The following is a 72,089-nucleotide window of genomic DNA, read 5'->3' as shown; positions in this document are numbered from 1 at the left end:
TTCTATAGTCTTTCGGAATTTTATTCTAAATACAGGAGAATTTCAGACCAGACCTCCAGAGATTCATCTGTAGACATATGTACCTTCAGCGGTTAGTCTATAAACATAGGAACCCAGAAGTCTTCTTATAGAAAATCTTCTATAGACAAAAACATCCAAAAGATCTTGAGTTTTAGATAGTTTTTTAAAGGTGTGTTATAGACAAAAGAAGAATTCCCGAGGTTTCCATAAGGCCTTCATAAGCCTCCACAAGGTCTGCGAAATATAGAAGGCCGATAGAACACCTTCTATAAACTTTCGGAATTTTATTCTATATAAAGTACAATTCTAGAAGTTCTATGCACAGCAGATCTTTTAATATATCAGGATGGCGTCTTGATTCTCAGAATTTGATCTCCGATGTTTGCCACGATGCTTTCTAAAGCCTTCACAATGTCATCATTAGCCTCCACAAGGTATTCTAGATATATAGAAAACGTCCAAAACATCTATCTTATGGTCTTATGGAAACAACAGCGGAACCCATAGGTCTTCTCTTGTTGAGAATCTGGCAGAAGTTCTCATCATAATATCTCTACGAACACTTTACGAAGTTCTCCATAAAAATTTCTCCTCCTGAAGACACTGTCCGCAGAAACAAGTGACTGCAACGTGGGGTGGTGGGGGGAAAACGACATCAAACTCTGCAGCTACCAACAACCATTGTTTTGGAATCTGTTTTAGTCCATTGTTATACCTGTGTTGTGAGATTTATATTTTTCCAGATTTTATTATGTTCTTGTTGGTGTTGTCGTTGTCGTTACATATTGCTTTGTTGTTATTGTTACTGTGTGTTCGTATGTATATACGAGTATATATACCTGTATATTACAAAGTGGATGGAAATCTCATTGGTGGCTTCATATTTTGTCTTTCTTTTTTCATTTTCGCTTCCATATTGTTTTGTTTCCTTGTTGTTGTTGTTGTCGTATTTACTATTGTGTTATAAAATTCATTACAAGATTCTGTTTCTGTGTTCATTTTTATTAACTTTGCACGACAACGTCAGCAACTGTCATTCCCTGGTTTTGTTTTGCCAAGAAACTCCATTTTTAATTGTTACACTCCCCTAAATCTTAAGGGGGTGTGAACATTTTGTGTGTTCTCTTCACTTAATAGGCTTCATAATGGTTGGTGATGTTAATTATGATTATGAAGATGAAGCTGAATATGGAATTAGGTCTTTGTGTTTGACAAAATGAGAAATTACTTAAATGTATTATTTAGAGTGAAGATTATGAAATAAATGGTAAAATATGAATTATGGGAATTGTAATAAAAATTAATTATTACTTTTTGCGGGGGATAAATAAAAATCGGAAAAATTCCCTGACCCCCTATAAATTCTAAGACGATTCAGCGATTCCCTCGTGATTAGAGTATATAACGATAGATAGAGCTTTGGTCTAATATTGATAGTACTCCTACGTAGATATCTTTGATTGGAAAAATTACCACATACATTTTTTATGTTTGGCCTATAATTACAATCTGTGGTTTGATTAGAATACGGCGGACATATAGCTCCTTATGAGTAATTTGAGGCGCATTCTCCAATATAACATTACGAAGTTGCTGTAATGTGACATTTCGGGACCTTGGTAGGTAGTTTTCCAAAACTGAGTGTTTGCAGTTTAGTATTTCATTTTCTTCTGTCAGCCACCATGACATATTCCGAGCGGTTTGAGGTATTTTTAATGGTAATTGCATGACGAAGTGTATAACATGTACTGCTCGAACTTAACGACTTTTTAATTATTTATTAATAGCAAACAAAGCCTGCGGGTGGCGTATGGGATGATAGATACCAAGCAACTGCTATTGGCTTTACATAGCAAAGCCCAGGCTTATCTTGGTCCCTCTTTCATCTCAATTGTGGATACTGACCTCCCCGCGGTGTCACCTGGGGTAGCAATTTTCATCACCCGTTGAAATAGTGCGCTGATATGCTGCCCACAATCGGAAAAAACAGTCCTAGGAAAAAAACAACGAAAAAGAAAACCAAACCCCCTAATGTTGACCACCCCGCAAACGTATAAAGGACCACGATATACGAATCTGCACTTGGAATGTGCGTACGTTGTACATAACTTGCACAATTTTCGCTTTGGCGGATATACAAAAGAAGTGTAAAGCCGATATTGTTGTCTTACAGGAAATGCGGTGGAAAGGGACAGGCGTAAGTAAATCATACGATTACGCACTGTATTATTATAGCCGGCATGAAACGAGACATGCATTTAGCTGCGGATTTATGGTTAAAAGGAGAATTAAATACCTCGTTTCCAGATTAACTCCAGTAGATGAGCTAATTGCTATAGTCCGTATAAAAGCGAAGTTCTTCTACATCAGTCTCATTTGCGCCCATGCTTCGACGGAAGACAATGATGAACAGACCAAAGACATATTTTACGAGCGCCTAGAAACAGTATACGACCGCTGCCCTGGAGAATAAAATACCTCGTCTCCAAATTCACTCCAGAAGATGAGCGAATTGCTATAATCCGTAGAAAATTGAAGTTCTTCTATATCAGTCTCATTTGCGCCCATGCCCCGACCGAAGATAAAGATGAACAGACCAAAGACATTTTCACGAGCGCCTAGAAACAGCATACGACCGCTGCCGTGACCATGACATTCAAATTCTGCTAGGAGATTTTAATGCTAAACTCGGCCCCACCGTCGGAAAATTCAGCCTCCATGAAGAAACATCAGACAATGGCATGAGGTTAATTGACTTCGCGGCAGCAATAAACATGGTATGTAGTTAGCAGCATCAGATTCAAGCATCTCGATATACACAAGGCCACTTGGATTTCTCCCGATCGAACAACGAGAAATGAAATCTATCATATGAAATCTATCCAGTGTTTTAGACATTCGCTCGATGCGAGGAGCGAATATCGATTCGGACCATTACCTTGTGGCAGCCAAGGTTCGCACCCGTCTTAATGTAGCAGCAAAGGTGCGATATAATGTAACAGAAACTTGACGTCGAAAAGCTGCAAACACAGCAGATAGCAGAAGCCTACACCGCTCAACTTACCCAACTGCTTGACGAAAGCACTCCTTGTCCCGATAATAATACTCGTATAGAAGCACAATGGCAAAGAATTTCCCACTCCTAGAAACTGCAGCAAAAGCAAGACTTGGGTATCAAAAACCACCAAGAAATCCATTAGGAGAGTCGCAATGCTACTACAGACAGTAGCAACACGTAATGCGAGAAAGAATTATCGGGAGAAAAGGAGGAAGGAGAAACGTATTTTCAGAAAAAAGAAGAAAAAAAAAACGTGGGCGTGAGCGTGACCAAATCGGGAGTCAGAATGAAGTCCGGACATTTTACCAAAGAGTAAAATAGCAAATCGAAGGCTTCGGTGCAACACATCCTCTTGTAGAGATGCGGATCTGGAAAGAGCATTTGAGATTTTATATACCTTGGTACCGCCAAAAATTAAACTATTGAAATTCGGAGAAGGGTAGTGTTGGCCAGCAGATGCTACTATGGTCTAAGTAAGCTGTTTAGAAACTGAACAACCCGCCCGACCAAAATCACACTCTACAAGACGCTGATACTACTCCTGTTGTTATATGCATCTGAAGCATGGGTACTTGCGCATGCAGATGAGGCAGCTCTTGGAGTGTTTGGGAGAAAAATTCTCCGAAAGATTATAAACCAGGAGTTGTACAATCTATTATAGGACGTATCGAGCTGCAGCGAATAGGTTGGCTAGGTCATTTTTTGAGAATTGATGAGGATGTCCCAGACCAAAGGGCATATAATAGTGAGCGAAGTGATGGTTCACGCAGAAGGGGAAGGCTACGCGCAAGAACGAAGTACATGAAAACCTTTTTAAGCTCGGCTTATGGAACGAAAGTTCTGTCACAAACCAGCTAAGTAAGTAAGTAGCTATAGGCCCATTTTTCAACCTATACGGACGTAATATGGAATTTCGGCTTTTCAGATTATCACATACATGTTCGAAGAATTTTTTTCTAATTTAAATTTAATGTTTTGCGCTTTTACGGTTCCATAGTTAATCTATACACATAGAAAGTCAGAAGACTTCTTACAGAAAATCTACTATAGACAGAAAACCAAAAGGTCTTCCAAGGACAAAAAACCTCCAGAAGGTCTTCTAATGACAGAGAAACTCCAGAAGTTGTATGGACAAAAGAGCATTTTCTTTAACGTCTTGAGTATAAGTTACATATGCGGAAGACCTTCAAAAGTTCAAAAAAGTCATATCGGAAAATTTCGGGAAATTTTATATCGACAGAAAACCTCAGAAGTTCTTCTAGATAAAGAATACCTCCATGAAGGACCTTCAAAAAAATGCATGGCCACAGAAGACCTCCTGAAGGTCTATTATAAACATAAGACGGTCTTTCGATGTCTTCCACGATGCTTTCTAAAGCCTCCACAAGGTCTTAAAGATATATAGAAGATGCCAAAACGTCGCATCTTATAGTCTTATGGAAACAACAGCTTCTTTGCTGATAATCGGGCAGAAGTTCTTTTATGAAATCTTTACGAACAATTTACAAAGTAAGGACGCACAAGGACTTTAGATGGAAGAAGGAAGTTTTTTGCAAAAATATCCCTCATTATATTTCACTGAAGACATGTAATCTCAAAAGTGGACTGCAAGAGTCGAACAAAAAGATACAACGCTTCTTCTTCATGGACTTACCAGACGGACTTTTCCAACCCCAAACCTTGACCGTTATTTTCAGCACATAGGATTATTTTTTTAAATAAATTAGATGGAATATAAAGTTTTGAGTTTAGCTTAGATGTCAAATCTTGAACTATGAACAATTATGAATATCAGTCGTTCTTTGGGTATAGTCGCCATATAAAGGTCCAGCACATTATCTGAATATCTTATCTGATAGCCCCAAGTGTTTTTTCCAACCGATGTGACTGAATTTTGGCATTACGAAGTGACTGTAATTTGTCGTTACAGGACCTTGAGAGGTAAAGAATAAAGTTCGCGCCATTTTCGGTGTATGTAAGGTCTTAGCCCAATTTTTAAATCTGAATGTCTGTAATTTAATATTTTCTTTTCTCCTGGCAGCAATTACCATGGAATGCCCAAAAATTTTACATATATTTGAATGTTAAAATTTATAGAAGCGTTATGTACTTAATCCTTGCAGCGTCAACCATATATTATATCGATGACTTTTCAATTGAACTTTTATTAAACTTTATTTCAATTTTTAATGAAGGCTACTTAATTTCGATTCATTTATTGGAAAAAAAATATTTTTAAAATCACATTTTTGCAGCCATATAAACAATAGTTATGAATAGATTCAGTAATTTTCCCTAAGAATGCAACTAACTGCAAATAATGTCCTCCAGCATAGCAGCGAGTGCAAAGGTGATTGAAGAAGGAAGTGAGCAACAACAAAATAAATCAGAACCACCAACGAAAGATTAATTTTTTCTCTGTTGCTGCATTTGATTTGGTTTTGAGCATCGCGATAATTCTTTCTACTTAACCCCATATATAGCTGAATGCCCGAAGGCGTTTTTTATTCTGAACGATGACATTCTTCTGGCTCATCGTCTCAAAACTCGACAATAAGTATCATGAGAAGATAATCATGGAAATTCTAATGCGGCATTACTGCCACTGCTGCTGTTGCATCACTTCATCATAGCCATGAGATGGTGGGAGGATGGTGGTACATTGCATTATTATGGATGATGTTAGCATTTTAGCCATTCACATCCTTGAGTGTAACATTTTGCAAAGTTCTCCAGTGACAAGAAGAGGAAGAAGCACCGAACCCTAGGAGAGGAAGAACGAGCCGAAGAAGCAATGGTTTAGGCATTTGGTATGCGGTGGGGGTTATCCATCCACCAACAATGTCAGCCTAGGTTTTCGAAAATGGATGATGTTTTGAAATTAGCGCTCCAAAGTGAGTTGGCCCATTGTTGGCAGTTGTGTCGTTGGTGTCGTCGTCGTCATTATTATTGCTGTTGTTGTTAATGTTATGATGATGATGTTATATGATTTGTAATCACTCTTATGCACACACACACACACACCCAGTCACATACAAACTCGTTTTTTTTTGTTCTTGTGTAAATGTATTTTAATTTACATTTACATTGTCCTACCAATGCAATGATAAAAAAAATGTGACACAAACACCTTCACATGTGTTATTGTTCTTGTAGATGATTACATTCATGTTGCACATTTTAATGTATATGTCACACTCGCCACATTGCACTGTGGTCCTGAGATATGGAATTGTAAGGCACAGGCTGGATAACAATTTCTATCATTTATATAAAAACTTAGATTCTATCTATAAATAAGTTATTGTGATCGACAGGGACACAATTGAAATCCCCCCGAGAGATCCTATCCGACTTTAACTGCTGACCTTGTTCCATTGAAGTTATCCTGCATAGCCGTATGAATTTTGCAGGAATGTCGAACATGGCTTTAAATACCCCTGAGCGGATTGGACTGTCGAATGCAACTTTATATTCGACGAAGGTCTTTTCCTGGATTTGGCGCAGATTGAAAATTTGGTCAATGGTGGATTTGCCAGGCTTCAGTCGTTCACACAGCACACTGGATAGGACTTTATATGCGCTGGGAAGAAGCCTAATTCCTCTGTAGTTGACACATATCGTGTTATCTCCTTCTTGCTCCTAGGATCGATCGAACGTCTAATACACTATATGAATGCCTTCCGTCTATCACAACAAATTTGATTTCTCGTAGCTTGATCAGGAGAAATCAGGTGACCTTGTGTATATCGACATGCTTGAATCTGGTGATGCTAACTACCATGTTTTTTTGGTGCCGCGAAGTCAATCAAACTCATGTCGTTGTCGGATAAGACTTCATGAAGGCCAAAAATATTTTCCCTTCCGATGTTTGCATTAAAATCTTCTAGGCGCTCGTAAAATATGTTTTTGGTGTGTTCATCTTTGTCTTCGGTCGGAGCATGGACGCAAATAAGATTGATGTAGAAGAACTTCGCTTTTATACGGATTATAGCAGTTGGCTCAACTACTGGAGTGAATCTGGAGACAATGTTAACCAAAAATCCTTAGCCAAATTCATGCTTCGTTTCAGGACAGCTATAATACAGTGCGTAATCGTCTGATTTACTATGCGAAAACTGCGCCTGTTCTGTACAACGTGCGCACATTCCAAGTGCAGATTCGCTAATCGTGCTCCTTTATACGTTTGCGGGGGTCTTTCTTATGGATCAGCTCACTATTACAACGGATGATGAAAATAGCTACCCCTGGTGACACCGTGGGGAGGTCAGTCTCCACAATTGAGATGAAAGAGGGAGCAATATAAGCCTGGGCTTTGTCATGTTAAAGCCAATCAGAGCCGTTGCTTGGTATCTGTCATCCCCTACGCCAGCCATAATTATGACCCGAACAGTCTCTGATTTGAGATTTAGGGGTTCTCATGGGATGCCAAGTCTTACTACTAAACATTCAAACTTCGGTATTTCGGGGAGCTCGGACTCGTGCTTAAACCAAATTGGCTGCAATTTTATATATGGGATTTCCATTGAGTAAAAAATCTGCCTACCAAAAAAGAACTATATTGGCCCAAGTTTCTGGGTAGTCCCATAGCCTCTTCCAGTTTGACAAAAGTCCGGACTGGTATCCAAATACGAAACAAAAAACCGAACGAAACAAAAAACCACTCACCACACTACGCTTTCATCGCAGTAAGCAGAAACACCGCCACTGACAACCACAACGACGAACACGGAACACAAAGAATTAACATGCTGTCCTCACTGACGAAGGACCCAACGGACGGCGACAGGCTTCACAACATCCACACAACACAAGTGGACTCATGAAAGTCCAAGATGAACAGCAACCAGCTCATCTCCAACCGCCGCATCTACACCCACCGCCACCCAGTGCACCAACCCACCAATACCCGGTGCAACCAACCGTGCCCACCTGCAAGGCAGTGGTACATGGACCACCTCCACTAAGTATCGTCCTTCTCCTAAATGCTTCACGATCAAAACTACTTAAATAATACGGATCCGATCGTCTTTAAAAACCGTATTGAAATCCCATCCGCCCTTCCATTCGATATACCCATATTTGCTAAATCTCTAATGTTCTCATAGCAACAGCATTCCGCCCAGTCTTCAGTCATCCCGCACTCAAAAAAAAAAAAAAACATTGAGAGAACCATGCCCCGTCAGTAAAAAACTAAAAAAGCAGAAGCGAAAGTCCGATTGGTCCAATACGAACGTAGCGTCACGAATAAATTCGTACGTCACCCTCCCTTTGTTACTGTCGGTCCACATATCAACAACACACTTCCGAAGGGGGTGTAAAATATTCCTACCAATGTTCATGTTTGGTATAGCTCCCATGGAAATGTACCATCGAATTTTCGGTATTTTGAAGGCTTTAGTCCAATTTTCTAACCGATTCGGGAAGGCAGACGTATATACAAAATTTGTGCCGTGTGTATAATTGTGCATTGGGTCTAAAGGCAATATTTCGATGAGGCCCATTTTTGTCATTGCAAAATGTTTAGCCATAAGGCTAATCTTTGAATATAGCCCTTTGTATTATCCAGCCATTTTATAGATATTTTGATGGCCCTGGGCTCATTTCCAACTTAAGTGTCTATATTTTAGTATTCAAAAGTGACTATAATTTGACATTCTGGACCTTTGTGAATAAATGTTTCATTCTACATAGCCGCCATAGAACGGTCGCATGCCAAACTGAGTTTCTGCAGTATGGTCTCTTTCGAGGGCAATGTACGTGACCTATATAACATCCATATAAAAATTCCGATCGATTGGAGGTGTTTTGATTATACATTTCAGTTTCGGTTCGGTCTTATTTAACTATTTCCTCCTTACTTTTTTCCTTTAACATTTAACAAAGCTGTATATGTATAAATTTTGGGTTTCTGTCTCGACCCACTCCTCCCCGACGGAGTAATCCTTCAAATATTTATAGTTACGGGCAGAAGAACGAAGACGTGATTGGTTCTACATTTCGTATCCACATTGCCTATAAAAAGCACTGTGTTTCAACCGAAGTAAACTGAAGCTATATGCCAACAACAATATGCTCCTTCGTTGCTGACAGGTACTATGTTAGTATGTAGGTATGAGCATGATAAACATTATAATTTGTTCTTGTTGTCATCATCGTCGTTGTCTTCCTTGACGCTTGCTTGGTAATCTATTTTTTGTTATGACTCTCCCCCTTTCCTACCACGTTGGTTTATTTCCTACCACTGCGTCCTCGGCGCTACATGTTATTGTATCTTTGGGTGTAATGTATTTTTCATTATATTGTTATAAATACAAACACACATACACACCGCCACGAACAACTGCAACAGCAGCCAGCAAGAGTATTTGTTGTTGTTGTTGTATTGCAGTTTTTTAATTACTTTTTTCAATTCATTATCTTTTTCTCTCTGTCGTTCGCTACTATTTTGTTTGTTTGTAGCATATCTTTAGGCTCGAGCCGTGTATATATGTATGAATGTCATCCTTGGTTGGCTGACTGGCTGGCTGGCAGTTAGGTTGGTTGGTCTATTTCATTTTCTGTTGTTTTAGGGTGCCGTTGATGGTGGGTCTCTACCCTGAAACAAAAAAACAAGTGAATGCATTATGATTTGTTTTTTTGCTGAATAATTTTTGATGTGACAGATGAACGTCATTTTGTAGAAGAGAAGGAAATGGAGGCTGCGGGAGCGTCAGTTGATGTGAGCGCGCGCCAATGAATTTCCATATAATAGAAAAATTCATTATGAAAATGTAATTACTATTCTGACAAAATCTAGAGCATACTTTGAGGCGTTAGACAGCTAAAATGAAGGTAGAGAGAATACTCAAGGGGATTTGTAGGTAGATTTTTTGTTAATTAATTAAATATTCCGTGTGACAAAAGGGCAACAAAATGTAGAGAAATAAAATTAATTTAACGTCAATGGAACTAAGGGAAATTATGAAAACAGTTTAACAAGCGAGGAATACTTAGAATGAATAGAATCCTTGAAAAAACTTCTTAGTTAGGGCATTGACCTTTTTCGAATTTTAAAATCTGACTTTGAAATATCGTACCAGATGTATGTTATATTGAATATGTAATGGAGGGTCAGCTATTATTTTAATGCGTAGTGATGGGTCTGGGTATCGTAGGGGATGATAGATACCAAGCAACGGCTGTGATTGGCTTTAACATGGCGAAGCCCAGGCTTATCTTGGTCCCTCTTTCATCTCTATTGTGGACTCTGACCTCCCCGCGGTATCACCTGGGGTAGCTATTTTCATCAGCCGTTGAAATAGTGAGCTGATATGTCTGCACTTCGAATGTGCGCACGTTGTAGAGAACAGGCGCAGTTCTCGCTTTGACGGATGTACTCAAGAAGTACAAAGCCGATATTATTGCCTTACAGGAAATGCGATGGAAAGGGACTGGCGTAAGTAAATCAGATGATTACGCCCTGTATTATAGTTGCCATGAAAAGAGACATGAATTTGGCTGCGGATTTATGGTGAACAGGAGAATAAAGGACCAGATTCACTCCAGTAGATGAGCGAATTGCTATAATCCGTATAAAAGCAAAGTTCTTCTTCATCAGTCTTATTTGCGCCCATGCTCCGACGGAAGACAAAGATGAACAGACCAAATACATGACATTAAATTCTGATAGGAGATTTTAATGCAAAAATCGGAACGGAGTATATCTTTGGTCCTACCGTCGAAAAATTCAGCTTTCATGAAGAAACATACGACAACGGCATGAAGTTGATTGACTTCGCGGCAGCAAAAAACATGATAGTTAGCAGCTCCAGATTCAAGCATCTCGATATACACAAGGCAACCTGGATTTCCCCTGATCAAGCAATGATAAATCAAATTGATCATGATGTGATAGGCGGAAGGCATTCATCCAGTGTATTAGACGTTCGGTCGATCCGAGGAGCGAATATCGATTCGGATTAATATCTTGAAGCAGCCAAGGTTCGCACTCGTCTTAATGTTGCAGCAAAGGTGCGATCTAACACAACACGGAAACTCGACGTCGAAAAGCTGCAAACACAACTGGTAGACAAGGCCTTCTCCGCTCAACCCACCTGCTTGAGGAAAGCACTTCTTGTCCCGATAATAGTATAAAAGCACAATGGCAATGAATTGCCCATTTCTCTGGAAACTGCAGCAAAAGAAACACTTGGGTACCAAAAACCACCATCAAGAAACCCATGGATCAGGAGTGGCGTAATGCTACTGATGTGAAAAACGCAGCGTATAGATCAACCTTGCAGACAATAGCAACACGTAGTGTGATGGAGAATTATCGAGAAAAAAGAATAGAGGATAAACGTGTTTTCTGAAAAAGGAAGAGTTAACAAGAAAAACGTAAGCGTGAGCAAATCGAGATGTACAGTAGTCAGTCCGGAAATTTTACCAACGAGTAAAACACCAAACCGAAAGTTTTTGGTGCAGGCAAATCGTCCTGAAGAGATGAAGAAGGAAACCGGAGCCCTTCAACACCGAAAGAGGATTCAGACAAGGTAACTGTTTATCGTGTAATCTTTTTAACATCCTGCTGGAAAAGGCCATACGAGAGGCAAATGTAAACAGAAATGGCACTCTGTACACCAAACAATACATGTCACTCGCCTACCCCGATGATATCGATGTAATGGATCGAACATTTCGGGTGGTAACAGCCACCTTTGAAAAAATTGAGAAGAAGTCTGCCAAAATGCGTCTGGAAGTAAATGGCGAGTCCAGTTGACTTGGACGAATTGTGGAACTTGTGGCAAACAGACGCTACTATGCTCTAAGTAAGCAGGTATGGTCTAAGTAAGCAGAAGCAAGGTCACCTACCGCCAGACCACACTTTACAAGACGCTGAAGCACGGGTACTTGCGCAAGCAGATGAGGCATGAACGAATGAACCACGAGTTTCACAATCTATACGCGGATATCGTCATAGTCAGTCGTATTGAGCTGCAGCGCCTACGGTGGCTAGGCCATGTTGTTCGAATGAATGAGTATGCCCCAGCCCAAAAGGCATATAAAAACGAGCCTACTGATGGTTCACGTAGTTCACGTTCTGTAACAAGCCAGCTAAGTAAGTATCTATAAAGGAATCTTGCTTAGAAATATTCCGTATCCTTGGCTGTGTACATATTAAAACTAGGACGCCGAAGGCGGTCATTTTGACCGCTATCCAATTTCAAGTACAAAAGCAACTGTGCATTTAATGACACTTTTTTTTAAATATGGTGACTTTTTGCACCTCATAGAATTACGTTTATTATAAAAAATTCACCAAATTTAAAAAAAAGTGTCATTAAATGCACAGTTGCTTTTGTACTTGAAATTGGATAGCGGTCAAAATGACCGCCTTCGGCGTTCTAGTGTTAAGGTATCTTGCTGCAAATTCCTTCCAATAAAAAGGTTTCTCTCCTGGCTGAAGTGCGATAAAATCTTCTCGTATTAAGGTCTATTGTAGTAGAAATTTCCCGTATCTTGGCTGACGTACTTATGGAGGTCCCAAGGACTTCTTCCTTATCCTTTGTAGAGTACTTTTTAAGAGTTCTTGATTTAGAATTCGTACATATAAGGCCATTTATCGTAGAATCAATACAAACATCTCTATCTTTACTTAGGGCTCATCCTTGTCTGAGTATTATCACTCACAATTGCAGCTGTCTGCATTCCTCTGGTATCCTTACTTAAAACGCATCCTTGCCTGAGTTATTATTGTATCGCGCACTCATTGAGATGATGTATTGCATTAGAATCCTCCTATATCCAATCTTGAATTCATGTTAGGGTCTATTGTCACAGAATCCTTGCATATGTATGCAGCACGGCATTTTTTAAAAGATGCAATCGCTCAGATTCGATCAACAAACTTGTCGCATGGTGGCAAGATTTCTCAAGGATCGAGTATTTCGTGTGATGTCTGAACAGTGAACGATGGTGCCCCAGGAATCACTACTGGGACCGGTTCTATACAACCTGTTCGTATGCGGCATACCGGAGCCGCATGAAAGAGGACTGCTGTTAACATACGCTGATGATGTGTTACTTGCTCTACGAGGCCGCTTTGTAAGCACATATTGTCATCATGCGTAGGAATGAGACTAGATAGCAATGGAATTTATAGACGTCCGGCCAATAGGAACATCTACAATGCAATCGACTTCAACCGGATCGATGTCTGCATGGTGAAATATGCCCTCAACTTCCTGGAAAGGAGCCAGCATGTGGAAAATGGAATAGTGGAACGATATCTGGGGTACAACGGAGTACAAGTACATTCTTAGAAGGATACACTCCTTCCAGCAGCTTTGCTGAAGCTGCGGGACGGAAGAATCCTAAACGATGCATTTAGATCGGTATTTTGAAGATTTTCGACACATCCATAAATTTGGCAAATTTTCCAAATTTCCAGTTCATGTTAAAATATAATGAAAAACGAATGTAGTCTTTGATCCCATCCTACTACCTTCCATTTTGACAATTAGTCTCATTCCTCTGCTCCTTGATCTTCTTCTGGCATTTAAAATTATAATTCTGTTAAAGGATATCAAACGAAATGTAATTCACCACCCTTTGACTCTCTTCTACCACGGTTGATGCATTTGATTTGCACTGCATTGACATAAAGGATGACAAGAGAGGGGGAAAGTGGAAGGAGGGAGTGAAAGGGAAATTTTTCGTTGAAAGAGAAAGAAAAAAATGTAATTATACTAATGATGTTGTTGGCACGTTAACCGGTGATATTAATGATAAAAAAAGACACGGCCCGCGGAAATAACATTACCAACAACCGAAGCCAAGAACAACAAAAACAACAGTTGCAGCAGCATCAAGCAACGCCAGCAATTGAGGTTAAAACCGAAAGAGCGAAATATGATTCCATTAACATTATAAAGAGTTAATTAAAATTATTACCCTAACCACAGCAGTAGGTCGGACTGGCAGCTATAAAAGGGTTTTGAATTTGGAAAATATTTCTTCTATTAAAGGCAGTGATTTGCATTCCTTTTTTTGCTCTCCCGCCAGGATATTTAATTTAGTTTAACGGCAAATACTAAAAAAAGTAGAAGTCATAATATTTTCAAATACTATGAAGGAGACTGAGTGATATTTTTTAGGATAGGACACCATCAAAGAAGTTATTAAAACAAAAGGAAAACATCCCGATGCTGTTTTGCTAAAAAAACTGATGTCCTTATGAGTGTCACTTCATGTCTGTCTGCCTTGAGTTGTTGTTCTTGTTTTTGTTGATTTCATTTAGGCGGATTTGTCTCTCCCTCTTTTGGTGTTTCCATTTCATCTTTGTGCTTTATTTTATTTTTTCTTCTGCCTCACTCGCGGCTTTATGTTACTCCTGCAAGGCTCTTTACAAAGTTTTGTTGTTGTTGCTGCTGCTTCTGTTTATGTAGTTTATTATAGTGTGTTGTTGTTATTGTTGTTGTGATATCCTGTTTATTAATATTAATACCCGTGGAAATTTGTTCGCCTTTGTATTGCAATGTCGCTGTGTTGCCGCTGCAGCATCCCGCCAGCCAGTCTCTCCTCTGTTGTTGTCCTTTATGGCATTGTTTTTGTTGTTGTTGCTGTTTGTGTAGTAAATAATTAAAAATTCTAATTAAGCTGTGATTTAACACCAACCAGAACTGAATTTTATTGTCTTTTGTGGCGCTTTGATATTTTTTGTACGTTGTTGCTGTTGTTGTTTTTGCACATCATTGTTGTCGTTGTCGTCAACGACATTGGTTTGATTTGTTTTGTTGTTACTGCTGAGGGTACAGTGCGTCTAAAATCATAGATATTCTGTATATTGTAATTTTTTATATTTTTGAAAACTATAGGAGGTCTGTTCAAGAAAAAGGAAAAATAAGTAAAACGATCGGTCGGGTCGGAATTTTTATAGCATACACCATGAAGTGGACAATCAAAATTCCTAATTTCGATCAGGACTCAAATATGGGTACTATTCCATGATAAATTGCTACCAGAAGAAAAACAAAATACTAAACAACAGACACTTAGGTTGGAAAATTCGGCTAGGACCTTGAACATACTGAAAATTACCTTTATATGACGTCTATTCACAAACATGAACTAAATGTTCTGTGATGAAGTTGTTGATCCATCGAGTTACTGGAACGCCATATTCGTAATGGTAAAAAATATTCACTCCTTGTTCCGATAATAAAATAGAAGCATAATATGAAACAATTATGCTTCACTCCCTACCAAAAACTCAAGAAACCCGTGGTACTATCAGGAGTGTCGTAATGCTACTTATAGGAAAAAACTCAGCGTATAGGGCAACCCTGCAGACGCAAATCGAGATGTACAGGAGTCAGAACGAAGTCCGGAAATTTTACCAACGACTAAACCACCAAACCGGCGACAGATACTGACAGAGTGTTGAGAATCTGGAAGAAGGAGCATTTTGAAAAGCTTCTGGTATCAAATAGTGGGCGTGAAGAACATACCCCAGAACCAATTAGAGATAATGGTATATATTGTATACCACCTAACCAAGATGAGGTCAGAATAGCAATTAGTTGGTTGAAGAATAATAAAGCAGCAGGTTCGGATGGATTATCAGCCGAACTTTTCAACACCGGTGGTCAGACGCCGATCAGGAGCATGCACCAACTGATTAGTACAATTTGACTAGCGGAATGCATCCACAATGATTGGAATCTTAGCACCCTGTGTCCCGTGCACAAGGGAAATTAGTCTCCTATCGAGGCATTAGTATCCTTACTATCGCATATAAAGTGCTATCCAGCGTACTGCTAAAGTCAAGGGTCAATGTCATTATTGGACCATACCAATGCGGTTTAAGACCTGCAAATGCACCATAGACCAGATTTTCACACTGCGACAAATCCTGGAAAAAATCCACGAAAAATACATCGACTCATTCCACCTTATGGTCGACTACAAAGCCGCATTACACAGCCCAATCCGTGATTAGCACAATTTGACTATGGGAATGCATGCACAATGATTGGAACCTCAACATCCTGTATCCTGTGCAGAAAAAGGAGAAAAAACGATATGTGCAACTATCTAGGAATTAGTCTACTTCCTACCGCATACAGAGTGCTATCCAGCGTACTGTATGGAGGACTAAAGTCAAGGGTCAATGCCATTATTGGACCATACCAATGCGGCTTCAGACCTGGTAAATCCACCATAGGCGAGATTTTCACACTGCGACGAATCCTGGAAAAGACCCACAAACAATACATATACACATTCCACCTTTTCGTCGACTAAAAAGCCTCATTCGACAGCCCAATCCGCTCAAATGTTTTTAAAGACATTTCTGCATTCGGCATTTCTGCAAAATTAATACGGTTAAGCAATATAACTTTAACTCTCACTATGTCAGCAGTTAAAATCGGGAAAGACCTCCTGGGGCCTTTTAATGTCGAGCGATGATTCAAATAAGGCAGCAGTTAGTCGTGTGAACTGTTTAACACCCTGCTGGAAAAGGTCATACGAGATGGAAATGTGAACGGAAATAACACTCTGTACCCCAAAGCTCGCCTACGCCATCGACATAATAGGATGAACATTTCGAGCGCTAACAGCCACCTTTGAACGAATTTAGAAGTAGTCTGCCAAGTGGGACTGGCAGTAAATGGTGAGAAGACCAAGCTGACGTGCAAGACGTCCAATAGACTCGAAGCAACTTTGGAACTTGAAAACTACAACTTCGAGGTAGTCAACGATTTTATATATCTCCGTACCGCCATAAACAAAACTAATAACATCAGCTGTGAAATCTGGAGGAGAATAGTGTTGGCCAACAAATGCTACTATGGTCTGAATAAACAATTGAAGAGCAAGGCCACCTTTCGCTAGACCACACTCACACTCTATAAGACGCTGATATTATCCGTATGGATCTGAAGCATGGGTACTTGCGCAAGCTGATGAGGCAGCTCTTGCAGTGTTTGAGAGAAAAATTCTCCGTAACATTATGGGTCGATCTGCATCGACGGAGAATATCGCCGTCACATGACCCATGTTTCATCTATTCTCGGACATCGACATAGTCAGAGGTATCGAGCTGCAGCGACTACTTTGGCTAGGTCATGTTGTGAGAATGGATAAAGATGCCCCAGCTCAAAAGGCATACAAAAGCGAGCCAATTGAGGGTTCACGCGAACAAGACAGCATTTCGGAAAATGGATGAAATGCGCAATAGATTTCCGATGCGCTTGGAAATATTTTTTTAAGCTCAGCTTATGGAACAACCTTTCTTTCACAAGCCAGCTACTAAGTAAGTAATCTGTTTAAACAGCACATGAAACTTTTGTAATGCTTAACCACAGGATCCAGCAAGATCCTCCCCAACCCTACCAGCTAGACCTTAATTGCTTATAGAACTAACTTGTCGAAATATTTATCTCGAAGATTTCTAAAATCTCAGATTATTTTTTTAAATCCCATTTCTTTTACCTCACTGTATTCACATCGTTATCCCCCCTCTCTGCAATACATTCTATAATCATTTGTTTAACACAACAAATGAAGTCGTCTATCTGTTTATGGTTAATGGGACCCACCCATTTATAGATGATGTCGTTTGTGTGATTTTTTTGCTATTGTTTTTTTCTGTTTATATGTACGTATGTATTTTTTGCAGATATTTCCACAGTACTTCACAATTAATTCATCAACATTATCAACAACATTTCTCTGCTGTTTATTATTTTTGTTGTTGTTGCTGCTGTTGTTGTTTTTGCAAAATAATTTCACGATACGAAGAAGGGTTTGTTGTGTATGGGGACATTTAGGAAACCATTACTCGTACACATACACTTCGCACTTCATCCATTCACCCATCCACAATCGTTGCAGAGAGTGTGGTCGTAGTGATGGATGGATGGATTGTACGTTTGTCACGTGCTTTGTATGCCAATCAGAAGACGAGTAATATAGCAGCTACTTTGATCTGCACAACATCAAGCACAAACAATATTTCGATATAAACATAAATATGTAAATATATAATTTGTATATTATCCCTACCAATTTTATGTAGATATCTCCGAACGCCCAGTAAATGGCTTGTGGACATTTTCGTGCTGTTGAATTTTTATAATGTTTTGTTCGCATCTTGTTTTAGTATATTTGTGTGTGGTTCTGTTTTTTTTTTGTTTCGACCACCCGAGAGAGTTTTGCCCAAAGTTAAAACCTGTCATTGCCTTTGAAACGTCGTTGTGGCAAAAGGAAAATAAACGTCATTGTCTGAAGGCATAACTTTGTAAAATGAATAACATTATTGTCGTGATATTACGTTCTTTACATCATGGAAATGCCTTCAAGGCAAGGTCATATGTGGGATTGGGTGTAATATGTAATAATGTAATGTCATTACACATAGGGGATCGAGTGCTGAAAAAATTTTCCTTTGGAAAATTGGATAAACATACATATGTAACAAATCCGCAAGGTTTGAATTTTAATATTATCTAAGGAAATCTGACGTAGGTGATGATAGATACCATGAAAAGGCTCTGATTGACTTTAACATGGCAAAGGCCAGGCTTATCTTATTGGCCCCTCTTTCATCTCAATTGTTGGCACTGACCTGCGGTGTCACCTGGGGTTGAAATAGTGAGCGGTTATGTGCCGCGAGTTTTCCCATACGACCATTAAGGAAAGTAGTAAAGTCGAACTGCGCCGACTATATGATACCCTTCACACTTTGGGTATATTCTACATAGTCTCTTAACAGACTTCGCCTTTTCCAAAGAACATTGACATGAAATTGAACGAAAGGTATTTAGGGACATTTACATTAAATCGGACGAAAATATATATGGGAGCTATATCTATATCTGAACCGATTTTCACGAAACTTCACGTGGGTCATTCTAGGTCTAATTTAGTAGACTATGCCAAATTTCGTGCAAATCGAAAGATATATAGGGACATTAGTGCACCATTTAACTTAAATCGGACGAAATTTTATATGGGACCTATATCTAAATCTAAACTGATTTCCACGAAACTTAGCACACATCATTATTGACTCAGTTCAATACCTTATGCTAAATTTTGTGCATATCGAAAGATGTTTAGGGACTTTCGTGCACCATTTACATTAAATCGGACGAAAATATATATGGGAGCTATATCTAAATCTGGACCGATTTTCACGAAACTTCACGTGTGTCATTCTAGGCCTAATTTAGTAAGCTATCCCAAATTTTGTGCAAATCGAAAGATATATAGGAACATTGGTGCACCATGTACCTTAAGTCGGACGAAATTATATATGGAAGCTATACCTAAATCATGACCAATTTTTCTCCAATTTCAATAAGGATTCCCAGATTTCATCTAAATCGAATTATAAATGCGACCTGTACTTTGTTTACAGTTTAACATCAACAGACAGAACAACGGACACGCATAAATCAACGCAGAAAGTTAATCTATGCATATTCCCAAAAAGAGCCATAGGTCTATTACCATTCCTTTTACCTGTTACAAACATATGCACAAAGACATAATACCCTGTACCACAATGTGGTGAAGGGTATAAAAATCGGCCGAGACATCGGAAAACACCACCTACTATGAAAATGCATCGAAAAAGAAACTAAACCCCCTTACTGTCGACGACCCCCACAAACGTATAAAGCACCACGATCTGCAAATCTGCACTTGGAATGTGTGCACGTTTAACAGAACAGACGCAATTTCCGCTTTGGCTGATGTACTCAAGAAGTACAAATCCGACATTATTGTCTTATAGAAAATGCGATGGAAAGGGACAGGTGTAAGCCCATGACATATTTTACGAGTGCCACTTACCCACTTGCTAGACGAAAGCACTTTTTGTCCCGATAATAATATGGAAGCACAATGGCAAAGAATTGCCCCCTCCCCACAAACTGCAGCAAAAATAACACTTGGGTACCAAAGACCACCATCAAGAAACCCATGGTACGATCAGGAGTGTCGTAATGCTACTGATCTGAAAAACGCAACGTATAGGGCAACTCTGCACACAGTGGCAAAACGTAATGTGAGAGAGAATTATCGGGAGAAAGGAGAAACGTATTTTCAGAAAAAAAGAAGAAAGAACAAGAAAAACATGAGCGGGAGCAAATCTAGATGTATAGGAGTCAGAATGAAGTCCGGAAATTTTACTAACGACTAAAACACAAAGCCGACGACTTCCGTTGCTGCACATCCTCTTTTAGAGCTGAAAAAGGAAATCTGGTGACAGATACAGATAGCGTGTTGAGGATCTGGAAGAAGCATTTTGAAAAGCTTCTGATATCAAATAGTGACGGTGAAGAAGATACCCCAGAACCAATAAGAAATGACGGCATAGAGTGTATACCACCTAGCCAAGATGAGACCAAAATAGCAATCAATCGGCTGAAGAATAATAAAAAATAAAGCAGGTGCCGATGGATTACCAACCGCACTATTCAAGACAAGTGGTCAGATGCAGGTCAGGAGCATGCACCAGGCATCCATGCCCAATGATTGCAACCTCAGCATCCTGTGCTCCGTGCACAAAAAAGGATACAAAACGATGCGTGTCTCCTTCCGATCGCATATAAAGGACTATCCAGCTTGCTGTGTGAACGACTAAAGCCAATGGTAAATGATATTATTGGACCATGTTAATGCGTCTTCAGACCTGGCAACTCCACTATAGACTAGATTTTTACACTGCGACAAATCCTGGAAAAGACCCATGAAAAATACATCGACACATTCGACCTTTTCGTCGACTTCAAAGCCGCATTCGACAGCCCAATCCGCTCAGAGGCGTTAAAAGCCATGTCTGCGTTTGGTATTCCTGCAAAACTAATACGGCTATGCAGGATAACTTTAACTGGCACAAGGTCAGCAGTTAAAGTCGGAAAGGACTTTTCGGAGCCCTTCAATGCCGAACAAGGATTTAGACAAGGTGACAGTTTGTTGTGTGATGTTTTTAATATCCTGCTGGTAAAGGTAATGCTAGAGGCATAGGTGAACAGAAATGACACTCTGTACATCAAAGAGAGTATGTTTCGCGCCTATACCGATGACATTGACATAATGGGTCGAACATTGCGAAGCGGTAACAGCCACTTTTGAACGAATTGAAAAGGGGTCTGCCAAAGTGTGACTGCCAGTAAATGGCTAGAAGACCAAGCTGATGCTATCAATGCGCAAGACATCCAGTAGACTCGGACCAACTGAGGAACTTGAAAAATACAGTTTCGAGGTAGTGAACGATTTTATATACCTCGGTACCGCCAGAAATTAAAGTAATGGCAATAGTTTTGAAATTCGAAGAAGGATAGTGTTGGCCAACATATGCTATTATAGTCTGAGTAAGCGATACTAAAACAAGGCCACCTTTTGCCAGACCAAACATACACTCTAAAATACGCTAATACTACCCGTGGTGTTATATGGATCTGAAGCATGGGTACTTACGCAAGCAGATGAGGCAGCTCTTGGGGTGTTTGAAAGAATAATTCTCCGAAAGATCTACGGGCCGATCTGCGTCGAGGTGAATATCGCCGTCGAAGTTGTACTTTTATCTCGGACATCGAAATAGCCAGACGTATCGAGCTGCACCGAATACGTTGGCAGATCATGCTGTGCGAATGGATGATGATGTCCCAGATCAAAGGGTATATAAAAGCGAAGGGGAAGTCCACGAATTCGATGGAAAGTTCAAGTGGAAGACAATATCTCGGGACATGGTATTTAATATTGAGAGAGCTGCTCATAAGGCCGAAATTTTATTTTAAGCTTGGCCTATGGTACAAATGTTCTGTCACAAGCCTGCTAAGTAAGTAATAATTGTACTATTGTACAATTACCTTTATAGTTTACGCCTAATATTGAATAATTAATTCAAATTTGAGCTTTATCCGAATGATGTCCTTTTAAATCAGCATACTACATACTTCATAAGACTTTGAAGAAAATATTCAAAAGGTACTCATATGTATATTATTTGGTTTTTGTTTTTTTTTTCTAATTTTTTAATACCAACTAGACGTTCCAGGCCAGCGATTTGCAGACACCCCGTCTAAGGAAATTTCTAATATGATTCTCTGTTATTCAGGGTTTTGTTTTTTTCTTCTCTCTGTTTCACTCTCCCCCCAAAATGCCGAGCGTAAAAAATACTTACAAGCTGGATGGGCGTGTTTCTTCCTTTCTATTGCACTTTATAATTTACAAATCCCTTGCTGAAAATCTAAAACAACAACAACGGATGGAGGGAGGGAGAAAAAACAAATGTTGATTATTATTATTCTGATTATGTTTATGTTTTTATGATTTCATTTCGACGCTAAGAAAAAGACAAAAACGAAACAACAACGACAGGACGAATCCACACAGCCAACCAACCGCCCACCACCCAGGACACAGAACAATGAAATCTCGAAAAAAGTCATTCATTCGTTCATTGTTCAAAAGCATTGTCTTGAATTTCTAGACATTTGTTATTGTTGTTGCTGCTGTCATCATCGTTGAACGGTGGTTATGCTGATGAGGATGCTGCTGCTGTTGATGGTTGGTGTTGTTTTTTGTATTTACAAGTTGCAGCTTACCACATTTAGTTGCCCCAGCAGCAGCAATGGCAGCAACAACTACAACAACAATCAAATGAAATCAGGAAACGAACAACGGCAACAACACAACAGCCTCATAATCAGAGTAACAAATGAGATTCTCGTTGACAGTTGTTGTTTTGTTTGCCGTTTGAAAACGATTTGTAAGCAGCAGCAAGTGGGTCTTCCCATTGCATCACCCACCCCTCCCTCTGTGACAGCCTCTTCATCACCGATCACCACAAAAATTGCACACTATTTTTGCTTGGTTGAATTAAAATGAGGAAGATTATTTGTTGCTGCTGCTACTCTTGGTCAGGAACAGTGGAATGAAACAAAGAATCATTTTTTTTTCGTTCGGAATTCCCGCAAAATTAATACTGCTATGCGGGATAACTTTAAGTGGCACAATTCAGCATTTATAGTCGGAATGGACTTATTGGAGCCCTTCAATACCGAACGAGGATCAAGGATCAGACAAGGTGTATAAAGTCATGTCTGCGTTTGGCATTCCTACAAAATTAATTCGGCTATGCAGGATAACTTTAACTGGCACAAGATCAGCAGTTAAAGTCGTAAAGGACCTCTCGGAGCCCTTTAATATCGAACGAGGATTCAGACAAGGTGACAGTTTGTCGTGTGATCTTTTAAAATACTGCTGGAAAAGGTAATACTAGAGGCAAAGGTAAACAGAAATGGCACTCTGTACATCAAACAACAAATGTTACTCGCCTACGCCGATGACATCGATGTAATGGGTCGAACATTGCGAGAGGTAACAGTCACCTTTGAACAAATTGAGAAGGAGTCTGCCAAAGTGGGTCTGGCAGTAAACGGCGAGAAGACTATGCTGATGGTATCAACGCGCAAGACGTCCAGTAGACTCGGACCAACTGTGGAACATGAGAACTACAGCTTCGAGGTAGTTAAAGATGTTCTGAAAAATCATCAGTTCTGAAATTCGGAGAAGGATTGTAATGGTCAACAGATGCTACTATGGTCTAAGTAAGCAGTTTAGAAGCAAGGCCACCTCCCGCCAGACCAAACTCACACTTTACAAGACGCTGATACTACCCGTGCTATTATATGGACCTGAAGCATGTGTACTTGCGACATAGTCAGACGTATTGAGCTGCAGCGACTATGGTGGCTAGGCCATGTTCTGCGAATGAATGAGAATGCCCCAGATCAAAAGGCATATAAAAGCGAGCCTACTGTTGTTGAGGGCAGTTTTTGAAAAAATATTCTTTAATAAATCCAAGCCTTGTGTTGAGGGCAGTTTTTAAAAAAATATTCTTTAATAAATCCACGCCTTGTGTTGAGGGCAGTTTTTGAAAAAATATTCTTTAATAAATCCACGCCTTGTGTTGAGGGCAGTTTTTGAAAAAAATATTCTTTAATAAATCCAGGTGTGTATTTATTAAACAATATTTCCCCAATGTTCCATTTTACTATGCTCCTGATGAAAATTATGTTGATTCCATTCATCCAGCCACCACTTAGTCCTTGTTGTTGCTACTCTGTGAAGGATGTGATGCTGTTGACTGTTTGCCATTATTGTCGTCATTATTGCTGTTAAGCTATTGTTGTTGTACGTAGTTTTTCTTTATGATTACATTTTATGTTTTGATTAATTTTACAAAAGATTACACCACCATCCAGAACACCACCAACAGAACGAAGGCAGCCACAGCTGTAGTACCCATATAGCTCTCAATGCAGAAATACCCATCCTCTGCCCCCCAGCTTTCAAACCTCTTCCAGTTTGCTTTTAAACTTTATAATCTTGACTGAATCAGGTCCCTTAGAGGAACGCGCAATCATCATGTACAGGAGCAACAACATCAGCTCGATTTGATTGATTTCTACTTCATGTCCGTCCGCCCATCGCGTATCGGCTTTTGTTCTGCAGGCAGTTGTGAAAATGTGATTTTGTTGATTTGATTTGAAATTTGTTTTTGCGTACGAAAGTTATAGGAAGACTGGGTGGGTGGATATTTTTTTTGGGAGGAATGCCACCATCAGCAACAGGATCCACAGTTATCCAACATCTGTACGCCAGATGAATGTTTTGGCTGGTTTTTGTTGCTGCCATTCGGCAATAATATTTTTGCAATTGTATTTAAAACATTTGGTTGCGTACATTTTGGTTAGCGAGGCTTTTTCATATCAATTATGTTGATTGCATTTGCTTTAGATACGAACAAATGCATCCATCGTTCAGAATGCGGAATGCTTGACTGCATCATGATGTTGTATCCACACTGCATTTGGTTATACGTTTGTTGCATTTTAAAAAGTTAATTGTATTGATGATTTTTGTCAGATTCTTACCCAGCATTAAAAGTGGGATGTCACAGGCCACGCCAAAAAATTATCTTTAATAAATCCACGCCTTGTGTGGACGGCGGTTTTAAAAAAAATTTCTTTAATAAATACACGCCTTATTGTGGGGTGTGGTTTTTTAAAAAATGTCTTTAATAAATCCACGCTTTGTTGTGGCCCTTGAAAAAATATTTTTTAATAAATCCACGCCTTATTGTGAGGTGTGTTTTTTCAAAAAAATCCACGCCTTGTGTGGAGAGCGGGTTTTAAAAAAAATTTCTTTAATAAATCCACGCTTTGTTGTGGCCCTTGAAAAAATATTTTTTAATAAATCCACGCCTTATTGTGAGGTGTGTTTTTTCAAAAAAATCCACGCCTTGTGTGGAGAGCGGGTTTTAAAAAAAATTTCTTTAATAAAACCACGCCTTGTGTGGAGAGCGGGTTTTAAAAAAAATTTCTTTAATAAATCCACGCCTTGTGTGGAGAGCGGGTTTTAAAAAAATTTCTTTAATAAATCCACGCATTGTTGTGGCCCTTGAAAAAATATTTCTTTAATAAATCCACGCCTTGTGTGGAGGCCGGGTTTAAAAAAAAATTTCTTTAATAAATCCACGCCTTGTGTGGAGGGCGGGTTTTAAAAAAAATATTTTTTAATAAATCCACGCCTTGTGTGGAGGGCGGGTTTTAAAAAAAATTCTTTAATAAATCCACGCGTTGTTGTGGCCCTTGAAAAAATATTTGTTAATAAATCCACGCCTTGTTGTGGCCCTTGAAAAAAATATTTTTTAATAAATCCACGCCTTGTGTGGAGGCCGGGTTTTAAAAAAAATATTTTTTAATAAATCCAAGCCTTGTGTGGATGGCGGTTTTTGAAAAATAATTTATTTAATAAATCCAAGCCTTGTGTGGAGGGCGGTTTAAAAAAACGTTCTTTAATAAATCCACGCCTTGTGTGGATGGCGGTTTTTGAGAAAAAATTTTATTTAATAAATCCACGCATTGTTGTGGCCCTTGAAAAAAATATTTTTTAATAAATCCACGCCTTGTGTGGAGGGCGGGTTTTAAAAAAAAATATTTTTTAATAAATCCACGCCTTGTGTGGAGGGCGGGTTTTAAAAAAAATATTTTTTAATAAATCCACGCCTTGTGTGGAGGGCGGGTTTTAAAAAAAATATTTTTTAATAAATCCACGCCTTGTGTGGAGGGCGGGTTTTAAAAAAAATATTTTTTAATAAATCCACGCCTTGTGTGGAGGGCGGGTTTTAAAAATATTTTTTAATAAATCCACGCCTCAGTTGGCCCTTGAAAAAAATTCTTTAATAAATCCACGCATTGTTGTGGCCCTTGAAAAAAATATTTTTTAATAAATCCACGCCTTGTGTGGAGGGCGGGTTTTAAAAAAAATATTTTTTAATAAATCCACGCCTTGTGTGGAGGGCGGGTTTAAAAAAAAATATTTTTTTAACAAATCCACGCCTTGTGCGGAGGGTGGGTTTAAAAAAAAAATATTTTTTAATAAATCCACGCCTTGTGTGGAGGGCGGGTTTTAAAAAAAATATTTTTTAATAAATCCACGCCTTGTGTGGAGGGCGGGTTTTAAAAAAATTTCTTTAATAAATCCACGCATTGTTGTGGCCCTTGAAAAAAATATTTTTTAATAAATCCACGCCTTGTGTGGAGGGCGGGTTTTAAAAAAAATATTTTTTAATAAATCCACGCCTTGTGTGGAGGGCGGGTTTTGAAAAAAAAAAATTTTTAACAAATCCACGCCTTGTGTGGAGGACGGGTTTTAAAAAAAAAAAAATTTTAATAAATCCACGCCTTGTGTAGAGGGCGGGTTTTAAAAAAAATATTTTTTAATAAATCCACGCCTTGTGTGGAGGGCGGGTTTTAAAAAAAATATTTTTTAATAAATCCACGCCTTATTGTGGAGTGTGGTTTTTTAAAAAAAATTCTTTAATAAATCCACGCATTGTTGTGGGCCTTGAAAAAAATATTTTTTAGTAAATCCACGCCTTGTGTTGAGGGCGGTTTTTTAAAAAAATTCTTTAATAAATCCACGCATTGTTGTGGGCCTTGAAAAAAATATTTTTTAGTAAATCCACGCTTTGTGTTGAGGGCGGTTTTTTAAAAAAATTTCTTTAATAAATCCACGCATTGTTGTGGGCCTTGAAAAAAATGTTTTTTAGTAAATCCACGCCTTGTGTTGAGGGCGGTTAAAAAAAAAAAAAAATTTCTTTAATAAATGCTCGCCTAGTGTTGAGGTCGGTTTTTGAAAAAAATATTCTTAAATAAATCCACGCCTTGCTGAGGTCCTTGAAAAAACATCCTTTAATAAATCCACGCCTTGTTGAGGTCCTTGAAAAACTATTCTTTAATAAATCCACGCCTTGTTTTGGTCCTTGAAAAAATAGTTTTTTTAAATCTCTATTTGTGTTTGTCCTTGAAAAAATTGTTCACTGGGTTATTCTGACAAATGGTTCATTGATTTACTTTTAAAAGTTAGATTTTTGATATAATATCATTTAAAATTGCACATAACATTTGTTTCATTCAATTTCAAAATTCGTTTTTTTCTGTTGTTGTTGCTGTTGTTGTTTGATTTAATACTGTTTTTGTATTTGCTATCTGGAACGCATTGCAGTACAAAGAGTTCAATTCAATTCAATTTCGAATTTTTGACTATCAATTAAGGTAATTAAATATTTAATGCAGAAAGTCATCAGATATGAAATAGGTTGCCAAAAATAGATAACCTTTGTTATGCCGTGAAACGCATGTGTGTATATTTCGATGAAAAACATACATAATTAAGTGAATTTGGAAACATAAAAAAATACATTTTGATTTCAATTTGATGAGGCAGTTAATGTTAAATTAGCGTGTTAATTTAGATCTCAGACATACTATTTTCTAGAATAGGATACTCCATTGGTTCATTGGGCTGGAGCATCTTCATCCATTCTCACAACATAACCTAGCCAACATAGTCGCTGCAGCTCAATAGGTCTTACAATGCCCATGTCCGAGAATAGATGGTACAACTCATGGTTCGAATTTCAAAACTGATGTAATTTGTTTTATTTATCACGGTACCAAGGTATATAAAATCTTTGACTACCTCGAAGCTGTAGTTTTCAAGTTCCACAGTTGGTCCGTTGATACCATCAGCTTGGTATTCTCGTCATTTACTGCCAGACCCACTTTGGCAGACTCCTTATCAATTTGTTCAAAGGTGGCTGTTACCGCTCTCAATGTTCGACCCATTATGTCGATGTCATCGGCGTAGGTGAGTAACATGTGTTGTTTGGTGTACAGAGTGTCATTTCTGTTCACCTTTGCCTCTCGTATGTCCTTTTCCAGCAGTATGTTAAAAAGGTCACACGAAAAACTGTCACCCTGTCTGAATGCTCGTTCGGTACTAAAGGGCTCAGAGAGGTCCTTTCCGACTTTAACTGCTGTCTTGCCACTTAAAGTTATCCTGCATAGCCGAATTAATTTTGCAGGAATGCAAAACGCAGACATGGCTTTATACACCTCTGAACGGGCTGTCGAATGTGTCGATGTGTTTTTCGTGGGATTTGGCGCAGAGTGATTATTCCTCTATAGTTGGCACATATCGCCTTGTCTCCTTTTTTTGTTTGTACAATTTGGCATTCCTCTAGCCAAATTGTACAAACGAGCTGGTGCATGCTAAAGACCAGCATCTGACCACCAGTCTTGAATAGTTCAGCTTTTAAGCCATCGGCACGTGCTACTTTATTTTTCTTCAACCGATTGATTGCTATTCTGACCTCATCTTGACTACAATCTATACCGTTATCTCTAATTGGTTCTGGGGTATCCTCATCACCGCTTCTATTTGATACCAGCATTTTTTCAAAATGCTCCTTATAGATCCTCAGCACGCTGTCTGTATCTGTCACTAGGTTTCTTTCTTCATCTCTTCAGGAGGATGTGCCTGCACCAAAACCTTCGGTTTGGTGTTTTACCCGTTGGTAGAATTTTCGGACTTCATTCTGACTCCTGTACATCTCGATTTGCTCACGTTTACGTTTTTCTTGTTTTTTCTTCTTTTTCTGAAACACGTTTCTCCCCTCTCCTTTTCTCCCGATAATTCTCCATCACATTACGTGTTGCTACTATCTGCAGGGTTGCCCTATACGCTGCGTTTTTCACATCAGTAGCATTACGACTCTCCTGATCATACCATTGATTTCTTGATGGTGGTTTTTGGTACCCTAGCGTTGTTTCTGCTCCAGTTTGTAGGGAGTGGGCAATTCTTTGCCATTGTGATTGTATACTATTATCGGGACAAGAAGTGCTTTTGTCAAGCAGTTGGGTAAGTTGAGCGGAGTAGGCGACGTCGAGTTTCCGTGTTACATTATGTAGCACCTTTGCTGCTACATTATGACGGTTGCGAGCCTTGGCTGCCACAAGGTAATGGTCTAAATCGGTATACGCTCCTCGTATCGATCGAACGTCTATAACACTGGATGAATGCCTTCCGTTTATCACGATATGATCGATTTGATTTCTCGTTGTTCGATTGGGAGAAATCCAAATGGCCTTGTGTATATCGAGATGCTTGAATCTGGTGCTGCTAACTACAATGTTTTTTGCTGCCGCCAAGTCATCAACCTCATGCCGTTATCTGATGTTTCTTCATGGAGGCTGAATTTTCCGACGGTGGGGCCAATGATATTTTCCCTTCCGATTTTTGTATTAAAATCTCCTAGCAGAATTTTAATGTCATAGCCATTGTTTCTAGGCGCTCGTCTAGTCATCTTTATCTTCGGTCGGAGCATGGGCGCAAATGAGACTGATGTAAAAGAACTTCGCTTTTATACGGGTTTTAGCAATTCGCTCATCTACTGGAGTCAATCTGGATCTCCTGTTAACCATAAATCCGCAACCAAATTCACGTCTCGTTTCATGACAGCTATAACACAGGGCGTAATCATCTGATTTACTTACGCCAGTCCCATTCCATCGCATTTCCTGTAAGGCAATAATATCGGCTTTGTACTTCTTGAGTACATCCGCCAAAGCGAACACTGCGCCTGTTCTGTACAACGTATGCACATTCCAAGTGCACATCCAAGCGCAGATCGTGGTCCTTTATACGTTTGCGGGAGTCGTCAACATTAGGTGGGTTTGGTTTTCTTTTTCTTTGCTTTTTTATTTTTAAAGTTCTTATGGGTGAACTCGCGGCACATATTAGCTCACTATTTCATCGGGTGATGAAAATAGCTACCCCAGGTGCTACCACGGGGAGGTCAGTGTCCACAATTGAGATGAAAAAGGGACCAAGATAAGCCTGGACTTCGCCATGTTAAAGTTAATCAGAGCCGTTGCTTGGTAACTATCATCACCTACGCCAATTTGATGCTAGGGGGTTTAAAATTTGACTGAGGACTTGTCATCTCATAAATAACCTGCACTAGCCGCAAACAGGATATAGGATATAAATCCATTTCTCCATGAGCGTAGGGGTTACAACTTCCATTCCCATAGGGCAATTTTCACCTCAGATAATGAACTCGATTTGGTGACTTTAAAATTCCTCCTAATTTGTTCATACACATTTGGGTCTCAGAAAAATCTTCATTTCTCCACTGACCAGACACATCCGAATTTATTTATTCTAGTGCGGAGGAACTTCATTTGTCAACTAGGGCTCTCGAAACCAAAGAAACCTATTGGCCAATGAATCTGTCCTGACAAGCAGCAATTTTTCCTCATTTCACTTTTTCTTCTTCTACTGTCCTTAAAGCAAGGATTCAATTAGTGTTTATAATGTTCATCACATATGTACATTTTAACATAGCTGAATGTCTGTATGTGTGCGTGTGTGAGCTTGGCTAATTTTAACAACATTTGATTAAAATTCTACAACAACAAACAAAAAAAAAAGAACAACAATGGATCTCAACTGAACTCTAAAGTTGTAATGAAATCTGTTGAGTTTCTTTTGTTCTTGTTGTTGTTTTTTAGTATTCATTATTCTCTTTGCTGCTTTACGCTACCACTGACGCTAATGCTGCTCCCTGTGTTGTTGCTGCTCCTCCTCCTCCACCTCCTCCTCTAGAGATCTACTAATGCATGGATTACGATTTAATTAAAAACAAACCTAACCTAACTAACTAAATAAAAAACAACAACAATTACAACAAAGCTAACAGGGAAAGCATGACAAACTGCAGCAGCAACAACAACTCGAATAATAAGAATGCCATGTATTGTTGTCATATGGAGGCATAAACACACACACATCTACACAAATCACAAATTAAATGAAATCAGCCAACATGACGACGATGATATGTTTGCACACAGAGAGCGATTTCAGTCATACATTGGCAAAACCCCCTTCATATATACCCCTTGGTGCCTTGGCCCCGAGTCTGCATATAATCAATGATTAAAACAATATGAGAAAAAAAGAAATCATTCATGCAAATCAACATTAAAATATAGGCAACACATTTTAGCCCATTTGACAGGCCGAACGAACTTTGATTGCGGATGACACCCCGCCACTCACAAATGCAAATGAAAGAATTCGTCAAAGTCCCATCACAATACCACCTGTTAAAAAAAAAAAAAAAAAACAACAACAACAAAGCTGCAAATAAATCATATAAAACTCAAAACAATTATATATTTTTTGAAATGTCATGGTTTAAAATTCTATTTTGGAGGGTGGGAGATGGGAAGAGGAAATCGATCTTACAGCTCGGTTCAAATATGTGATTACAGAACATGGTGTCATATACAGAGGTCAATAAGCGTGGATTAAAATATATATTTGTTCCAGGTCCACAAAAAGCTGACCTTTTTTGAAAACATAGCTCACAATTAGTTTCAAATTCAAAAGGGAAATATTGGTCCTAGTCCCATTTTTAAGTATACCGATCGTCATATCTCGACTAGCTGAGTCGATCTAGACATGTGTGTCCGTCCGTCCGTCTGTCTATTATAATTTGTAAACACGATACAGACCCCTATTGTTTTTGGAAAAGATCGGATAATATGTAGGGGATGAAATGGACCAACAACTTTATGTTTTGTCTGATATTCTGGTCGCTCCATAGACCGCAATTGTGGCTTAAACATGGAAAAGGGGATCGCTCCAAAGAATAAGCATGCCTGTTTTGATAAGGATCGGTCAAATGGGCCCTAACTTCTTTATGAAAAAATTACAAAATTTGTATTCTATAGCGTATATATTTCCTCCTGAAGGACACAGACCCGAGAAGTTGATAGTATATCCAAAAGGAGTGGTTGGGCTTTAAATTGATACCAATTATATTGTCGTATGTATTCCATGGGGATCCAGGTATGGTCAAGGACTACGCCTATACTTTTCGATGATGATCAGTTAATAATATTGAGATAAGTGGACCGAAAACTTAATTTTTGTGTGTTTTTTTCGAGTCGATCTATAGGCCACAATTGAAAGCCCAACATCACAATATAACCCACGGTAATGAGAACCTGGACAAGTGCAGCCCTCGTCTTCTGAATATTAGAAATACTTGTTGACATCTAGTCGGTCAAGAGGGAGCAAATATCGCGAAATATTGCCCAAGCTCAGAATATGGAACCACAGAAAGTTAGATTTTCGTGGAAGTTGTGTAGGGTATTATATGGTCGACCCTGGACCTGATAAATTTAATGTTTAATGTCAATGTTCCCTCGAAGGAACATACTCATGTCTTTCTACAATCTATGATAAATTTAATTTCATTTGGGCAGATTTAGAGTCGTATGCGTTCCATGAGACAAAATTTATAAAAACGATTTATAGGAAAATTGATACACACTATTCGGTACGCCGCACTGTTAAACATTTATTTATTTCAATTAGACACCCGTTCGATATCCATATGGAAGCTATGACTGCATTTGCACCAATTTCAACAAAACGCAATAACGCCATTCAACTCTCAATTTTATACGATGTGCAAAATTTCGTGTTAATCACATAAAAAGTAGTAGTTTGGTGCACCATTTATGTAAAATCGAATATATATGTATATGTGGGAGCTATATCGAAATCTGAACCGAAACTTACCACAAATCATTCTAGATACAATTCAGTACGCTATGCGAAATTTCGTGCAAATCGAAGGATATATATAGGACTTTGGTGCACCATTTACATAAAATCGGACGAAAATATGTATGGGAGCTATATCTAAATCTGAACCGATTTCCACGTAACTTAACACACATCATTCTAGACTTAATTCAGTACGCTATGTCAAATTTCGTGCAAATCGAAGGATATATAGGGACTTTGGTGCACCATTTACTTTAAATCGGACGAAAATATATGGGGAGCTACTATATCTAAATCTGAACCGATTACCATGAATTTTAACACATGTCTTTCTGGACATAATTCGGTACCCTATGCCAACTTACATTATATTAACCAATTCTCATAAATATTAACCAATATTTTCCAAAAACGTTAGGGGTTTTCATTGGCCACAACCCATCCTACATGCAAAATTTCGTGAAGATTGGTCCTAACTGTGGCCTGTATCGTGTTTACAAATTATAATGGACAGACGGACGGACACATATGTCTAGATCGACTCAGAAAGTCGAGATATGACGATCGGTATATTTATATATATATATATATATATATATAAAATCCCTTTAAAAAATCATGCCCGTTATGAAAAAAATATTGTTTAATAAATTATTATTTTTTTTTAACATAAAATTTTTCGCTCCACATATATTTTTATTTTTTTAATGGTTCACAATACAGGTGGATGATCTAAAACATATTTTTTCAAGGTCTTATTGTGAACCTTGATTTTTTCTTTTTGATTTTTTTAAAGTCCATTGTAATCATGAATTTCTCTCTCAATCACAAACGTTCTATTAAATCTGTGCTACTAAAACGCCCTCAGCTGTCCAGAATTCTTTCAAAAAAAAAAAAAAAAATGCTAACAAAATACCATTGTTCTAAAAATTCCTCAAAAACACAAACACGAAATTCAAATTATCGAGCTTTGTCACATATACGCGGCGCTATTGTCATTAACACAAAGGGGAAAGGTGTAACCCTCCACTACCATCACCGCCACCACCACCACAATATTATGAGGCATGTTTAAATCATGATTTTTTTTAATTTGATCATGAAATTACTGTTTGTTTTCAGAATTCTAATTGTCAAATCAGGCCTTGGCTTTAGCTCTGAGTTTTGTTTTAAAATTATGATTTCATTGGATTTTCTCTTGTTGTTTTGCAGGGCGTGTATGTGTGCCTGTGTGTGTGTGTTTATTAGAACTTGAATAATGGTCAGTGTCAGGGTCGTAATTAATTAAGCATGACGCAGAGGTTGTAACATTTGTAAATTACAAAAACATATGATTTGAATGAAATTTTATTTTTTAGCGAATTTTCCTATACATAAAAGAATCTATTTTTTCAATGATCATCGATTTTTTAGAATACTTTTTGAAGGCCCTGGATTTTATAGTAATATTTAGAAAAAATATTCTTTAAAAAATCCACGGTTTATTTCGGTCCCTTTCCAAAACATTCTTTAGTAAACCCACGCCTTATTTGGTCCTTGTTTTGAACCATGAAATGCATCCATGCCTGAAAAACTATTTTTTAATCCTTACATATAATGACTCATATCCTTTGCTCATTTGTTATTTTAAAAAATGCCCACTTAGAGAGCAATTATGAGCGCTTACAAAGAATATACAAATTGAGATTAATTAACAAATTCTAACTAGCCACATACGTAATTATTTTTTAACATATATTCCATAATGGCCAAAAAAATAAAGAAAACCAAATGAGCCTCTAATTAGTTGTAGAGAAAAAAGAGGGCCACAGAGAACCAATTCCGTCCATTCAAACGTAACTAAAGAATCATTTATTCTACCACGCCATACACATTCATTCATGGTGTTTGATGATTAAAAAATTAATACCGAGAGTCGAGAGTGAAATAATGCAGGAGATGAAAAAAAAATCACTGCCACAATTGCGCTGCAAAATTCAATGAACCAACAATGGACCACACATCACCAATTTGCCAGCGACCCAAACGAACATAACTCTGTTTTTTTCTTCTCGCCCTGAGATTTCATTGTTATCCAATGATATTGTATTCAAATAATAATGGAATCGAGAGTAGTAGAAAAAAACCAAACGAAGCGGATTTAGCAAAGACGGGGGTAACGGAATCAACATTCAATGAACAAATGAATTGTGGATAGACGGATGGATGGCTGGACAGAGATGGCGGTTAGGTGGGCGGCGGTTTGAGACAATGAGAAGAAGAGGGGATTCACAGAATGGGAAAAAAATGTTTTAATCATATCACATATGGGATACATGGAACAAAAAAGGTCCCTAATAATAGTTTAGATTATACAGGCAACTCTGTATAAAATCCACGGCTTGTTGATATTATGAGAAAATATTTTTAAAAAATCCACACTTTGTTGATGTCATGAAATTTTTTTTTTAAATAAATCCACGTCTTATCGATGCTTAAAAAACATATTTTTTGAAAAATCCGCGTCTTGTTGGTGACAATTTTTTTTAAACCACGTCTTGTCGATGTTTAAAAAATATATATTTTTTCACAACTTGTTGATGTCATGAAAAAATATTTTTAAAAAATCCACGTCTTGCAACTTTCTTACTTAGCTGGCTTGTTACAGAACGGTTGTTCCAAAAGTCGAGCTTAAAAAAAACCAGTCGTGTCGGCCTTTCGCGCATCTCCTCCAATTTGAAAGTCCACGTTCCAAGATGTTGTTTTCTACATGGTCTTTCCATCTAGTTCGTTTACCATCCCCATTAAATACGGGAATATATATGGTCCGCTTTTATATACCTTTTGAGCTGGGACATTCTCATTCATTCGCAGAACATGGCCTAGCCACCATAGTCGCTGCAGCTCAATACGACTGACTATGTCGATGTCCGCGTATAAATTGTAAAGCTCGTGGTTTATTCGACGGCGATGTTCACCGTCAACGCAGATCGGCCCGTAGATCTTTCGGAGAATTTTTTATACAGGCAACTCTGTATACAATCCACGGCTTGTAGATGTCATGAACAAATCTTTTTAACAAATCCAGACCTTGTTACTTACTTAGCTTTCGTTCCATAAGCCGAGCTTAAAAAGGATTTCCAAGCGCGTCGGTCTTGTGTGCATCTCTTCCAATTTAAAAGTCCAAGTTCCAAGATATTGTTTTCCACAGTGTGGTGAAGGGCATAAAGAGATTTCCAAGCGCGTCGGTCTTGTGCGCATCTCCTCCAATTTGAAAGTTCGTGGCTTTTATATGCCTTTTGAGCTGGGGCATCTTCATCCATTCTCACAACATGACCTGGCCACCGTAGTCGCTGCAGCTCAATTCGACTGACTATGTCCATGTCCGCGTATAAATTGTAAAGCTCGTGGTTCATTCGACGCCGATATTCACCGTCAACGCAGATTGGCCCATAGATCTTTCGAAGAATTTTTCTTTCAAACATCCAAGAGCTGACTCTTCTGCTTGCGCAAGTACCCTTGCTTCAGATCCATATAACAGCACGGGTAGTATCAGTGTCTTGTAGAGTGTGAGTTTGGTCTGGCGGGTGGTGGCCTTGCTTTTGAGTTGCTTACTCAGACCATAGTAGCTTCTGTTAGCCATCATAATCCTTCTTCCAATTTCAAAACTGATGTCATTCGTTTTGTTTATGGCGGTACCAAGGTATATAAAATCTTTGACTACCTCGAAGGTGTAGTTCTCAAGTTCCATAGTTGGTCCGAGTATACTGGACGTCTTGTGCGTTGATACCATCAGCTTGGTCTTCTCGCCGTTTACTGCCAGACCCATTTCGGCAGACTCATTCTCAGTTCGTTCAAAAGTGGCTGTTACCGCTCGCAATGTTCGACCCATTACATCGATGTCATCGGCGTAGGCGAGTAACATGTTTTGTTTGATGTACAGAGAGCAATTTCTGTTCACCTTTGCGTCTCTTATGACATTTTCAAGCAGGATGTTAAAAAGATCACACGCCAAACTGTCACCTTGTCTGAATCCTCGTTCGGTATTAAAGGGCTCCGATAGGTCCTTTCCGACTTTAACTACTGACATTGTGCCACTTAAAGTTATCTTGCATAGCCGTATTAATTTTGCAGGAATGCCGAACTTAGACATGGCTTTAAACACATCTGAAGGGATAGGGATGTTGAATGCGGCCTTATAGTCAACGAATAGGTGGTATGTGTCGATGTGTTTTTCATGCGTTTTTTCCAGGATTTGGAGCAGAGTGAAAATCTGGTCAATGGTGGATTTGCCAGGTCTCAAGCCACATTGGTATGGTCCAATAATGTCATTGACCATTGGCTTCTGTCGTTCACACAGCCCGCTGGATAGCACTTTATATGCGATGGGAAGGAAACGTATTTCTCTATAGTTGGCACATATCGTCCTGTCTCCTTTTTTGTGCACGGACACATGATGCTAAGGTTACAATCATTGGGCATGCATTCTTCTAGCCAAATTGTACTAATCAGCTGGTGCATGCTCCTTACCAGCATTGGACCACCAGTCTTGAATTGTTCGGCTGGTAACCCATCGGCACCTGCTGTTTTATTATTCTTCAGCCGATTGATTGATATTCCGATTTAATATTGGCTAGGTGACGGTATAGAGTTTATAACTCTAAATCGTTATCTATTATTGGTTCTGAGGTATCCTCTTCACCGCTACTATTTGATACCAGAAGTTTTTCTAAATGCTCCTTCCAGATCCTCAGCACGGTGTCTGTATCTGTCACCAGGTTTCCTTCTTCATCTCTACCGGAGGATGTGCCTGCACCAATCCCTTCGATTTGGTATTTTACCCGTTGGTAGAATTTTCGGACTTCATTCTGACTCCTGCACATCTCCATTTGCTAACGCTCACGTTTTTCTTCTTTTTTCTGAAAATATGTTTCTCCTCTCTCCTATTCTCCCGATAATTCTCCATCACATTACGTGTTGCTACTGTCTGCCGGGTTGTCCTATACACTGCGTTTTTCACATCAGTTACGAGACTTTTGATCGTACCATTGATTTCTTTATGTTGGCTTTTGGTACCCAAGCGTTGCTTTTGCTCCAGTTTGTAGGGAGTGGACAATTCTTTGCCACTGTGATTCTATACTATTATCGGGACAAGAAGTGCTTTCGTCAAATTGGTGGGTAACTTTAGCAGAGTAGACCTCTGCTACCTGTTGTGTTTGCAGCTTTTCGACGTCGAGTTTCCGTGTTACATTAGGTAGCACCTTTTCTGCTACATTATTATGAGGTTGCGAACCTTGCCTGCCACAAGGTAATGGTCCGAATCGATATTCGCTCCTCGGATCGATCGGACGTCTAAAACACTGGATGAATGCCCTCCGTCTATCACAACATGATCGATTTGAGATCATGGGAGAAATCCAATTGGCCTTGTATATATCGATATGCTTGAATCTGATGCTGCTAACAACCGTGTTTTTTGCTGCCGCAAAGTCAATCAACCTCATGCCGTTGTCTGATGTTTCTTCATGGAGGCTGAATTTTGTGGGGCCAAAGAGGTTTTCCCTTCCGATTTTTGCATTAAAATCTCCTAGCAGAATTTTAATGTCATGGCCAGGGCAACGGTCATATGCTGTTTCTAGGCGCTCGTAAAATATGTCTTTGGTCTGTTCATCTTTATCTTCGGTCGGAGCATGGGCGCAAATGAGACTGATGTAGAAGAGCTTCGCTTTTATACGGATTATAGCAATTCGCTCATCTACTGGAGTGAATCTGGAGACGAGGTCTTTTATTCTCCTGTTAACCATAAATCCGCAGCCAAATTCACGTCTCGTTTCATGACAGCTATAATACAGGGCGTAATCACCTGATTTACTTACACCAGTCCCATTCCATCGCATTTCCTGTAAGGCAATAATACCGGCTTTGTACTTCTTGAGTTCATCGGCCAAAGCGAACACTGCACCTGTTCTGTACACACCTTGTTGATGTTATGAAAAAAAATATTTTTAAAAAATCCACGCCCTGTTGATGTTATGAAAAAATATTTTTAAAAAAATCAAAAAATGTTTTTAAAAAATCTATGTCTTGTCGATGCTTGGACCATTCTGAAGCAGTAGTACTTAATCAGACTCCATTGTAGGCTCACATTCTGTTGGAAAGTTTAGCCACACATAATGTGCAAATGTATCTGTGGCATTCTATTGTCCAGGTTTCGTCACAAAAAAACAAAAACCCCGACTACATCATGGCATCTGTTTAGTTTGCCAGGGCATTACACCGACTGAGTGACTGACTGTCCGCCTGATACTCCCTTCTTTTCTCGTATGGCATTTAGAAATATGTAATCAGAAATATTAAAATTAATATTTGCAACTAAACAATGTTCTTCGCACATGTTGATTATATTTTCATTTTTTACAATGGAAGGAGATGCCTGGTGGCGGTGATGGTGAATTCCGAGGCTTTTATCCTTCCTCCACAAAAGCTGATTTTGAACTGTGCAAAACAAATCATTTCACATTTGCTTGAATTATGAAAACAATAGCACGGAAATGAAATGAAATAAGAATTGTGGGCGGACAATGTGTTTGAGGATTGAAATGTCTAAGGAACTATGGATAATGAGATTGAAAATTTTGAAAAAAAAAATAATTATTTTTTTTTCAAGGAAAGGACAATTCTGTTTTGAATTTTGCATTCTTTAAAAAAAATATTAATATATTCTACATTAAGGGTGATGAAATGAAATGTTTGAGACAATAAGTTCCGCATTTTAACATGCTTACTCAATTCCCCATCAGACATTCCTAGAAAATATCTACGTTTATTTCTTAGTGACAATAAAATTAACAAAAAATCACCTCGAGAATAGGGGAATTTTTCGAAAAGATGTAATAAACTAAATTAAACAGCCTTAAACGTGCCTTCTAGCTAATATTTAAAAAATAATTAACAGCTACTGGTTATGAAATACAAATTCTGAAACTGTTTAAATAATAATTTTTCAATGAACACAATATGCATCGATTTAGTAAAGAATATTTTTCCTAGAACCAAAAATGGCGGGAATTTATTAAAGTAAAGATTTTCAAGGGCTAATACAGGTCAGGGATTTTTAAAAGACTATTTTCAAGGACCAATACAAGGCAGGGAATTTTTAAAGACTATTTTTCCATAACCATATTATTATATGAGTGCATTTTTATACACTGAGGTACAGGGTATTATGTCTTTGTGCATATGTTTGTAACAGGCAAAAGGAAACGAGATAGACAGATGGTTCCTTTTGAGAATATGCATAGAATCACTTTCTGGGTCGATTTATGCATGTTCGTCCGTCTGTAGATGTTAAATTGTAAACAAAGTACAGGTCGAATTTATGATCCGATCTGGATTAAATTTGTCACAGCTCACTTATTTGGCCCAAGGACGAACCCTATTGAAATTGGGAAAAATCGGTTCAGATTTAGATATAGCTCCCGTATATAGTTTCGTCCGATTTAAGGTAAATGGTGCACCAAAGTCCCTAAACATCTTTTGATTTGCATGAAATTTGACACAGAGTTCTGAATTAGGTCCAGAATGATGTGTGCTAAGTTTCATGAAAATCGGTTTATATTTAGATATAGCTCCCATATAAAGTTCTGTCCGATTCTATGTAAATGGTGTATCAAAGTCCCTATATATCTTTCGATTTGCACGAAATTTTGCGTAGTATGCTGAATTGTGTCTAGAATGATGTGTGTCAAGTTTCGAGAAATTCGGTTCAGTTTTAGATATAGCTCCTATGTATATTTTCGTCCGATGTAAGGTAAATGGGGCACCAAAGACCTTATATAGCTTTCGATTTGCACGAAATTAGGCTTAGCGTATTATATTAAGTCTAGAAAGATGTGTCTTATATTTTGTGAAAATCGGTTCAAATTTAGATATAGCTCCGGTATATAGTTTCGTCCGATTTAAGGTAAATGGTGCACCAAAGTCCCTATATATCTTTCAATATGCGCAAAGTTTTGCATGGTGTACGCAATTGAATCTAGAATGACGTGTGCCAAATTTCGAGAAAATCGGGTCAGATTTATATATAGCAAATTCCCTATATATCTTTCGATTTGTACGAAATTTGGAATAGTGTACTGATTTAATTCTAGATTTATATTTGATAATTTTCGTGAAAGTCGGTTTAGACTTATATATAGCTCCCATACACTTGATGTTGTTGCTGTTCTGCATGTTCATAGAGATTTTCATGCCTTTGAGATGGAAATTTGTCCCTAACATAGCTCGTTTGTTAAATTTTTAGAAAATCGGATTAGAGTTAGATTTAAGTTCGTTCAATTTAATTTCAATGTTTCTCCGAAAAGGCTACGTCTGTTAGGATACATATGTAGAATATACCCAAAGTGGTGAAGGGATCATATAGTCGGTCCAGTCCGACTTTACTACTTTCCTTACCGTACCGTCATAAACAAAACGAATACCATCAGTTTTGAAATTCGTAGAAGGATAGTGATGGCCAACAGATGCTACTATGGTCTGAGCAAACAACTCAAAAGCAAGGCCACCTCCCGCCAGACCAAACTCACACTCTACAAGACGGTGATACTACCATTGCTGTTAAATGGATCTGAAGCATGGTTACTTGCGCAAGCAGATAAGGCAGCTCTTGGAGTGTTTGAGAGAAGAATTCTCCCAAAAGATCTATGGGCCGATCTGCGTTGACATTGAATATCGCCGTCGAATGAACCATGAGTTGTACGAGCTATTCTCGGACATCGACATTGTTAGACTTATTGAGCTGCAGCGATTACGTTGGCTAGGTCATGTTGTGAGAATGGATGAAGATGTCCCAGCCCAGAAGGCATATAAAAGCGAACCAGCTGATGCATCACGCAGAAGGGGAAGGCCACGAATTCGATTGAAAGATCAAGTTGAAGACAAATTGGAAAAACTGCGCAAAAGACCGACGCGCCTGGATATCTTTTTTAAGCTCGGCTTATGGAATGGAAGTTCTGTCACAAGCCAGCTAAGTAAGTACATTTTAGTGGAAATTTTCAAGTGCCTTTACGGGCAATGGTTTTATAAATATTTAAGTTGGAGAACATCCCATTGTGCAAATATGATCACATATCCATCCATCCAGTACTCATTATACACATGATTACACACAACAATATATACATAATCTTTTGCGTAATTAGCAGCTCCGGATAGTACGATTCTTCTACATTAACCTCCTACTGTTAATTGTTGACGATCTTGTTCACGTACTCGATGAGAGTGTGACCCGCATGCAAAATATTCGAACATGCAGACTCGCACATATGTGCAGACATACATATTTTTGCATATTAACAAGTTTTCATTTGATTTAATTTTCTTTCTTTCTTTTTTTCAAAAAACTACAAGTGATATGAAGTTGTTGATAGTGACGTTGCTTTCTTTTATGCCATTCACTATCACTGGGACCCCCACCGATAGAGTTCAGATAAACGTTTTGGTTTGCTTATATATGTATATGTGTGTGTGCATTTGGAGTTATGGTGCTGAATTAATTTATGTTTTATTTTCATTTTACAAAGCCACAGATAGAGGGAGAGATTTAATATACCCTACATTGCTATACTGGTAGTTTATGTTTGGTGTGCCATTTGTAACACAGTTTTTTGTTTATGACACCAAATAAAATTTAGATTTATTTTTTAAGTTAAAAATATATTTTTCAAAGTATTAATAAGGCGTGAATTTAAAAAAAAAAATACATTTTTAAAGTATCAATAATGCGAGGATTTTTAAAAAATATTTTTTTTTCGAAGTATCAATAAGGCGTGGATTTAAAAAAAATAATTTGTTTCGAAGTATAAACATCGTGTGGATTTTTTGATTAATATTTTTTATTCGCCACCAACCATTAGCTAGAGTTTGGCTATTCTTTGATTGTGATTCTCTCTTTGTTGTTTGTTTTTTTATTCTTTATTATTTAGTTTCTGTTGTATTGAATTGAAAGTTGTATATGATGTTGAGATTTTTCAAATCACATTTGCCCTTACAGTCATAATATAATTTTATAGCACATAGGTTGCATTCATGAGGAACAGAAAAAAATGATTTCAAATGGGAAAACAACTTAAAAATACTCATATAAATGTTCCGCCAAATGTGCAGTCGAAATCTGTATCCAAAGTCCCGAGAAAAGTTCTGCCCTTTAATTAATATCGTTTTTAAAGACATATCCCTTAAAGCGACCAATTTTGCCGACCACTTGTCCGTCGTTATAACGATTTCGACGGTATATTGAAAGTCCTAGATGAATTTTCCAACATAAATGTTTGTATCTGAGAACAATGGACATAGTGCCAGATAATTACAGAAGCCCACTCCGCTCAACTTGCACACTTGTTAGACGAAAGCACGCCTTATCCCGATAATAATATAGGAGCCCAATGGCAAAGAATCTCCCTACAATACTATCGTCATGCAATGAGAGAGAGAATTATCGGGAAAAAAGAGAGAGTAGATGCATGTTTTCATTTTTTTTTTCAAAAGAAAGAAGAAGAAAAACGTGAGCAAATCGAGATGTATGAAGTCCGGGATATTTTTCAGCGACTAAAAGACCAAACCGAAGGCTTTGGTTCATGCACATTCGCCTGTAGGGATGAAGAAAGAAATCTGATGACAGATACAGACAGCGTGCTGAGGATCTGGAAGGAATATTTTTCAAAGCTCCTGCTATAAAATAGTAACGGTGAAGAAGATATCCCAAAACCAAATGGAGATGACCGATTGTATACCATCTAGCCAAGGTGAGGTCAGAATATCAATTAATCGGCTGAAGAATAATAAAGTAGCAGGTGCCGATATATTGCCAGCCGAACTATTCAAGACCGGTGGTCAGACGCTGCTCCAACTGATTAATACAATTTGGCTATAGGAATGCATGTCCAATGATCGGAAACGCAGCTTCCTGTGCCCCGTGCACAAAAAATGAGACATGACGATATGTGCCAACTATCTCCTTCCCAACGCATATAAAATGCTATTCTGCATGCTGTGTGAACGACAAAAACCCATTGGTCAGTGATATTATTGGACCATACCAATGCGGCTTCAGACCTGGCAAATCCTCTATTTTCACATTAAGCCAAAATCTGAAAAAAACCCACGAAAAATACATCAACACATTCCTCCTATTCGTCGACTATAAAGCCGGATTCGACAGCCCAATCCGCATTCCTGCAAAATTATTAATACGGCTATGCAGGATGACTTTAACTGGACTATTTTGCAAAGCACGGGGTCAGCAGTTGAAGATGGAAAGGACCTCTCAGAGCCCTTCAATATCGAATGAGGATTCAGACAATGTGACAGTTTGTCGTGTTATCTTCTTAACATCCACCAAACATTGTCGAACTTTGCGTGCGGTAACATCCACCTTTGAACAAATTCAGAAGGAGATTCCCAAAGTGGGACTGGCAGTAAATGGCGAGAAGACCAAGCTGATGCTATCAACGTGCAAGACGTCCAGTAGACTTGGATCAATTGTGAAACTTGAAAACTACGGCTTCGAGGTGGTGAACGATTTTATATACCTGGGCACCGTCATAAACAAATCGCCGTCGAATGAACCATGAGTTGTACCATCTATTCCTGGACAATGCCATAGTCAGGCGTATCGAGCTGCAGCGACTACGTTGGCTAGGTAATGTTGTGGGAATGGATGAGGATGTCCCAACTTATATAATAAAAAAACATATAAAAGCGAGCCAACTGAATGCGAAGGCCGCGAATTCGATGGAAATATCAATTGGAAGACGAAACATATATAGCTCCCTTATTATCAAATGTTTAATTTGTTCCGAACGTTGTGTATTAAGTATTGTTCAAATCGGTTCAGTTTTAGATGAACTTTCCATATATATTTCCGACCGATTACATGCAAATTTGTTCACCAAATTTCCTACATTTGTTCGATTGAGACGGAATTTTGAATAAAGTATCGCTTTAAGATCAGAAAGCTGACTTTACAATTGCATTTATCATATATTCGGCGTATTTTTCATATTGGCTCTTAATCAAAATTATCTGAACATTTTTTTAAATCTGTCGGATATGACTGTAGTTTAATCTAATTTTAATTCTTATATGCGGTTAGAAGAATATGAAACAAAATCAATTTTTATTGCCCATGATGTTAAAATATATCCAACAATGAATAACCCACGATATAAATAACTCATTAATATTACAACCTAGAAAATCCCCCCATCTGTGTGCTATAATTATAACCAAAACTATAAAAAATTGTTGTGTGTTCACGTTAAGACTCTCTGTCAAGCAGAGCTAGTTGAGTTGTGTTTATGTTTCGTTGCGGTTGCGGTTGTGGTTATTGTTGTTGCTGCTGCTGTTGTTGTTGTGTGTGTGTTTTTTTTTTGCTGTTTCAAACCCCAAGCTGAGCTCAAATGTTTAGTTTCTTTTAAACGCCACAAATAAAATCACATCAGTACGGTTTGTGCGGCGTTCGCAGACGGCAATTGCATTCGAAATAGTAAAAAAAAAAGAAAATAAATCCATAAGTAAGACTCTACAGATCACTTGAATGCTAGAAACGTAATCGAGCCTTAATAAAACAACAAAAAACCAACAACAAAAACAACATTAATTATCCGGCTAAAGTCGATATCTAATAATCATCTATTCGCAACACCAAACGGAGTGGTTAGAGATATTGTGTTCATTCACCCGCTGCCTGGCCTAGACCGTTAATAAAAATAAAGTGATCGTTGTTTTTTTGAAACTCGTTTTGGGAGTTGCATTTTCAAATGAAGTTTTTTTTTTTGAAAAATTAAAAAAGTAAAAAATTAATTTGGTAAATAAAAATACCGAGCCCAAAAATAAAAGTGATATTAGTTTTGAAAACAAAATTGTGTTACTAAGCGGACATTAAAAAAAATACAAATATTTATCCACTGAATATATTTTTAATATCTTTTAAACTGCGATTGCGAACAAAATTATTTTTGTGCCGCTACACTGATATCACTAGCAACAATGTTCGCTTTAAACAGAAAAAAGTGCAATTAAAATGCAATTAATGATAGCGCAGAATATTTTTAAGTAACAATAATAACAACAACAAACACTTAGTGTATGCAAGAGGTTATACACTGCAGATATAAATATAATATATATATATATATATATACTAGCATATACCCGCTACTTCGTTAGCGAATGTGGGATGTATTTAAATCCCTATATCGACCATTATTAAAATTTTAAAACCATTTAGTACGTATGTTCTGCCACAGTATGTTCTCAAATCTACCTCTATATCTCAACCCTACACACCCATTCCGACCGTTACAGAAATCTACCTCTGTACTAAATTTGATGTAATTTTTTACCATTTGTACTCTTGTAATACTTATTTTGAAAAAAAATCTAATATAGCTTCACCCAAATCCAAATTGAGCATCAGTTAGTGCACATTAATATAACTACCTACTTTAACAATCATAAATACGAATTTCCAACACTTCCCATGTACCCCAATCTTAATTCCAAATTTCAGGATTCTATCGGTTCATCTAAATTCAATTTGTATCACATTTAGTACCACTTAGAACACATAAGTAAACATTTCAATTACTACCTACATCATGCAATCCAATTTAAATCGTGAATTAGATAAAATCTTAATTATAATCCAAATAGTATCAAATTTAGTACACAGTAATACGAATTTCCAAAACTTCCTACTTAACCCAAACATACACTCCCACAGTGATCCTAAATCCAAGTTTCAGGATTCCAACTCTATTGGTTCACCCACAATTCAATTTGTACCAAATTTAGTACATAGTTGTACCAATGTCCAAAACTTCCATACCCCAATCCTACACCCCCACAGTCATCCTAAATCCATGTTTCAGGATTCCAACTTCATCGGTTGACTCACAATTCAAATTGTACTAAATTTAGTGCATAGTAGTACCAATTTCCAAAACTTCCAACATACCCTAATTCTACACCTCCACGGTGATCCTAAATCAAAAATTCAGGATTCCAACTCTATCGGTTCACCAATAATTCAAATTGTACCAAATTTAGTACACAGTAGTAACAATTTCCAAAAAATCCTACATACCCCAATTCTACACATCCACAGTGTTCCTAAATCAAAATTTCAGGATTCCAACCTATCAGTTCACCCACAATTCAAATTGTACCAAATTTAGTACACATTAGTACCAATTTTCAAATCTTCCTACATTCTCCAATCCTACACCTCCACAGTGATCCTGAATCAAAATTTCAGGATTCAAACTTTATCGCTTCACCCACAATTTAAATTGTACCGAATTTGGTACACTTAGTACAAATTTCTAAAACTTCCTACATACCCCAACCCTACACCCCCACAGTGATCCTAAATCAAAATTTCACGATTTCAACTTTATCGGTTCATCCACAATTTAAATTGTACCAAATTTAGTACAAATTTCTAAAAATTCCTACATATTTCAATCTTACACCTCAACGGTGATCCTGACTCCAAATTGCATGATTTTACCTCTATTGGTTCACCTAAAATTCAAATTGTACTAAATTTAGTACCATTTAGTACGAATTTCAAAAACTTCCAACTTAACCCAAACCAAAATCTAAATTTCAGGATTCCAACTCTATCTGTTCACCCACAATTCAAATTGTACCAAATTTAGTACACAGTAGTACCAATTTCCAAAACTTAATAAATACCCAATCCCACACCGCCACAGTGATCGTAAATCTAACTTTCTGGATTCCAACTCTATCGCTTCAGCCACAACATAAATTGTACAAAATTTAGTACACATTAGCACAAATTCCTGCATATCTCAATCTTACACCTCAACAATGATCCTGACTCCAAATTTCTGATTCTAGCTCCATTGGTCCGCCTAAAATTCAAATTGTACAAAATTTAGTACCATTTAGTACGAATTTCAAAAACTTCCAACTTAACCCAAAGCAACACCCCCACAGTGCTCCAAAATCTAAATTTCAGGATTCGAACTCTATCGGTTCACCCATAATTCAAATTGTACCAAATTTAGTACACAGTTGTACGAATTTCCAAAACTTCATACTTAACTCAAACCAACACCCCACAGTGATCCTAAATCCAAGTTTGAGGATTCCAATTCCATTGGTTCACCCACAATTTAGATTGTACCAAATTTAGTACACATTAGTACAAAATTTTAAAACTTCCTACATTTCTCAATCTTACACCCCCACAGTGATCCTAAATCTAAGTTTCAGGATTCCAATTCCATCGGTTCACCCACAATTTAAATTGTACCAAATTTAGTACACATTAGTACAAATTTTTTAAACTTCTTACATATCTCAATCTTACACCTCAACAATGATCCTGACTCCAAATTTCATGATTCTAGCTCTATTGGTTCACCCAAAATTCAAATTGTACCAAATTTAGTACCATTTAGTACGAATTTCAAAAACTTCCAACTGAACCCATACCAACACCCCCACAGTGCTCCAAAATCTAAATTTCAGGATTCCAACTGTATCGGTTCAACCACAATTCAAATTGTACCAAATTTAGTACACATAAGTACAAAATTTTAAAACTTCCTGCATATCTCAATCTTACACCTCGACAGTGATCCTGACTCCAAATTTTATGATTCTAGCTCAATTGGTTCACCTAAAATTCAAATTGCACCAAATTTAGTACCATTTAGTACCCATAAGTAATAATGTCTTAAACTGAGTCCTGACCCCAATCCTACACCCCTAAAATGATCCTAACTCAAAATTTCATTGCTTCAGCTCTATCGGTTCACCCAAATCCAAATTGTACCAATTATAGTACGATTTAGTACTTTTCGTACACATAAGTAACAAATTTCCAAAACTACGTACATATCACAATCCTATACTCCGACGGTAATGTTACTTTCAATTTTCAGGATTCTAGCTCCATTTGTACCTCCAAATCAAATTTGTACCAAATATAGTACCATATAGTACTTTTCGTACACATGAGTACACGGTTTCAAAACCATCTCCTTATATGGACCCTACTTCCCAACCCTAATTCGCATTCCAAATTTCAAGTTTTTAGCTCTATCCGTTCTCATGCTACAGAATTGTACCAAATTTAGTACATTTTCGTACATTTCGGATAGTTGTAGTTCGAATTTCCAAAAACCCTTTGGTACATCTATCCTACACTCCATCAGTGACCCTCAATCCAAATTTCAGAGTTCTAGCTCTATTGGCTCGCCAAATACAAATGATATCATATTTAGTACTTTTTAGTACTTTTCGTACCCTTCTAATACGAATTTCCAAAAACCCAGCCTTATCTGTCACATTTGGGCCAAGAGTGACCCTCACCCAAAATTTCAAGATTCTAGCTTCAGCCGATTCGTCTGGGCGTTGATGAATCGTTAAATCAGTCAGTCAGTCAATCAGTCAGTCAGTCAATCACTTTACTCTTTTATTAGTATAGATAAACAATCACCAAAGAAACCCCCTGAGCAAAGTAATATTTTACATTTATTTTCTGATAAATCCTCCTCAATATCTTAGGGATAATTTACCAAATCATTTTCTAAAATAGAATTTTCAATATAAATATTTTTATACCCTCAGTCTTATGTCTAATGTGCGTATATACACTTTGATACGGTGAATATGGTTTTAGACCCCGTGTTTCTTTGGACCAAATCCGTTTCAGAAAATTTGGAGTCGATATACACATGTCCGTCCGTCCGTTGTCTGGCTGGCTGGTGCGCACTTTGAACATCTTAATATTTCTTCCAAACTTAGTTTATGTTCGAAGATGGGGAATATCGATCCACTCCTGTGTAAAAAATTAATTTTATTATAACATGCAAACGCACTATCCGATCTTATCGAAACTCTGTACAACCTCTGGTAACTCCCACACAAAGGGTCAACATTTTAAATATTTAAAAATTCATTATCAAGCGAATAGAATGTCCGATTTGAACCAAACTTTGCACAACATTTTATCTTTACCAAGCCTAGATCAGGTTAGAAGATGGGACCCACTGGTCCACTCCTTCTGGTACCTCCCCCACGAAGGGTCAAAATTTTCAATAATTAAAAATCCAATATCAGGCGAATGGAATGTCTGATTTTAACCAAACTTTGCACAACCTAGATCAAGTTTGAAGAAGGGACCCATTGATCCACTCCTTCTAGTAACTCCCCTACAAAGGGTCAAAATATTCAATATTTATATATGCAAAATCAGGCGAATGGAATGTCCAATTTGAATCAAACTTTCACAAAATCTAATATCTTTACAAAGCCTATATCAAGTTCGAAGTTGGGACCCGTCTGGCCCAAAAAGGGTCAGTATTATATAATCTTGTAAATTTTATTTGAATAACCGAATTGATCAATATTAAACCGGAAACATTTTTGATGAAAACATATTCGTTACATAAAACGAATAATAGTCACAGAAAATTGTTTATATAGTTCCATGTTATAAAATTGGCCTTCATATAAGGTATATTTTCAGAAAACCTTCGATATGGGGTCCATGTTTCAGACAATATTGAATCGATTTAGAAATATCCGTTCGTCCGTCGGACTAAACCTCAAAGGGAGTAATCGATTTCATTTAAACCTTGCACATAGTAATATTTTTTCAAACATAAATTAAAATCTTAGTTCTGTATTAGATGACTCGAGACAGAACGTTTGTTCCATAAGCCGAAAAGGCTCGTCGATCTTTTGCGCAGTTTTTCCAATCTGAAATACAATTTTTTTAATGTGTCATCCTCCACTTGATCTTTCCATCGAATTCGTGGCATTCCTTCTGCGTGAGTCGTCAGTAGGCTCGATTTTATATGCCTTTTCAGCTGGGACATCATCCATTCTCACAACATGACCTAGCCAACGTAGACGCTGCAGCTCGATACGTCTGACTATGTTGATGTTCGAGAATAGATGTTATAACTTATGGTTCATTCGACGGCGATATTCACCGTCGACGAAGATTGACATACAGATCTTTCGGTGAATTTTTCTCTCAAACACTACAAAAGTTGCCTAATCTGCTTGCGCAAGTACCCATGCTTCTGATCCATACACCAGCACGGGTAGTTTGGTCTGGCGAGAGGTGGCCTTGATTCTGAATTGCTTACTTAGACCATAGTAGCATCTGTTGGCCAACAGTTAGTTTTATTTATGACGATACCGAAGTATATAAAATCGTTGACTACCTCCAAGCTGCAGTTTTTCAATGTTTGACCCATTATGTCGATGTAATCGACGTAGGCGAGTAACATGTGTTTTCTTTGGTGTCCAGAGTGTAATTTCTGTTCACCTTTGCATCTCGTATGACTTTTTCCAGCTGGATGTTAAAAAGGTCACAAAAGAGGCTTTCACCTTGTCTGAATCCTCGTTCGGTATTGAAGGGCTCCGAGAGGTCTTTTCCGACTTTAACAGCTGACCTTGTTCCTGTTAGATTTATCCTGTATATCCTTATTAATATTGCAGGAATGCCCAACGCAGACATGGCGTTAAGCGGAATGGGTTGTCGAATACGGCTTTATAGCCGACAAATCAGTGGAATGTATTGATGTGTTTTAGTGGATCTTTTTCGGAATTTGGCGCAGAGTGAAAATCTGGTCTATGGTGGATTTTCCAGGTCTGAAGCCGCATGGGTATGGTCCAATAATATCATTAACCATTGTCTCAGTCGTTCACTCAGTACGTTCGATATGTGATGGGAAGGAGACTAATTCCTCTATAGTTGGCACAAATCGTCTTGTCTCCTTTTTGATGCACGGGATACAGAATGCTGAGGTTCCAATTATTGGGCATGCATTCCTCTAGCCAAATTGTACTAATAAGTGCATGCTCCTGATCAACATTTGACCACCGGTCTTTAATAGTTCGACTGGTAGCCCATCGGCACCAGCTTCTTTATTATTCTTCAGCCGATTGATTGCTATTCTGACTTCATCATCACTATGTGGTATACGCTCTATACCGCCATCTCTTATTGGTTCTGGCGTATCTTATTCACCGCCACTATTTGATACCAGACGCTTTGCAAAATGCACCTTCCTGATCCTCAACACGATACATGTATCTGTCAACAGGTTTCCATCTTCATCCCTGCAGAAGGATGTTCCTGCACCAAAGACTTCGGTTTGGGGTTTTACTCGTTGGTAAAATTTCCGGACTTCCTTCTGACTCTACATCTCGATTTGCTCCCGCTCACGTTTTTTCTCCTCTCTCCTTTACTCCTATTAATCCTCTTTCACATAAGGTGTTGTTTCTGTCAGCAGGATTGCTCTATATACGCTGCGTTTTCAACTCAGTAGTATTCAAAACTCCTGATCGTACCATGGGTTTCTTGATGGTGGTATTTGGTATCCAAGTGTTGCCTTTGCTGCACTTTGTAGGGACAAGAAGTGTCAAGGAGGTGGGTTAGTTGAGCGGAATAGTCTTCAGATATTTGCAGATTTTCGACGTCGAATTTCCGTGTTGTGTTAGATAGCACCTTTGCTGCTACATTGAGACGAGTGCGAACCTTGGCTGCTACAAAGTATTGGTCCGAATCGATATTCGCTCTTCGGATCGATCGAACGTCGAAAACACTGGGTTGATTTCTCGTTGTTCGATAGGGAGAAATCCAAGTGGCCTTGTGTATATCGCGATGCTTGAATCTGGTGCTGCTAACTACCATGTTTTTTGCTGCGGTGAAGTCAATCAACGTCATGCCGATGTCGGATGTTTCTTCATGGAGGCTGAATTTTCTGTCCGTGGCAATACTATCAGCTTTGTACTTCTTGAGTATATCCGCCAAAGCCAACAGTGCGCCTGTTTTGTACAACGTGCGCACATTCTAAATAGAGATTCGCAGATCGTGGTCCTTTATGCGCTTGCGGGTGTCGCCAGCATTACGGGGTTTGGTTTTCTTTTTCGTTGGTTTTCCATAGTATTATTTTTTCCGAGTGTGAACCCGACGCCTCAACCCATTTGAAAATAGTTGCCCTGATTCGTCTAATCCTGTGTATCGTCTAAACCGGTGCAAAAATTGGGTTTATTGTGTGAAAATAAGGCTCGCAAATTAGGGATCCGAACATGATTCCGGAATTTAAGGCGTTCTCCAACTAATGACCAGGGCTTGTGGTATAAATAGCATTAATATTATTTCTGTGAAATTTTTCTTAAACATCAAAGGTTGTTTACAATTATCTGCGGCACATCTGCCAATCAAACTGATTTTTCTTCAACACTCCGGAAAATGCTATTTGCGGAGATCTCACTGTTGTTGTTTTTGTTGTTGCTGGTGTTGTTTTTGTCATTTGTTATCAGTGAAACGTAAAACAAGTCAATCACCATTTGACACCATTAAAGTGAATTAAAATATTCGCCAGTTGTAATGTCCGACAGTTTGTCTTTAGATTTCTAGGAAAGTGCAACTACGAAGCCGATCAGTGGCGGCCAGTTGGTGATTTATTTATAAAATTTTAAAGCGAATATGGAATAATAAACTAAAGAAAACAAAAACAACAAATATATAAAACATTAAGTGAAATTTAATTTTGAAAAAAAAAATAAAAGAAAGTTTAAAATGATTTGGAAATATGCGGTGGTGACGTTATTATTTCTGCAATATTTGGTAACGGTAACGGCATTTGGTAGTCCAGCCATAGAACCAGACACAAGGTATGTACCCGGCTTTATACAAATATCAAGAAATTGTATAATTCCTTTATTTCTGTAGTAACAAATGGATTTGCACCTCGACCGAACTCTGCCAACTGGACGATGCCTCAAATATTGGTGATGCCAAGCGTTACGAGAGTCAACACGATTGTCGAATGTCATGCGGTAAATACGGTGCCATATGGCCACTGCCAACCGGCACATGTTCACTATCACAAGAACGCATCCACTTCGATCCGTGGAAAGTGCGTTTTAATGTTGTCGCTCCCAGTCCAGCCTCAACACAATTTATACGCGAAACAAATCGTATCTTTGTCAGCAATATTATCAAGGAATGTTTGCGAAATTGTACCCTGGAACAGAGTAAAGAGGTGCTGGTGAAGGCCACAGTAAATTCATCAGATTTAACATTGGATTGGTCAACAGATGAATCGTATCAGTTGGTGATAAGAACGACAGGTGAGTAGGAAAAAATATTTTAATTTGTTATTGTGATAAGCAGGGTTGTAGGGAATTGAAATTAATTCAGACGATTTTGTGTAATGCAAGGTCAGGACAAACGGCAAACAAATTGCGATTTAACGCAGAGGTTGACCTTGAAAAAATATCTTAATTACTTAGCTAGCTTGTGACAGAACTTTCGTTCCATAAGCCGAGCTTAAAAAAGATTTCCAGTCGAGTCGGTCTTTTGGGCAGTTTTTCCAATTTGAAAGACCACATTCGGCAATGTTGTCTTCCACTTGGTCTTTTAATCTTATTCATGGTCTTCCAATTCTGCGTGATCCATCAGCTGGTTCGCTTTTGTATGCCTTCTGGGCTGGGCAATCTTCATCCATTCTCACAACATGACCTAGCCAACGTAGTCGCTGCAGCTCAATACATCTAAAAATGTCTCACAACGATATTACCGTCAACGCAGATCGGCCCACAGATCTTTTGGAGAATTTTTCTCTCAAACACTCCAAGAGCTGCCTCATCAGCTTGCATAAGTACTCATGCTTCAGATCCATATAACAGCACGGGTAGTATCACCGTTTTGTAGAGTGTGAGTTTTGTCTGACGGTGGGTGGCCTTGATTTTGAGTTGTTTGCTCAGACCATAGATCTCTATAGTTTGCACATATCGGATGCTGAGGTTCCAATCATTGGCCATGCATTCTTCTAGCCAAATTGTAATAATCAGCTGGTGCATGCTCCTTACCAGCATCTGACCACCAGTCTTGAATAGTTCGGCTGGTAACCCATCGGCACCTGTTGTTTTATTATTCTTCAGCAGATTGACTGTTATTCCGACCTCATCTTGGCTAGGTCAGAATAACATCGATTATTAGTTTTGGGGTATCCTCTTCACCGCTAATATTTGATACCTGAAGCTTTTCAAAATGCTCTTTCCAGATCTTCAACACGCTGTCTGTATCTGTCACCAGGTTTCCTTCTTCATCTATACAGGATGATGTGTCTGCACCAAACCCTTCGATTTGGTGTTTTACCCGTTGGTAGAATTTTTGGACTTCATTCTGACTCCTGTACACCTCGATTTGCTCACGCTCACGTTTTTCTTGTTCTTCTTTTCTCTGAAAATACGTTTCTCCTCACTCCTTTTCTTCTGATAGTTCTCCATCGTGTTGCTACTGTCCGCAGTTTTGACCTACACGCTGCGTTTTTCATATCAGTAGCATTACGACACTCCTGATCGTAACACTGATTTCTTGATAGTGGTCTTTGGTACTCAAGTGTTGATTTTGCTGCAGTTTGTAGGGAGTGGGGAATTCTCTGCCACTGTGCTTCTATATTATTATCGGGACGAGGGGTGCTTTCGTCAAGCAGTTGGCTAAGTTGAGCGGATTAGGCTTCTGCTATATGTTGTGTTTGCAGCTTTTCGACGTCAAATTTCCGTGTTACATTAGATCGCTCCTTTGCTGCTACGGGTGCGTACCTTGGCTGCCACAAGGTAATGGTCGGAATCGATATTCGCTCCTCGGATCGATAGAACGTCTATCGATGCTTTTTCATAGTACGTTCGGTTTTCCGAGTGTGGGCAACTAACCCGACTCCTCAACCCATTTTTTATAGTTCTTATGGGTGAACTCGCGGCACATATTAGTACACTATTTCATCGGGTGATGAAAATAGCTACCCCAGGTAGCACCACGGGTAGGTCAGTGTCCACAATTGAGATGAAAGAGGGGCCAATATAAGCCTGGACTTCACCATGTTAAAGCCAATCAGAGCTATTGCTCCTTAAAAAAAAATATTTAAATAACTCCATATTTTCAGGTACTGCTACCTTTGTGGATATCAAAGCACCAACGGTATATGGCGCCCGACATGCTTTTGAAACCTTGAGCAATCTCATAACGGGATGCAAAGAGTAAGTGTGCTTACATAAATTTCAAAATTATTTTGGAATAATATTTAAAATTTTAATTTATCTTTATAGTAATGGACTGCTAATGGTGAGCTCTGCTCGTGTGACCGATCGCCCGCTATATCCTCATCGTGGTGTTCTATTGGATTCGGCACGAAATTTTATGCCCTTGAAACAAATACGCAATACTCTCGATGCCATGGCTGCGTCGAAGATGAATGTCTTCCATTGGCATGTGGTGGATACGCATAGTTTTCCCTTGGAAATTACTAGGGTACCGGAAATGCAACGGTAGGGAATTTCTTTAAATAATATTTTCAAAAAAATATTTATTTTTACCTCTTTCTAGCTTCGGAGCCTATGGTGCTGGTAATACCTATTCCCGTACCGATACCTCAAATATGATTAAATACGCCCGTCTGCGTGGTATACGCGTGATAATCGAAATTGATGGACCCTCCCATGCCGGTAACGGTTGGCAATGGGGTCCCATGGCCGGCATGGGTAATATGGCGGTTTGCATTAATCAAAAACCCTGGCGGAATTATTGTGTACAACCACCATGTGGCCAATTGAATCCACTGAATTCCAATATGTACTCGATAATGAGAGAAATCTATGAAGATCTAGCAGAAGTTGGTGCTCCAGAGGAAACCATTCACATGGGTGGTGATGAGGTCTATATTGCCTGTTGGAATAATACCCAAGAGATTACAAAGAAAATGCGGGAAATGGGTTATGATCTATCCCTAGATAGTTTCTATAAATTATGGTCACAATTTCATGAGAAAAATTTGGAATCCTGGGATGAGGTTAATCAGCGACAATATCCACATTTGAAAGTACCGAAATCGGCAATTGTGTGGTCGAGTCATTTAACAGATCCAGAACATATAGAAAAATATTTGCCAAAGGAACGATTTATTATACAAACCTGGGTATCAGCTGACGACCCCTTGAATCCGGTATTGCTGAACAAAGGTTATCGGGTAATTGTATCCACCAAGGATGCCTGGTATTTAGATCATGGTTTCTGGGGTCGTACACAATATTACAATTGGGCCAAGGTCTATAATAATAAAATGGATAATAATGCGAATATTTTGGGCGGTGAAGTGTGCATGTGGAGTGAATTTGTCGATCAAAATTCTGTGGGTAAGTAACTATTTATTAAATCTTCCATCGAAGGAATGCAGGGTAATAATTATGTTTCCCTTTCAGAGGCCCGTATTTGGCCACGTGCTGGAGCTGCTGCTGAACGTTTATGGTCGAATCCGAAAACAAATCATCTACAGGCCCAATATCGTTTCTACCGTTATAGAGATCGTCTGATATCACGTGGCATACGACCCGATGCTGTGGTACCCAAATGGTGTATACTCAATGAGGGACATTGCTTGTAGGCCAATGCAAACAAAACGTTTAAGTACATAGGTGTGGATACCTGGGAAGTGGATGTGTTTTTAATTAATAAATAGTTAAGACTGATCTTCTGAAGATCAATATTCGAATTTAAGTGCCTTTTTCAGAAATTTAAGCCAAATATTTTACTACATTACAAAAAAAGAAATATATTTAAAAATATTTATTGCATTTTATATAAATCCAAAGAAGAATAAAAATTTGAAAATTTTTACCCCATACTCTTATATCTATGATCAAAAAAGTTATGGGAAATTATTTAACATAACCCTGATCAATGGCATGCTTAAACATATCAGCAATACGTTGACGTTTATGTTGCTCTTTGAATGGTTTCAAATCCCACACGTCTACCAAAACCGAATCGGCACTTATTTCATCTAGATCGGCAATTTCATCTTCTTCCAACATGGACATGGGCAGCGATTCAATACCCATGCCACAACCGAAACGGGCAAAATCTCTCAATTCATCCAATAGCGATTGCCAGGAGAGCACGGTTTCAGGATTGGCACCCAAATCTTTAATTAAATCACAAGCACTCTCGTGGTAGGCCTTAAGCAGGCTATCATAATGGGCTTCACGCAATTCATGACTGGTGCAGGAATAAATAAAGAAGGATATGTCCACAGCCAAGGAGGCACAGCGGGCCAATTGGAAATCAATTATTTTAATGGCCTCCGGTTTGCCATCCTTGCTGTAACGCGTCAGGAAGTTGGGTGTCCAACAATCACCATGGCCAAAAACAGTTAATTTTGCTAGAAATAAGAAAAAACAACAACAATAAAATATAAATTATATTTTTATTAAAATACCGTACTCACATTTAGTTGACACCAAATTAATTTGATCATCATACAATTGTTCGGCATGCAAATAATTATGGGCAATGGTTTCATATTTACTTTCGGGATATGATTTGCTCACAGCATCTTTGGCCACCTCACATGCCAATTTCATAAAATCCAAATACCATTTACGATTCGATTCAGCATAATAGGTCTCCTCCAAACATTTACCGGTCTTTTCAAACAATTCCGGTTCCAAAGCATTCAATGCCAGAGATATACCATGGAATCTACCCAATGTACGCATTGTCAGCATACATTCTTCCAGTGTTATGTAACCTTGACGATCGGGTGATCCATAACCCAAGAAACTAACATCTTCCAATGCCACAAAATCATTTTCACCATCACAATGGCTGGCATATAATTTTGGATATTCGGTAAAGGGATTTGTGGGATTGCGTCGCTTTTGAAATTCCTCCCAGGCAGGTACAACTTTTAAATAGAAATTAATTTCGTTGCGAAAGAAATCGGCTGAACGAAATACTTTACGGCGTGCCAAATTATCGGGCATACCCTTGCAAATGAGATTGACTTCAATGTTGGTGCTGGAAGAAAAACAAAATAAAGAGGAAATGAGCATTTCAGGAATTCAGATTTAGTAAAACAATAGAGGTGGATATGTCACAGAGGTACAAGAATTCCGAGATAGGAATATACGATAACTGAAAAAATGGAGAAAAATATGAAAATTGCCTCTACTACTATGAAGAAGTAAAAACGTACAGCATGAGGGACATTCAATCCATCCAGTAGAAAACGAACTACAGACATCTAGGTCGAAAAATTGGGATTGAACATGAATATACTTAAAATCATGCGTGACCTTTGGTGGTGGTATTGTAGAAGCATGGACGTATACTGAAAAAAATTCCGTAAAAAAGTTTTCCTGGAATGCCAAATTACGGTCACTTCGTAATGCTACCTTCATACAAAGGGGGCTAAAGTTTTTGGGGGTTAGAATTTTTGGTAAAAAGATTGTTCACCTAATAAAAACTCAGTATATCGAATAAACTCGGATAAAAAACATGTGTGAAATCCTGAAAAAAACTAAAATGAAAGTCACCTTTTTATGGAGCCTATAACTGATAAAATACCAATAGAAGTTATTTTTAGTAAGAAAGATTACGAACATTAGAACCAAAAACATACAATCTTAGTCGTGTCTGAAATCCTGAAAATACCAATACTTGCAAAAATATTGATAATTGTTAGATTCGTCACACAATGAGAACCATAAATATAAAATTACAACCAATTTGGTTAAAAACTATGTCTGAAATCTTCAAAATACCAAAAATAAGGGGCTAGTGTTATATGAGAGGTATACCAAAATGTGGACCGATGTTGAAGATTTTTGGTATAAAGATTTTGACACCCTATGAGAACGAAATACCGAATAATGGTGGTCGTTATACCGGGACAATGTTTTGGCAATATTGATCATTTTGGTTTGAGAATTTGCTTAGCAATGACTACCTAAAACATCAAATTACAAAATATTGGGAGTACCATTATATGGGGACCAACGTGGACCGATATATCTCATTATCACGTAGCAATAATACCTGTGCTAAATTTCCAAGCTCCATCCTAAATATTGCGATCTCTATCGCGATTGCAATTGACAGACAGACATGGCATTTGGCGACATTGAATTTTATTCTGATTCCTATTTTCCCCACTAATAAATTGTTTTTTTTTTTTTTAATATAAAACAAAAATTGGGATTATATCCAAAAATGTATGAACGCTCTACCTTATGGCAGAGGGCATAATGATATGTGTTTTAAATATTGTTCAAATCTGTTCTGATTTAGATACAGCTACCATGTAATTTTTCATCCGATTTCATTTAAATTATCTATAATGTACCTAACGTTTGTATTATTGTGTCGAAAATTTTGGTACACCAAATATTTCCCATAACAACCTGTGTCAAGTCTACTTTGAACCGACACGCCTTTTCAGTATCGTATGTGCCCCACTTTTATATACCGAAAGTTGTGTAGGGTATACTATATGATACCAGGCTCCGTCAGACGTTGGCACTTATCGTTAAGGCGCATTAAGACTATAGCTTCCAAATAGTCTTGATTTCTAAATCGAGGAAAAAATCCTAGCTGTTTAGTCTACTATCAACATGTAAACGTTATGGTGATTAATATATCCGCATCTAATTATACCTATTTTTCCAAAAATTATAGATTTAGGCATATTTAAATTATCACATTACATTGTTTTTACAAATACACTCACCCATTATCCTCGTTGACACCGTAGACACACAAACGAAATACACGACTCAAATATGAATCACCTTTTTTGAAACCTTTACCAAATTTATGCGATGTATATTTAGTACCACCAGCTTTTTTGATGATATCCTCCAATACCGCTTCGGTAAATTTGCTCGAAATATCCGATAAAGTACTCATGATGTCCACGCAACTAATAAAAAACCAAGACTATTTTATTACAGGTTATAATTTATATTACAAAATAAATTAAATTAAAAAAACTGCTTATCAAGCTTATCTTTAAGTGTACTTACACACTGTTTATTTATTATTATTTTTTGTTTTTCAAATTGTAACAGTAAGTTTTGTTCTTGATGGCAAGTGATAAGGGGAATGTTAACAGAAATTGTTTTGTTTAAGCAAAACAAGCAGGATTTCTCTTATCTCAACATAAATGAAAAGAAGAGAAACGAAAATCAGCTGTTTATTTCAACATAAATGAAAATAAGAGAAACGAAAATCATTGTCGATGATGTGTAGTTTTCTCTGTTAATTTAATACAGTGTTGAACAGAACTAAATTAAGAGTAAGTGCGTGAGAGCGTAACTGAGAGATCAACAACAAAAATGACTAACGCAAAGAGAGACAACGAGAAAACGTGTTTGGCCATCACCGCTATCGTACTATTTTGTGCATTAGTGATTTAATATGATTAATCTTAATAACAGCACTCTTAATGTTACCAGTTAATGAATTGCTCTCTTATTAACATTGCCGGTTCATTAATGCAAAGAGGGGCGAATTTGTAAAAAGAGTCATTTAAAGTTAAAAAAATCTATACAATAATATTTTTCGACAATAAATTTTGTTGACTTCGAGAAAAAGGTCATTGGCATTAAACAAAATAAACGAACGTAAACAATTTATATTCAGTTGATGTTTTTTTAATAACATTAGAACACACTTTAGGACACTTTATATTGAGTTTTTAACTTACTATAGTTTTTTTTTATTTATTACAAAGATAAAAAATAACTAATATTATACGATGGGGTTGTTAACGTTCCGGCACTTAATGAGGAAATAGTTAATTTAGTGTACACATCAGCATCAGCTATACACTTTACATATGTTTAAATTTATTTAGTTTACACAGTTGATATTATTCGTATTGCCAACGAACGAATTCACAATGGCACTTGGGTAACTATTGTGAATTATGGCACGATGGAATTAGTGGCAAATGTGTGGTAATCTTTTTTTAAAGTGGATGTTTTGAAAGTCTAACAAAGAGCGGGAATTTTTAAAAATATTTTTGAAGACTTAACAAAAAACGTGAATTTTTATACCCTGCACAACTAAGTTATCAGGGTATTATAGCTAGGTCGAAGACCCACCTTTATGTATACAGTATTTTTCGGTTAATTGACCCTACGGTTAATTGGTTTACACGCTTAATTGAACAACATGATGGGGCAAAAAATATTGCATAGGAAAATACATGTAAATTTCCTCGGATAATTGATCCTTGTTAATTGATTTTCCCGCTTAATTGGTTCAAAATTAATGTCATCAATAACAAATTTCCTTTTACTTTTCACCGGTTAATTCAAAATAAGATTTTTTTTACATACATATTTGGCATAATTTGTGAAAAAGACTAGGTGGCATCTCTACTAATTGAAAACATAAGTTTATTGTTGAGGAAAAACTGCGAGAAAGCGTAATTTGTATTTGACATTGGATTTCTTTTTATTAATTAGTAGTTCCAATTATTCTCGATTTCTGTAATTGAACAGACTATTCAATTAAGCGGGTATCGGATAATTGAAGAAACATTTGTGCAAATTTTGGTGTGCAATATACATATCTCGAGTAACTTGAAAACACGATACAGGCCACAGTTAAGGACTAATGGTCACGAAATTTTGCATATAGGACGGGTTCTGGCCAATGAAGACCCCTATTATTAATGATCCGTTATTATTTAGGGCCCAAAATGGCCCAAAACTTTATTTTTGTCTGTTTTTCTGGTCGCTCTAAAAACCACAATATGACCCAAACCCGTCGAAATTTTACACCAATATGAAAATGGGCCAATGTTTTGATGAAGATCAATATTAATTAAAAAAATCTATTCTATGGCGTAGATATTTATTCCTGAAGGACACAGACTGGAGAAGTTGACAGTATATCCAAGAGGAGTGGTTTACCTTTAAATTGATACAAATTATGTAGATGTATGTATTCGGATAGGGAAGTTATCTATATATATAAAAGAGCTTAGTGTTAAGTGAGTGAGTGACTGACTGACAGATCATCGCCCAGACGAAACGGCTAAAGCTAGAAGCTTGAAATTTTGAGTGTGGGTTGTTGTTGGTGTTTAGGCGTGAGATAAGGCTGGGTTTTTGGAGATTCGTACTAGAAGGGTACGAAAAGTACTAAAATGTACGAAATATGGTACCCTTTGTATTAGGCGAACGGGAAGAGCTAGAATTCTGAAATTTGGAATGTGGGTCACTGATGGAAAGTTAGAAAGATGTACAAAAGGGGTTTTTGGAAATTCGACCTATAAGTGTACTAAAAGTACTAAATGTAGTTCTAATTCTACATATATTGAACATATATAGCTAAAATCTTGAAATTTTATATATGAAATTTGGAAGTAAGATTACAGTTGAAATTCGCATTTATATGTACGAAAAGTACTAAACGGAACTAAATTTGGTACAATTTGGATTTGGGTGAATGGAGAGATCTGGAAACCTAAAATTTGGAATAGTGGTTGCTGTTGGTATATAGAATTGAGATATGGAAGCATAGTACTTATGTGTACTAAATGGTTCTATATTTGGCACAACTTAATTATGTGTGAACGGATAGAGCTGGACTCCAGAATTTTCGAATTAAAAATACTATTGGAGTGTACAAAAAAAAGTACTAACTGGTACCAAATGGTTTACAAATTGTTGAACAATTGTGTGAATGGATAGGGCCGAGATCCTGAAATTATGAATTAATATAACAGTTTGAATGCAGGATTGAGATATGTGGGTAGTTTTGAAAATTCGTAATACGTGTACTAAATGGTACTAAATTTGGTACAATATAGATTTGAGTGAACGGTTAGAGATGGAAAACTTAAAATTGGAATGAAAAATTACAGATTTAAGGTAGTATTGGAATTATGTACTTATGGATACGAGAAGCACAAAATGGTACTAAATATGTTACAATTTGTTTTGTGTGAGCGGGAATCATAAAATTTTGAATTAAAATTAAGGATTGGATTGTAGGATGAGACATGGAGTTAGTTTTAAAAATGCGTAATTATGTGTACTAAATGGTACTAAGTTTAGTACAATTCAGATTTGAATAAAAGGATAGAGATGGAAAACGTATATTTAAAAACCAGTAAGGAAAGTAGTAAAGTCGGACTGTATGATACCCTTCACCACTTTGGGTATATTCTACATATGTATCCGAAAAGACGTCGCCTTTTTTAAGGAATTTTGACATGAAATCGAACGAACTTAAATATGTGATTTTAATGTCTTTCTGGAACCTATGCTAAATTTCATTTCATTTGGGCAAGTTTAGAGTCGTTTGCGCTCAGTGGGACAGATTTGTGTAAATCGATTTAAAGCCAACTTGACAAACTCTATTCGGTATGCTGCACTGTTTAAAATTTAATCTCAATCAGACACCTATTGATTATGTGGTATACAATAAACATAAATAATTCGAAATTATATATGGAAGCTACGATATATCTATGCCAATAAAAAAATTAGCAAAGACTTTGGTGCACAATTTACCTAAAATCGGGTGAAACTATATATGGAAGCTATATCTAAATCTGCACCGATTTTCACAAAACTTAGCATACGCCATTCTAGATTTAATTCAATACGCTATGCCACAATTCGTACAAATCAAATGATTTTCAGAGACTTTGGTGCATAAATCGACTCAGAAAGTGAGTCTATGCATATTCTCAAAAGGAACCATTGGTCTATCTCGATTATTTTTGCCTGTTACAAATATATGCACAAAGACATAATACCCTGTACCACAGTGTTGTGAAGGGTATAATAAAATTACTGTTAGAATACAGGATTGAGACAGTGTTGGAAATTCGAACTCATAAGTACTAAATATGGTACAATTTGGATCTATATGAACGGATAGGGCTGGGATCCTGAAATTTGTCATTAAAAATAAAGTTTTGGAGTGTGAAATTGAGAAGTTTTAGAACCTCCTACTAACGTCTACGAAAAGTAATAAATGATACTAAATTTGATACAATTTGGATGCTGGTGAACGGATAGAGCTGGGATATTTAAATGTGCACTTAAGGTTATTATTGGAGTGCATGACTGAGGTAGTTTTGGAAATTCGTACTTATGGGTACGAAAAGCACAAAATTTGGTACAATGTGGACTTGAGTGAACGGTTAGAACTCGAATTCTGAAAGCTGCCACTTAGGTTACTGTGGGAGTGTATGAAAAGTACAGAATTGTACCAAATCTGGTACAATTTGGAGAACAGACAGAGCTGAAATTCTTAAATTTGAACTTACGATTGCTATTTTAAAGCAGGTCTCATGAAAAAGCACTGGCGCTATTTGTAGATGTTGGACATATCAAGTACACATGGAATTTGTCAAAGAGAGCCGCTAAAGGGTCGATATATATCCATGCTACGACAAACTGCGTTGTCGTAGCATTGACACTATCCTAGTGACACTATCCTAGTGTCATGACGGTCACTGATAATTTCGCTGAAGTACCATTACAAACCATATGATTGCTAGGATTATTGAAGCACGCCCAGAAAGTTTTCAAAATCAAATAATAATAACACCCAATTAACTGATACTTTGGTACCATTTAACTGATACCTTGGTATAATGTCCGAAGAAGCTCTTGAAGCCAGGAACAAGGACTATCGAAACATACGCTAGAGCAATACAAGGAAAAATTTAAGGAAAAATATTATGGAAGATATCATAAATGATTTATTAGTTTCGTCAGACCCTTTGATATCTTCATTGTCAAATGGGTTTCAATTTCGTCTGCAAAAAAATATTATTATAGACGATGATGTCAAGAGCTATCTTTTAATGAAACATCCAGATATGTCTGATTCTGATTCAGAAGATAATTTTGATTTATAAAGTTTATTTATTGAAGTTAAAAAAATTAAATAAAAAAAATTAAAAAAAAATTTAAACAATTTTTTTTCTTAAAAAAATCTATGACTGTTTTCTGAGCTGTGAAAAAAAAACGGCTGAAGATATCGTTTTTCGTTTAAAAGTTACTAACAAGGCCCAATCGCCAACTGTGTTTGGAAGTAATTGATACTAAATTTAGTGGTGGTGATGGTATGGAGGTAGTCTTAAAAATGTGTACCTATATGCTCGAAAAGTAATAAATGAAACTATATGTGGAACCTGTACGTATTTGCTAAAATCTGATCTATTTATACCCTTCACCACACTGTGGTACAGGATATTATGTCTTTGTGCATATGTTTGTAACAGACAAAAGGAAACGAGATAGACACATGGTTCCTTTTGAGAATATGCATAGAATCACTTTTTAAGCCGATTTATGCATGTCCAAAAAGGCATTTTAAGGCCTTTAAACGCTTCTAACGCCTAAAAAACGCATTTTAATTTTCTGTGGTCTAAAAAGGCATTTTAAGGCATTTAAACGCTTCTAACGCCTAGAAAACGCATTTTAATTTTCTGTCGTCTAAAAAGACATTTTAAGGCCTTTAAACGCTTCTAACGCCTAGAAAACGCATTTTAATTTTCTGTGGTCTAAAAAGGCATTTTAAGGCCTTTAAACGCTTCTAACGCCTAGAAAACGCATTTTAATTTTCTGTGGTCTAAAAAGGCATTTTAAGGCCTTTAAACGCTTCTAACGCCTAGAAAACGCATTTTAATTTTCTGTGGTCTAAAAAGGCATTTTAAGGCCTTTAAACGCTTCTAACGCCTAAAAACGCATTTTAAAACGCATTTTAATTTTCTGTGGTCTAAAAAGGCATTTTAAGGCCTTTAAACGCTTCTAACGCCTAGAAAACGCATTTTAATTTTCTGTGGTCTAAAAAGGCATTTTAAGGCCTTTAAACGCTTCTAACGCCTAGAAAACGCATTTTAATTTTCTGTGGTCTAAAAAGGCATTTTAAGGCCTTTAAACGCTTCTAACGCCTAGAAAACGCATTTTAATTTTCTGTGGTCTAAAAAGGCATTTTAAGGCCTTTAAACGCTTCTAACGCCTAGAAAACGCATTTTAATTTTCTGTGGTCTAAAAAGGCATTTTAAGGCCTTTAAACGCTTCTAACGCCTAGAAAACGCATTTTAATTTTCTGTGGTCTAAAAAGGCATTTTAAGGCCTTTAAACGCTTCTAACGCCTAGAAAACGCATTTTAATTTTCTGTGGTCTAAAAAGGCATTTTAAGGCCTTTAAACGCTTCTAACGCCTAGAAAACGCATTTTAATTTTCTGTGGTCTAAAAAGGCATTTTAAGGCCTTTAAACGCTTCTAACGCCTAGAAAACGCATTTTAATTTTCTGTGGTCTAAAAAGGCATTTTAAGGCCTTTAAACGCTTCTAACGCCTAGAAAACGCATTTTAATTTTCTGTGGTCTAAAAAGGCATTTTAAGGCCTTTAAACGCTTCTAACGCCTAGAAAACGCATTTTAATTTTCTGTGGTCTAAAAAGGCATTTTAAGGCCTTTAAACGCTTCTAACGCCTAGAAAACGCATTTTAATTTTCTGTGGTCTAAAAAGGCATTTTAAGGCCTTTAAACGCTTCTAACGCCTAGAAAACGCATTTTAATTTTCTGTGGTCTAAAAAGGCATTTTAAGGCCTTTAAACGCTTCTAACGCCTAGAAAACGCATTTTAATTTTCTGTGGTCTAAAAAGGCGTTTTAAGGCCTTTAAACGCTTCTAACGCCTAGAAAACGCATTTTAATTTTCTGTGGTCTAAAAAGGCATTTTAAGGCCTTTAAACGCTTCTAACGCCTAGAAAACGCATTTTAATTTTCTGTGGTCTAAAAAGGCATTTTAAGGCCTTTAAACGCTTCTAACGCCTAGAAAACGCATTTTAATTTTCTGTGGTCTAAAAAGGCATTTTAAGGCCTTTAAACGCTTCTAACGCCTAGAAAACGCATTTTAATTTTCTGTGGTCTAAAAAGGCATTTTAAGGCCTTTAAACGCTTCTAACGCCTAGAAAACGCATTTTAATTTTCTGTGGTCTAAAAAGGCATTTTAAGGCCTTTAAACGCTTCTAACGCCTAGAAAACGCATTTTAATTTTCTGTGGTCTAAAAAGGCATTTTAAGGCCTTTAAACGCTTCTAACGCCTAGAAAACGCATTTTAATTTTCTGTGGTCTAAAAAGGCATTTTAAGGCCTTTAAACGCTTCTAACGCCTAGAAAACGCATTTTAATTTTCTGTGGTCTAAAAAGGCATTTTAAGGCCTTTAAACGCTTCTAACGCCTAGAAAACGCATTTTAATTTTCTGTGGTCTAAAAAGGCATTTTAAGGCCTTTAAACGCTTCTAACGCCTAGAAAACGCATTTTAATTTTCTGTGGTCTAAAAAGGCATTTTAAGGCCTTTAAACGCTTCTAACGCCTAGAAAACGCATTTTAATTTTCTGTGGTCTAAAAAGGCATTTTAAGGCATTTAAACGCTTCTAACGCCTAGAAAACGCATTTTAATTTTCTGTGGTCTAAAAAGGCATTTTAAGGCCTTTAAACGCTTCTAACGCCTAGAAAACGCATTTTAATTTTCTGTGGTCTAAAAAGGCATTTTAAGGCCTTTAAACGCTTCTAACGCCTAGAAAACGCATTTTAATTTTCTGTGGTCTAAAAAGGCATTTTAAGGCCTTTAAACGCTTCTAACGCCTAGAAAACGCATTTTAATTTTCTGTGGTCTAAAAAGGCATTTTAAGGCCTTTAAACGCTTCTAACGCCTAGAAAACGCATTTTAATTTTCTGTGGTCTAAAAAGGCATTTTAAGGCCTTTAAACGCTTCTAACGCCTAGAAAACGCATTTTAATTTTCTGTGGTCTAAAAAGGCATTTTAAGGCCTTTAAACGCTTCTAACGCCTAGAAAACGCATTTTAATTTTCTGTGGTCTAAAAAGGCATTTTAAGGCCTTTAAACGCTTCTAACGCCTAGAAAACGCATTTTAATTTTCTGTGGTCTAAAAAGGCATTTTAAGGCCTTTAAACGCTTCTAACGCCTAGAAAACGCATTTTAATTTTCTGTGGTCTAAAAAGGCATTTTAAGGCCTTTAAACGCTTCTAACGCCTAGAAAACGCATTTTAATTTTCTGTGGTCTAAAAAGGCATTTTAAGGCCTTTAAACGCTTCTAACGCCTAGAAAACGCATTTTAATTTTCTGTGGTCTAAAAAGGCATTTTAAGGCCTTTAAACGCTTCTAACGCCTAGAAAACGCATTTTAATTTTCTGTGGTCTAAAAAGGCATTTTAAGGCCTTTAAACGCTTCTAACGCCTAGAAAACGCATTTTAATTTTCTGTGGTCTAAAAAGGCATTTTAAGGCCTTTAAACGCTTCTAACGCCTAGAAAACGCATTTTAATTTTCTGTGGTCTAAAAAGGCATTTTAAGGCCTTTAAACGCTTCTAACGCCTAGAAAACGCATTTTAATTTTCTGTGGTCTAAAAAGGCATTTTAAGGCCTTTAAACGCTTCTAACGCCTAGAAAACGCATTTTAATTTTCTGTGGTCTAAAAAGGCATTTTAAGGCCTTTAAACGCTTCTAACGCCTAGAAAACGCATTTTAATTTTCTGTGGTCTAAAAAGGCATTTTAAGGCCTTTAAACGCTTCTAACGCCTAGAAAACGCATTTTAATTTTCTGTGGTCTAAAAAGGCATTTTAAGGCCTTTAAACGCTTCTAACGCCTAGAAAACGCATTTTAATTTTCTGTGGTCTAAAAAGGCATTTTAAGGCCTTTAAACGCTTCTAACGCTTCTAACGCCTAGAAAACGCATTTTAATTTTCTGTGGTCTAAAAAGGCATTTTAAGGCCTTTAAACGCTTCTAACGCCTAGAAAACGCATTTTAATTTTCTGTGGTCTAAAAAGGCATTTTAAGGCCTTTAAACGCTTCTAACGCCTAGAAAACGCATTTTAATTTTCTGCTTCAAACGCCTAGAAAACGCATTTTAATTTTCTGTGGTCTAAAAAGGCATTTTAAGGCCTTTAAACGCTTCTAACGCCTAGAAAACGCATTTTAATTTTCTGTGGTCTAAAAAGGCATTTTAAGGCCTTTAAACGCTTCTAACGCCTAGAAAACGCATTTTAATTTTCTGTGGTCTAAAAAGGCATTTTAAGGCCTTTAAACGCTTCTAACGCCTAGAAAACGCATTTTAATTTTTAATTTTCTGTCGTCTAAAAAGGCATTTTAAGGCCTTTAAACGCTTCTAACGCCTAGAAAACGCATTTTAATTTTCTGTGGTCTAAAAAGGCATTTTAAGGCCTTTAAACGCTTCTAACGCCTAGAAAACGCATTTTAATTTTCTGTGGTCTAAAAAGGCATTTTAAGGCCTTTAAACGCTTCTAACGCCTAGAAAACGCATTTTAATTTTCTGTGGTCTAAAAAGGCATTTTAAGGCCTTTAAACGCTTCTAACGCCTAGAAAACGCATTTTAATTTTCTGTGGTCTAAAAAGGCATTTTAAGGCCTTTAAACGCTTCTAACGCCTAGAAAACGCATTTTAATTTTCTGTGGTCTAAAAAGGCATTTTAAGGCATTTAAACGCTTCTAACGCCTAGAAAACGCATTTTAATTTTCTGTGGTCTAAAAAGGCATTTTAAGGCCTTTAAACGCTTCTAACGCCTAAAAACGCATTTTAATTTTCTGTGGTCTAAAAAGGCATTTTAAGGCATTTAAACGCTTCTAACGCCTAGAAAACGCATTTTAATTTTCTGTGGTCTAAAAAGGCATTTTAAGGCCTTTAAACGCTTCTAACGCCTAGAAAACGCATTTTAATTTTCTGTGGTCTAAAAAGGCATTTTAAGGCCTTTAAACGCTTCTAACGCCTAGAAAACGCATTTTAATTTTCTGTGGTCTAAAAAGGCATTTTAAGGCCTTTAAACGCTTCTAACGCCTAGAAAACGCATTTTAATTTTCTGTGGTCTAAAAAGGCATTTTAAGGCCTTTAAACGCTTCTAACGCCTAGAAAACGCATTTTAATTTTCTGTGGTCTAAAAAGGCATTTTAAGGCCTTTAAACGCTTCTAACGCCTAGAAAACGCATTTTAATTTTCTGTGGTCTAAAAAGGCATTTTAAGGCCTCTAACGCCTAGAAAACGCATTTTAATTTTCTGTTTTTTTTCTCTGTAGGTCTAACGCCTAATCGAAAACGCATTTTAATTTTCTGTGGTCTAAAAAGGCATTTTAAGGCCTTTAAACGCTTCTAACGCCTAGAAAACGCATTTTAATTTTCTGTGGTCTAAAAAGGCATTTTAAGGCCTTTAAACGCTTCTAACGCCTAGAAAACGCATTTTAATTTTCTGTGGTCTAAAAAGGCATTTTAAGGCATTTAAACGCTTCTATCGCCTAGAAAACGCATTTTAATTTTCTGTGGTCTAAAAAGGCATTTTAAGGCCTTTAAACGCTTCTAACGCCTAGAAAACGCATTTTAATTTTCTGTGGTCTAAAAAGGCATTTTAAGGCCTTTAAACGCTTCTAACGCCTAGAAAACGCATTTTAATTTTCTGTGGTCTAAAAAGGCATTTTAAGGCCTTTAAACGCTTCTAACGCCTAGAAAACGCATTTTAATTTTCTGTGGTCTAAAAAGGCATTTTAAGGCCTTTAAACGCTTCTAACGCCTAGAAAACGCATTTTAATTTTCTGTGGTCTAAAAAGGCATTTTAAGGCCTTTAAACGCTTCTAACGCCTAGAAAACGCATTTTAATTTTCTGTGGTCTAAAAAGGCATTTTAAGGCCTTTAAACGCTTCTAACGCCTAGAAAACGCATTTTAATTTTCTGTGGTCTAAAAAGACGTTTTAAGGCCTTTAAACGCTTCTAACGCCTAGAAAACGCATTTTAATTTTCTGTGGTCTAAAAAGGCATTTTAAGGCCTTTAAACGCTTCTAACGCCTAGAAAACGCATTTTAATTTTCTGTGGTCTAAAAAGGCATTTTAAGGCCTTTAAACGCTTCTAACGCCTAGAAAACGCATTTTAATTTTCTGTGGTCTAAAAAGGCATTTTAAGGCCTTTAAACGCTTCTAACGCCTAGAAAACGCATTTTAATTTTCTGTGGTCTAAAAAGGCATTTTAAGGCCTTTAAACGCTTCTAACGCCTAGAAAACGCATTTTAATTTTCTGTGGTCTAAAAAGGCATTTTAAGGCCTTTAAACGCTTCTAACGCCTAGAAAACGC

The 72,089-nt window shown here is 37.5% G+C and overlaps 2 protein-coding genes across 2 annotated transcripts; one reads left to right on the top strand and one right to left on the bottom strand.

Annotated features, from left to right (window-relative positions):
- Positions 1–53,696: 53,696 nt before the first annotated feature.
- LOC133322481 (chitooligosaccharidolytic beta-N-acetylglucosaminidase) lies at positions 53,697–57,561 on the top strand. The gene is made up of 6 exons (XM_061531473.1): positions 53,697–53,791; positions 53,850–54,250; positions 56,068–56,161; positions 56,231–56,449; positions 56,508–57,313; positions 57,380–57,561. Exons 1-6 carry the CDS (start codon positions 53,697–53,699, stop codon positions 57,559–57,561), a joined length of 1,797 nt encoding a protein of 598 aa, XP_061387457.1.
- Positions 57,562–57,833: 272 nt separating this feature from the next.
- Positions 57,834–60,866, bottom strand: LOC133322487 (uncharacterized). The gene is made up of 3 exons (XM_061531480.1): positions 60,688–60,866; positions 58,405–58,976; positions 57,834–58,338 (listed from the first exon to the last, which is right to left on the bottom strand). Exons 1-3 carry the CDS (start codon positions 60,864–60,866, stop codon positions 57,836–57,838), a joined length of 1,254 nt encoding a protein of 417 aa, XP_061387464.1. The 3' UTR covers positions 57,834–57,835.
- Positions 60,867–72,089: the final 11,223 nt, after the last annotated feature.

Source organism: Musca vetustissima, unplaced genomic scaffold (assembly GCF_032173495.1).
Source record: "Musca vetustissima isolate MV318-11 ecotype Yass unplaced genomic scaffold, APGP_CSIRO_Mvet_v1 utg4863, whole genome shotgun sequence".
NCBI classification, from domain to species: Eukaryota; Metazoa; Arthropoda; class Insecta; order Diptera; family Muscidae; genus Musca; species Musca vetustissima.
Note: the sequence above shows the minus strand (reverse complement) of the source record. Positions and strands in the feature narration are given on the sequence as shown.

Coding starts and splice junctions, on each gene's coding strand:
- LOC133322487 (XM_061531480.1), bottom strand. CDS start 60,866: ATGAGTACTTTATCGGATATTTCGAGCAAATTTACCGAAGCGGTATTG. Junction 58,977..60,687: donor GGTGTCAACGAGGATAATGG/GTGAGTGTATTT, acceptor TTTTTCTTCCAG/CACCAACATTGAAGTCAATC. Junction 58,339..58,404: donor TAATTTGGTGTCAACTAAAT/GTGAGTACGGTA, acceptor TCTTATTTCTAG/CAAAATTAACTGTTTTTGGC.
- LOC133322481 (XM_061531473.1), top strand. CDS start 53,697: ATGATTTGGAAATATGCGGTGGTGACGTTATTATTTCTGCAATATTTG. Junction 53,792..53,849: donor GCCATAGAACCAGACACAAG/GTATGTACCCGG, acceptor TTATTTCTGTAG/TAACAAATGGATTTGCACCT. Junction 56,450..56,507: donor AGGGTACCGGAAATGCAACG/GTAGGGAATTTC, acceptor ACCTCTTTCTAG/CTTCGGAGCCTATGGTGCTG.